The sequence below is a fragment of the Sphaeramia orbicularis genome, chromosome 12, assembly GCF_902148855.1.
Source record: "Sphaeramia orbicularis chromosome 12, fSphaOr1.1, whole genome shotgun sequence".
NCBI lineage: Eukaryota > Metazoa > Chordata > Actinopteri > Kurtiformes > Apogonidae > Sphaeramia > Sphaeramia orbicularis.
The window spans coordinates 6242387-6304653 of record NC_043968.1 but is presented as its reverse complement, the minus strand read 5'-3'; the positions used below and the strand labels follow the sequence as shown (position 1 = coordinate 6304653).

Below are 62267 nucleotides of genomic sequence, written 5' to 3'. Positions count from 1 at the left end.
TTCTTTACTTTCTTGTTCATTTTAATGCCTGGTACAACTAAAGGTACATTTGTTTGGACAAATATAATGAAAACAACAAAAATAGCTCATATTTTAATTTCAGAGCTGGTATCCAGACATTTTCCATGGTTTTCTTGATAATAACCAAAATCACTTCAGTTCTTACATCAGTCGCTGTGGCATTGTACTGCAAAAAACTGTGCTTTTAGGAATTCCATGTTTTCTTTTGTGTCTGTTTTAGTCACATGGTACACACAGGAGTTAATACTGGATTGCAGAACCATTGTTTTTGAGGACTGTTGGTCATTCATGTTTCATTTGGGATTTAGTTACTAACTATGCACCAAAGTTATGGAATACAATTCCAAAAGACATTAGAGAAGCCAGTTCACTGAATATATTTAAAACCAAATTAAAAACATTTTTATTCTCATTAGCCTTTGAAAGGAGATAAAAATGGGGTCACAATTCAGGAACCAGGAATGTGCGGTTTTTATTTTTATTTTATTTTATTGTATTTCTGTTTTTATTTTTTATTGTATTGTATTTCAAATTTCATCTTATTTCTTGCACTTCAAAAATTCTATGCATAATCAAACATTTTAATGTGCGCTGCTTTTATTTTTATTTTATTGTATTTCTCATCTTATTTCTTGCACTTCAAAAATTCTATGCATAATCAAATATTTTAATGTGCGTTGTTTTTATATTTATATTTATTTTATTGTATTTCTCTCAAATTTCATTTTCTCTTGATGTATAATCAAATCTTAATGTATTTTAATATATTATTTTTTTCAATCAATGTGAAGCACTTTGGGCTACAATTTCTGTATGAAAGGTGCTATACAAATAAAGTTTATTATTATTATTATTATTATTATTATTATTATTATTATTATTATTAGAGCGAATGCAAATACGTCACTTCCTCCCTAGGCCACGCCCCTCAGTCAGACTGAGCGGCAAAAACAAACCGGCTCAACATGGCGGAGTATAGCGGTAACTCCAGCCAGAGCGGGAAAACAGTGGAATATAAGATGGAATTAAAGACAACTGGACTGGACATGGATCCATCCAAGCTACCAAACAACCAGTGTTCTACCAACACTGATCTGGGACAGAAATCACCTATCCTGACATTTACATGAACCTGAGTTCAACGCAGGAAAATCCCCAATGCAAAGGCTGAAAGCATCCAACAGACCCAGAGTTGTGTCCATCCTGGTCCTGGTTCATTAGAGGATTCCAGCTGGTGAGTGCTTTCATTCAACATACTATTGTTTTGGAGGTTTTGTGTCAGTGCAGAAGGATTCTGTTGGCGGTGATTTGGGCGGTAAAGGCCCAGCAGTAGTGCTCACAGTTCACTACTGATTTACTGGAGTTGAACCCTTAGTACTGACCCAAGTGAGTGGATGATCTACTGGTACTGTGGAGATTTAAGGAGAGTTCACATCAAATACTGGATCCAACACAGATCCAACAGCTGTGTGCTAGAGGAGCCCCTGATCTGGAAAACTAGGTTAGCCTCAGTTTAAGCTAGTTTACAAATCATGTAGAGCACAAGGTTCACAATCACACAACTGAAGACACAAACGATTCAGTTCTGAAACATAGAACTAAATGACAGATGCTAACATGAAGAGCTTTAATAAGAAGGAACGTTAGCCAAAACCAGATGGAATTTAACCCTTTCATGCATGAATTATGAGGAAGTTATGAGTGTTTCTATTCCTCCAGGCATTAAAAAAAACAAAGTGGTTTAATGTTTTTATGAACCTATTTTAGACTTAGACTTTATGCTCATTCAGATATACAAGCATATACAGAAAGAAATGTTGTCGCATCTGCTCGCTACAGCATAAAATAGCAGAATAAAAATATAAAATATAGACAGTATAAATGTAAAATATGTACACAGTGCAATATAGGCCGTGCAAAAGGCAAAAAAACAGTGCATTTATCATGGACTTGCAAAAATGTCCACTCAGCTGGACACCATGCATTTAATTTTTGATGCAAAGAAACGTATTGACTGATAAACTGTGTGAAAACTGTGGAATAAAAACATTTTTAATACAGATAATCTGATGTTTTCTCACATTTTAACATACAATAATACTAGTCATTACTCACTTCATGGAGATAATATGCAAAAAAAACAACTTTTTGTTTAAAAAAAGAAAAGCGTGTTAATTCCAGTCTAGTAACAATAACAAGCGATTGATTTACACTCGAACATGGCACTGCAGATCAGGTTTATGAAGAACAGCAAAGTTACAGGAACAGTCTGAACGTCAGTGGAAGGGATGATGCATGGGCGTCATCTGTGTTGGCTGAAATGGAACTAAAACAACCAAATCCATGAATATACAAGAGAACAGCTGGAGAAGAACTGTCCACTGGAGTGACCAGTATGCATGAAAGGGTTAAAGGGTGATTTTACACAAGACCACAGCATAAATGAACGTTAGCTGACACAAATCCAGGTTTGGTTGTCTGGATTCCAGTTATTTCTCTGAATTGCGGCGATCCATCTGCTTCTTCTGTCTTTGGCTTTAGGTCGCCGCTAAAACGATAGCTCCCAGTGCTTTTTAAACGTATTTGTGTGATCAATGGCACAACAGCTCTGCCCCATTTTTTAGATTGTTCTAAAGTTTTCGCAGTATTCAGACCAAAGCTGCTACTCATCTCCCTCTTTCTGCTAGTGATGTGACGTTCACAAACAAATCAAATCTTTTGAACGGCTCTTTGAAATGAATGATGGGAACCGAGTCTTTGTTAAGAACTGTCCTTTTTTTTTTTAAGGAGGGAGTGTCCGATTGTTTGTCAGTTTACCAACAGACGGTTCTTGTTCTGAGAATGTCACTACAGTTCAGGTATTTAAGTAATTGCAGTGATTCATCACTGTTGTGTTTTGTGCAATTTTTTCTGTATGTTTGCACACATTTATTGTTCTTGTTTTGAGGAGAATAACATGTTATTTCATAAGAAAATATTTTATTTCTTCTTCATTTTTATTCTACAGACTAGTCCACATAATGTACTGTGATGTTTTTGGTCCAGTTCCATCATGTGTCTAATGTCATGGATTTATTCCACACATTTGAACTAACTATTCTTTTTTATGGTAAGATAATATTTACTGCCGCGCCAATTAAACACCTTTAAAATGTAATGTCAATCATCACATGTAGCCTATTTAGTCATTCAAACATTGATGTTTCAAAATAATGCAAAAACATAAAAGAGCCAGTCTGTTGAACGACTCTTTTCAGTGAACGACTCCTGATTGAACGACTCCCTTCAAAGAACCAAAAGTCCCATCACTACTTTCTGCCACTCAGTCAACAGAACTGCAGTGACTTCCACTAACAGTGACGCCATGTGCATACCCTCTATACTTTCTTTTCTTTTCATGTTTGCCGTATGGGGATGTTTGATTACATATGTTAATGTATGTAAAATGTCTTTTATATTTGTATGAGCAAAACCAAAAAAAATTTAGTAAAAAAAAAAGATCTTAGTCCAAAAAAAAAGTGAAATGTTGGCTTTTCTGGCTCTGATTGACCTATATACCAAATGTAATAAAAATTGGAGGGGGTGAGGTTTCAAAATGCCATTTATTTGTGTGATCTGAGATGGACTGACCCTTGTGTAAAAGTCCTGGTGGGTGATGATTACATTTCAGCGTGGACTGTGACATTCTTAGTTTTGGGAATTGGACTGTCCTACTGTGTAATACTGATTTATGTAAGTCTGAACTTCAGTCACAATGATGCAGTTTATTCACAAAAAGGAAGCACATGACGCATTACTGTCAAAGTGAAACCAGCAGAACATCACTTAAAGATGGACAAATCTGATCTGTAACAATAATGAACTTCCTCATTTAAAGGTGGATTATTGCAGATACTTTTGGCCCTGGTGTCATTTTAATACATACATTTAAAAAAAACTTGCATCGTAGTTGAACTGTAACAGAAAGCTTTGTTTATCGTCTGAAGTATTACCTGGTTTTTCATGTTTACATTCACTAAAGAAAAGTAATAAAATAAAGTCCTTTGCATAATTCTGGTCCTTGTTCAATAAATCCCCCAGTTTTAGACAGCAGTATTTTTCAGTGACTTTTAATTCATAATCATCTTCTTCTCAAAGCTGTTTTCAGTTTGCATAGTCTCAAAACATCCACGTTGAAAACTCATTGCGATATGTCGTAATAGTACTCTCGCAGTCTGGGTTCCACCACGGTGAAAGCGGGCCTCTCGTCGGCTCTGGAAGACACGAAAACAGACAAGGACGATCAGCGACAGACAAAACAGTGTGTAGTTGAACAGAAGCAGAGTCACGTACTTGTACGTCCAGCAGGTTCTCATGAGCTCGTACATCTCTGGAGGACAGTTGAGCGGAGAGTCCATCCGCTGACCACTTTCAATCATCTGAAGAACATCGTTTCCTTTCATTCCCTGTGAACAGACCAGGAATCAGCACACATTTACAAGGTGGATGGATGGATGGATGGATGGATGGATGGACGGACAGACAGATAGATAGATACATACATACATACATATGTAACCTATATGAGACTGGCCTACTGAGGTTGTGTATGTCATTTAAGTGCAACACTCACACTGTCCAGTAGGATGCGCAGTTGCGCTTTTTAACCTAAGCCTCCACCTGCGTTCAGTCATTTCACTTCAAAGCAGCTTCATACGATTGTCTTTAGCTAACCAGAGTGAATAAGTAAGAAAATCCTCAAGTAACATCAAATATACTGGTGTATGGGTACTAATAATCTGTTGTAAACAGGCTTTACACTTTGGCAAACGCCTGCGAGCTGTGAGAAGTGACTACTTGTTGAGAAATTACATGTGAAAATCCTGGTGAGTGTACATGTTCGCTATTAGCCGGAAGCTAATGTTATGCTATGAACTTGACATTCTTACCAGATATCATTCTAAAAAAAAAAAAAAAAAAAAAAAAAACAATTGGGAGTTACATGACCTTGTCATAATATTCTGATTAAGGACATGTGGTTAATTTACAATTTCATGTTAACCAGTGTTTTATTTGTTAAAAATAGGAATTCTATTGTTTTGATACCACAATATGTGTTACTACTAAAACTACACAGTAAATCATCATAACCGTGTAAGCTGACTAAGCTCAAGTACCAGAGTACTGACATGTACATTCATTCATTTGGATACAACTGTCATTATGACATTTGAATGTTAAATTTTAATGCACTTCAAACAGAAACATAATTAGAAGAACCGTTTGATGTTGCTTGTGTTGGATATCCAGACTGTTCCGAAGTTTCACTCCACATACAGACACACAAAAACGTTAACCACTCGATCATAGAATAATAATAAGTGTACTGAGCATTAGCTTCTACCTTGTATGGCTTCTGGCCGTAGGAGTACGCCTCCCACATGAGCACCCCGAAGCTCCACACGTCACTTTTAGAGGAAAATCTGAAGTAGTTAATGCACTCAGGAGCGTACCATTTGACAGGCCACTTCCCATGACCTTTGGCCTGGAGGAGAAACACAAGACAAACATCAGTGGTGACGTTCTGTTATTGTTTCAGTCACAGGGGTCAAAGTCAGTTTAGTTCAGGCTCCACATTCAGCCCATACATGATCTGAAGTGGGCTGGACCAGTAAAATAATAAGATAATAAATAAATAATGTCAAATCCAAACTTTTCTCTATGTTTTAAAGTTCAGAAAAAAAGTAAAATTACAGAATGAAAATTTATATATCTATAAACTATCCTTTAAAATGTGAATAACATAAAGAACTATGAAAAAATGAAATGTATTAAGATAAATATGTGCAATTTTAACAATATAATGCCTCAGTTTATCATTTACACATGTACGTTACAACGTACCGATCACAGTGGATCTACAAATACACAAAACATTTAATAGCAGACAGAATATTGGTAAAATTACACTTACTTTTCTTAAGACATTTGCATTTGTTCAAGTTATTCACATTTTTGTGAAAGGATAGTCTGTAAATGTATATTGTCATCTAATCCTGTAATTGTACTTTTCTACAGTAAAAAAAAAGAGGAAAAATTGTCACTATGTTACATTTCTGTCATTATTTAAAAGGAAAAAATGGGAGAAAAACAAAAATGTAAAATAAATTCATAAAAGAAATGAATTTTGACCTACTTTTCCCAAAATGTAATCACACCTATTCTGGGTCACTGGCAATCTATAAACCCAATTTGGGATGAATTCAACCAATAGTTTTGCTGCTAAAGTGTAAACAAACAAACAAACACTTTAGCACACACACACACACACACACCCCAACACACACACACTTTGTTTATGTTTTTGCTTTTGTCGTCTTTGTTGGTTTGAAAAACGATGGAATAAAATATAGGGAACAATTGTGAATTGATGTTGCATGTACATGATGGTTTTTTTCCTCAATAAAAAGGTTATGGACCCCCCCCAAAAAAAAAAAAAACAACAAATAAAACACAAACAAACAGCCTAACCAGAAGCAGCTGTTACCTTGTAGTAGTTCTGATCTTCGGCGACGGCTTTGGACAGGCCGAAGTCACTGATCTTGGCGTAATGCTGCGTCACCAGCAGCACGTTCCTGGCAGCCAGGTCCCTGTGGACGAAGTTATGCTCCTCCAGGTACTTCATGCCCATGGACACCTGGTGCACCAGCTCTGTGATGTTCTTGATGCTGGTCTGCCTGTGGACCACCAGCTGTTAGTTGAACTGGGAACCAGGAAGCTTTACATTTTAAAGGAGTCACAACTCATGGTCCAGATGAAGACTTCTAGTCCAACAGCATATTTACAGACAGTAAAGGGGGGGTGCGAGATGTTTTCCTCGAGCATTTTTTACTATAATGCTTAAAATCCCCTTCACACCCCGATTACTCATTAAATGCTCGAACACAAAAATAAAGTTTAGTCATCTGTGGAACAGACAGGACTGAAGAAACACCATCCAATCATTTTGAGCACCCACTCGAAATGATTGAATGGTGATATGTCTATCAAACTCAACTGTCATTTGTCCCTCCCCCCTCTTCGAGCATGAATCGTGCGTTCTCAGACGCTTGGAGCACTTGTACAGGAAACGAAGCCAGAGCCAGTGCTTGGCTGTATTAGTTAAATTAGGATGGGAAGTTCAGCGGCACACTGTTTTGTCACTAACATAAACCAGTAGGAAACGTAACGTTAGTCTCGTAGGTCTGAACTGGGGCTGTTCTGGAAGGGTGGGGGTGTTAGAGGAGACTGAAGGAGGTATGCATGGATCTGCGAGCCGGAGCCTCAGCCGGGGTCGGAGCTGGAGCTGAGGCCGGCGAATTGTTGCTGTGCAGCGCTTGTGAACCCTCAAGAACAAGCACTGTGCATTCCAGCACTCTGGAGGCGTGGCTTCGGAGGGATGTCTGAAGAAAGGGGTGTGGACTTTTGAATCGAGTATTTTCAAAATGTAGCTGCTAGAACCGTTTTTCTAAGATCTTGTACCCCACCTTTAAATAACATTTGTTTGACCTTTCAAGGTCAGCGATTTTCAAGTTACAGAACTTTGAAATTTGTCCCATTATAAAACAATGGGTATTTGTAAAATTAAAAAAAATTCATTAAAAATGCAAAAATCTATATTTCTCAAATCTTTGAACAAACTCGGTAGACCTTACCCCAAGGAACCTCTGCTATGAATTTCAGTTGATTTTGGTTGACGGCTTTAGAGAAGAAGTTTCTAGAAATCTACAAATAGATGACCTTGGGTCTGACCTTTCAGGTTCAGTCAAGGTCAAAGGTCATGGCACCAAATTTTAGCCCATATGTGACTTCCTATCTATTGCCAATAGTATTAGATCAATATCTTCAACTGTTTTCAAGTTACAGCACTTTGAAATGTGTCCCATTATAAACCAATGGGGATTTTTAAAGGGTAAAAAATTCATAAAAAACTGCAAAAATCAGTATTTATCAATTCTTTGAATAAACTTGGTAGGCCTTACCCCCAAAGATATTCCACAACAAATATTAAGTCATTCCCACTGACGGTTTTGGAGAAGAAGATACTTGAAAAATAGTTTACAGACTGACAGCTGACACCAGTAGTCCACTGGACCGAACAGAAAAAACAAAAGCCTTTCATGACAGAGGATCATCCAGTTCAAGCACGTACTTGTTTTTCTGCAGGAACTTGTGCAGCGGTCCGAGCTCCGCCAGTTCCATGACCAGCATCAGGTTCTCGGCCTCGCAGATACCGATCATGCGGACGATGTACGGGTTGTCCAGCTGCTGCATGACGTTGGCTTCTCGCAGCATTTCTTCACGTACTGACGCGTTGTTATCGTCATTCTTAAGGATTTTAACCGCCACCGTCTTCTCCGACCTGAAGCATAAAAAAGACAACCATTCATTTTAATCCTTAAACATTAGCACAGTGGTTGGGTAACCCCATTTTAATATCACAAATTTCTGATGACCCCAGACATTCAAAACTGAGACTTTTTCTTTTTTTTTTGTTGCTAAAATTAATTTGTTTTTGATCATGTAATAGTTTGCTATACTATGTTTCAAATAAATGTTAATTTTAGAAGACATTTAGTCTATATAATGTCTATTATTGTGGACGGAGGCAGTAAATCCAGGTGTAGATTACTGCACAAAGGGAGAATTTTATTTTCCTTGGTCAGGATCTGTCCAGTCAGTCCAGCTGTGATTTACAAGGAGGACAATTAATACTGAACAAACAAGAACTGAAACTATGAATTATGAAAGAGTTACTTTATCAAAAACAGAGAAAACTAAAGAAAATGTGATTTTTTTTTTTTTTTTTCAGTAAAATCTCTCATCTGAACATAAACCCAGTGTGTCCATCCACTGTCATTGATCCAGTTCCATGGGTTTTACTGGTGAATCAATGTTGGAGAAGATGACATTGTTTCCATGGTAACTATGGAGCCTCTGAATGTGAAGTTCTCACTATTTTGTGAATTTTCTTATTCACTTTTATTCATTTTGCTCATTTTATTTATTATTTTACTTGTTTTTGTTCATTTTCTTAACCTTTCATTAAACTTTTTCCCTCAGTTTGTGGCTTATTTTCTTCATGTTACTCATTGTTTAGTTGATTTATTTTTCATTTTTGTTCATTTTGTTCTTTTTTTTACTTTATTTTAGTACATTTTTTGCTTATTTTGTCACATTATTTATTATTTTGCAGGGAGGGCATTTTGTTTATTAGTGTGTCCATCTACTGTCTTTGATCCAACTCCATGGCTTTTACTGGTAAATCAATGTTGTAGAAGATGACAGTGTTTCCACGGTAACTACAGAACCTCTGAATGTCCGAATGTTCCTGTTTGACCCCTGACCTCTGACCTCTGTGCAGAGCCGTACACACTGTAGGTCCAACAGATGAGTGTGTGACGTCATGTACGTACTTCCTCATCTTGTAGACGCCCTTCATGACTGTTCCAAAGTTGCCAGATCCCAGTTCTCCGTCCTCCAGGAACAGCTGGCTGCGGTCCACTGTGGTGCTCCTCAGTTCATCTGGGTCTGCGTAGGGGCTTTCGTATACCTCTGTGTCCATGGGCATGGCCTCTGATGACGGACAAACAAACAGGTCATGTTGAACCAGAGGAGGTGACACTCCAGGGCAGACACATGTGAACTGAGAACTAAACCAGCCAGCCCAGGTTTTCCAAACTGTTAGAACTAATACAGGAACTGACGCTGCCTGGTCAGGACATGATCTCACACTTTCTAGTGTTCTAATATCTTTTTCTACTTTTAATGTGTCTGTATTTTATTGTGTTGTATAGAATTGCATAGTGAACTGTCACTGCAGTATGTGATGTGTACAAGCTGTGTAATGACTGTAAAGCCTGTTCTGTTCTATTCTATTCTATTCTGTTCTATTCTATGATGTTCTGTTCTATTCTGTTCTATGCTATGCTATGCTATGCTAATCTGTTCTTTTCTATTCTATGCTATTCTGTTCTGTTCTATTCTATTTTGTTCTATGCTATTCTATACTATTCTATGCTATGCTGTTCTGTTCTATTCTATGCTATTCCGTTCTGTTCTATGCTGTTCTATTCTGTTCTATGCTATTCTATGCCATGCTATGCTGTTCTGTTCTATTCTATGCTATCCTATGCTATTCTGTTCTGTTCTATTCTTTTTTATTCTATGCTATTCTATTCTGTTCCATTCTGTTCTGTTCTATGCTATTCTATTTTGTTCTATGCTATGCTATACTATTCTATGCTATTCTGTTCTATTCTATGCTATTCTATTCTGTTCCATTCTGTTCTGTTCTATGCTATTCTATTTTGTTCTATGCTATGCTATACTATTCTATGCTATTCCGTTCTGTTCTATACTATTCTATGCTATGCTATGCTATTCTATGCTGTTCTGTTCTATTCTATTCTATGCTTTTCTGTTCTATTCTATCCCATTCTGTTCTATGCTATTCTATTCTATGCTATGTTATTCTATGCTACGCTACGCTATTCTATTCTATTCTATTCTATTCTATATCTTTTTAGTCACTTTATGTAGTAATATCTATCTGTGCATTGCTAATGTTTTATATGACAAGTTAAGTCTAATATTTTAGTCTTTAAAAATGAAATATGACTAAACAGTTTACTTTAGAGTAATGAAATTTGCTCTTGAAATGTAGATATATTTATGTTTCTCATAATTTTGAGATACCAGGTCATTATTTTGAAATACTAACTTTTTTTTCCAGATATTAAGTCAATATTTTTGACAAAATGTCCCATTATTTGCAGTTTCTTGTCAATTTTAGATACCATGAAATTATTTTTGAGACAGTATCTCATTTTTTTAAGATACTAAATCATTATCTTGCTCCTTATTTGAGGTTTTTTTTTCTCCCAATTATTTCAAGACTTTCTCACTATTCTGAGACACTGTGCCATTATTTTTAGGCAAATTTTTCTCCCTGTTTAGGGTTTTCACCTCTTTTTTGTATTACACTGGCACAAACAGGCTTCCATAAGAAAAAAACCTCACTGTCTGAACAAACTTCATAGTGAATATGACCATGTTGGCCAACAGTAAGCTGTAGCTCCAACTAACACATTATTTTCTGTAGACAATTCCACTTTTTCTTCTTTATATATCATGTGGTGGAAAACATAAAATAAAATGTATGCATTTTTGTGTTCATACTGTAAATGTCTTACCTTTACCTGATGAATACGTCGCCACCCTGGTTTCATAAGGGTTGAGGTTCTCTGTGGTGTGTCGAGATTCGCGGCTCTGTCATAATTTTATCAGAGGAGAAACATTCAGTGTGAAGCAGACATGATTTAACGGGTTGAACTTTTGTAATCTAATCTATAATTTAATACTGAGTCAACACATTTTATATTCAGGCAATAAAATGTTTTTATTTTTCTCAAGCAGCAGCCATGCCGTTTCACATGGAACCTGTATTACAGTGTTTTAGTGCCGTAAAGGGGATTCTGCAGAAAAAAAGTATGATCTGATATCATGCTCTTAAAGCCTCTTTTCCAAGTAGGGATGTAACGATTACCAGTATAACGATAAACCGCAGTAAAATCGCAGACGGTTAGTATTACCATTTAAATTCTAATTCTCATGATAACCGTGTTTGATTACTGCACTTTTAGGGGAAAAAACCCAATGTATAGATCTGCTTTTATGTCAAATATTTGAGTATAGTTTTAATTTATTACAATTTTAATTTTCTATACCTAATATTTGGAATCAGTATTCACTTTTAAAGTCTTTGAAAAGGTTCGTTAAGCATCTGTGTGTTATTTATGCAATAAATTATATACATTTTTCAAATCAGATTTTTTTTTTTTTGTCTTTTTGTGCTTTTATAGATGGTTAAAGTGAAAAAATAATAGATGGGTAACAGTTTATAATAAGTCCACACTCTGAAGCATTAGTTAAGCTTTAACAAATACTGAATTCATCATTTATAAAGCATATTTCTGACATGAATACTCATTAGTATATGGTTTATAAACACAGTTATAAATGTTTTACTCATTCATAATCATTCAGTCATGCAGTTTGTTTTAATAATCCCATGTTCTGTGTCTTTCCTTTGTTAGAGTAACTCAGATTTTTGTGAGTCTTTATTCATTGCCAACCTTTAAATCTCATTTGTAAATGCTTTAGATGTCATAGATAGTGCACACTTTAGATGAGCTCACACCATAGACTGAATTAATGAGTAGGAAGTGCTTTAGAACTACCTGAAATAATGGATTCCTGTATTCAGAACTGTTTATAGGACATCTATTGGAAAATAAATGTGTGAGTTAGTATAAAATACCCACTGGCATATTCACTAACCATTAGTACATGTCTGAATAGTGTATGTGTGAGCAGAAATGCACATCAGAACTGGTTTGTAAGTGATGCAATACTAAATGTTTAAATGCTGAATCCATTTATAAAGCATGAAAATACAATCATTAAGCACATTGTAGATGAGCTTATTAATGATGAGTAAAACATTTATAACTGTGTTTATAAACCGTATATTAATGAGTATTCATTTCAGAAATATGCTTTATAAATGATGAATTCAGTATTTATTAATGCATAACTAATGCTTCACAGTATGTACTCATTATAAAGTGTTACTGAAAGATGAGATAGATTAATTGTGCTGAAAAAACAGATCCCAAACATGGGTATAGTGAACATTTGTTTATATAGTATATAAAGGCAAAATCAAAAGGACTGAAAAACGGACAAAATAGGCTCAGACCACTAAGGGTTAATATTTGAATGTTTCTGACACAGAAGGTGCATTGTGCCAATTATTTTATTTATTTATTTATTTATTTTGTAAGTACAACTTGGTTAAATTATTTCAGAGTGTGTATCAGTACTTTTTGAACATTTTGAGCACAATTTCAACAATACCGTGATAATAACAATAATCGTGATAATTTTGGTCACAATAACCGTGATATGAAATTTTCATATGGTTACATCCCTATTTCCAAGTAAACAAATGATAGTAGAAGAGGCAGTAATTAGATTTGTAGAATTTGTTTTCATTCATGAGTTTTGTCGCTGTAATACATCGGTGTCCATGAAATGAGGCATTGATTGTCCTTTAAAGGGTTTACAAGGAGTTTGTTTTCATTCACATGCATTCAAAGAAGTGTTGTGGAACATATTTAATAACTGATTAGTTACCCAAAAACCTGTTCATAATGGCTTTATTTTCATTAAAACTGTATTGAAGCTTTACTGTAAATCCCACACCACTGCTTTACAAAATATATGTGAACACACACGAGCATGTGCACCTCCAAGAACCCTTTAGAAAGCTTCTATCAAAGGAATTCAGAGCAGAAAATAAGAAAAAGCTCTACTTTTTTGTGGTATATTTAGTTGTTTAATATGTATGATTTGCATGTGCTCGTGTATATTTGTAGTTTTTGTGTTTGGAGTTATTTGTTGATATTAGCTAAGTGCATTTGTTAGCTAATATTTGTCTCGGTTTCGTACATTCATTAAAAATTATTATACTTTTATAGGATTTACACGGCTGTGTATAGCAAAAATGCAGCATATACTACTGTTAGCCTAAAAATGCAGCATAAACTACTGTTAGCCTAAACTACTGTTATCTTAAAAATGCAGCATAAACTACTGTTAGCTTAAAAATGCAGCATAAACTACTGTTAGCCTAAACTACTGTTAGCTTAAAAATGCAGCATAAACTACTGTTAGCCTAAAAATGCAGCATAAACGACTGTTAGCCTAAACTACTGTTAGCTTAAAAATGCAGCATAAACTACTGTTAGCCTAAACTACTGTTAGCTTAAAAATGCAGCATAAACTACTGTTAGCCTAAACTACTGTTAGCTTAAAAATGCAGCTAGCTCCTGTCGGTGAATGACGTTAAACAGACTCCAATAAACTTCACATAAACATATGAGCACAAGTAAATCACATGTTGAAGCTTAAAGCAGCTTTTATAATAGTGGGAAATGCTGAACTGAAAAACAAACAGACAAAAAACACAAATATAGGAAACAAAATTTGCAAAGACTTGCAAAGTCAGCAGAAACTTGTCAAACGTGGCTTCAACAGTGAGTTCAGGGGCTGCCTCCGTTTAAAGATGATAATCTACGGTTGTCAGGTTTATAAAATGAAATGGATTAAATGAAAAAAGAACTGAACAACCCAGTCATTACAATTAAATGTTTCTATAATGTCTAATCTGTGTGTAATCTCATTTCAATTAGTGAAAATAAGTGATTTCAGTGTCATCTTCAAAGCTGAGGGGAAGTGACTCAGGTGCACAAACACAGACAGACCAGTGGATTAGTGATCAGTAGGATTTCACTGGGTTTGACACATTTGTGATGAAAGTCATATGCTGCTTTAACGTGGTTTCCAGCCCCACAACAAAGCTGCTGTTTTCTTCTTCAAATAACTGCTGGTTCAGCCCTTCTGCTGTCGTATGATTAAACCACTGACCACAGTCACATGGACAAACAGGGACAATACCTGTTCTGTTTTCTGTTTGTTATTATGGCCTCATTCTTTCACCTCAAAACACCAGAAGCATCATGAGTGGTTCAGTCTATTTAACATTAATTATGGTGGCCCAGAGGTGCAACAGCCCAAAAAAGTATCCACTATAAGAAAAAAAAGACAACAGCCCAAAAAAGTATCCACTATAAGAAAAAAAAGACAACAGCCCAAAAAAGTATCCACTATAAGAAAAAAAGGAGAACAGCCCAACAAATTATCCACTATAAGAAAAAAACTCATCATCCACCTTTTCAATTAGGGGGCGCTGTTTACCCTAAAGATCTCTTGCTTTAAAATTAAGGCCACCACAAAAAACAAAAGCACTGGCTGAAAATTTTTAAGGCCTTCAGCTAAGGTGGCTAATGCTAACGAAGTAACCCACCGGAAGTGGAGGTCAGTGCGCTAAAAATAAAGTTGTTCTAAAAATATATAGTGGATAATTTTTTGGACTGTTCTCTTTATTTTCTTATAGTGGATGCTTTTTTGGGCTGTTTTCTTTATTTTTCTTATAGTGTATAATTTTTAGGCTGTTTTCTTTTTTTTTCTTATAGTGGATAATTTTTGGGGCTGTTGTCTTTTTTTTCTTAGAGTGTATAATTTTTAGGCTGTTTTTTTTTTTTCTTATAGTGGATAATTTTTGGGGCTGTTGCGCCTCGGGGCCACCGTAATTAATAAAGTCATTTTGAAACGCTGACATGAAAAGCATTTTCTTTTATTGAACAGACGTATCGTTGTCAGTATAAAAGGTGTTTTACATATCTTAAATTATATTTATCTATGGCTTTACACTGAAAACTGGGTCAGTGCTGAACCTCAAAAAGCTACAGATATAAAAAAAAATTCAATGTGAACCATATTATTTCACTGTCATCAGATTTGAAGTCGTCAAAGTGAAACTAAATTTCGGTAACCAGGTGTTCAGAGTGGAACTGCAATATGAGACTTTGGAAGTGCAGATCGTCGCTGTCGGGCGGAAACCTCTTATGTCCAAAACAGTTACTTTTCAAGAAAACTGAACAAACAATGTTTATTCTAAATAAATGAATGGAGATAAGAGATGTGGTCACAAGCTGTTTTCAACACTTTTCATTGGTTGAATATTTCTATAAACATAAAGACTGACCAATAGAATTGTTTGATGACCCTTCGACGAACTATTTGACTTAAGTGGAGGGGTCTAGCTCCGCCTCCCTCTTCCCATTGGCTCACAGACATGGTGTTCTGGATGAGTCTAGAGAAGATCACATGTACTGTTCACGAATCAGAGAATACATTTTACAAAATCTGACGCCCCTTCTTGGTATTTTATAAGAAACCCACAACAATAATCTTTGAGTAGTGCCCCCCCCCCCCCCCTTTTTTTTTTTTTTTTTTTAAATAGATAAATAAATATATTTTAATGTATTAATTATTATTCTTATTATTGTTTTATAGTATTTATTTTCTTTTCCCTTGCTCTTTTTTCTGTTGTCTTTTTTTTTTATATTGTTCTTGTATACTGCACTTCAGTTTTATTTGTACAGTCCTATATCACAGGGCTTTACAGAATTAGTTGAACTTATTAACGCTGTTTAAACATGGTTGTTAGTATTTTTTGTTTTTATAATTTTCATTCTGCTTTTTTCATACATTTTTTCAGTGGTTGTTTGTATCTGTTCATGTCTGGGTTGGGTTATGTGTTGTGTCATGGGTGGATGTTGTTTAGAAAATCCAAAATCTCCTTCCTGTATAGTGAACGTCTTACTCAGATTCTGTTATTAACCCTTTCATGCATGAATTATGACAACCTTAATCAAATTTTTTTACTGAGTGTTTTTATTCCTCTTAAATTTGGCATTAATTGTACAGCTTTTTTTAATGTTTTTAATCTATTCTTGTATTTTATTCTTTTACTTAAGTTTTATCTATTCTTCTATATTTTTATCTATTTATTTCTGTTTTATTATTATTCTTTTTTAATTTTATTCTTTACAGTTGTTCTATGTCTTTTAATCTATTCTTGTATTTTACTCTGTTATTTTGGTTTTTATTTATTTTTCTGCACAGCACTTTGGTCCACTGTGGCTGTTTTAAAGTGCTGTACAAATAAAGTTGGATTGGATTGGATTTTTAAAAAAAAAAACACACACACACAATGTGATTGAATTTTTTTTTTTTTTTTTTTTTTTTTTTTTAATGAACCTATTTTTTATGGAGCTGCAAAAAAGTCCACTCAGCTGGACACCACGCATTTAATTTTTGAAACAAAGAAACATGTATTTACTAATATAATGTGTGAAAACTATGAAATAAAAACATTTTTAATGCTGCTAATCTGATGTTTTGTCACATTTTAACATACCCTAATACTAGTCATTACTCACTTCATGGAGGTAATATTGGAAAAAAAAACTTTCTGGTGTTATTTACTGTCTAATAAAAACAATAAGCAATTACTTTACGTTCAAACATGTCCCTGCAGATCAATTTTATCAAGAACAGCAAAGTTAGAGTAATGGTATCAATTACAGTGTATGGGATGATGCATAGGCGTCCACTGTGTTGGCTGATATGGAACTAAAACAACAAAATCCATGAATATAGAAGAGAACAGCTAGAGAAGAACTGTCCACTGGAGTGACCACTGTGCATGAAAGGGTTACTAAAGAAACCTTTGAAAGAATTGTTTTATGACCCAAAAAAATAACCAAAAATGGAAGTATGAGGTTTCCACCCGACAGCGATGATATATGATGTGATTATGTCCATATGTATAGTCCTGAACTGCACTGTGGTTTCGGAGGCAGCCCCTGAGTTTGAGGAAGCATGGGAGTGTTTACTGTGTTTGAGGATGTAATGACACTGAGTGACCTCTGGGTGGTGCAATAGTGTCAAATGAGTTTGGATGGACTGTATTAGTTTAACTGAAACTGAGCTGTTTTCTTCAGTGGGACAAGAAGAGGGAAGTGTTAAAGCAAAAAAAAAAAAAAAAAAACAGAGAATGCAGGGACCACTCAGAGGTGTGTTAGTGGGCAGCAATCCACACTGAAGCCATGTGACAGTGGGTGGAGTTAGGAGGGGGGGGGTGCACACTGGGAAGAAGTGTGTTAGTAGTGCACCTTTTTTCGGCCGGGTAGGGGGACAGTTTTGAGTTTGGTGAGTAATCCACCTGCTGCATGTTGCTAGAAACCAAAATGTCAGAGAGGTGATGAGTAGGTGACCTGGTAACGGACATGCATGTGATCATTAAAACAGTAAGAACAGATTGAGGGGAAAGGTTAGCTCCAAACAACAACCCCTGACTCAGACGTTTTTTTGACTCATTCATGTGCAAACGACAGGAAGTAGACAGACACACTGCTCAAACAGCTGATGTCCGTGGTCACTGTACAGTACAGTGTTCCTGTCAGGAATAAGACAAAGATAAAAGGGTCAGTACGCCCAAAACAAAACCAACAAACTGGGCTGGATCTTCACTCCCATCTTTAGTTGCACTGTAAAAAAAACCAACCAAACAAAAAAAAAACCCAGTAAAATAAACAGTAATATTCCAGCAGCAGGGGTGCCGAAAAAATACTGTTAAATAACAGAAAATAAACATCTCATAAAAATACAGTAATTTTCCATAATTAAAATAGTTTTTTGCCCTAACTTTACATGAGATTTTGCATATTTTTTGACTTTTTAATGTTTAATAAAGAATATTTACATGTATTAAAACAATCAAATTCCCTATAAATACATATATATATATATATATATATATATATATATATTTATAAAAATAATTTTCAGTGAGACTCAGTTGTCCAATCCACTGATAAAAACTGTATTTGGACAGTTTATCAGTGCTTATACATGTTATACGTTCACAAAAATACATTTATTCAACATTTTTGTTGTGAAACCTCCTGTAATTACACAAGATATTTGTCAATTAACAAACAAGTCTGGTTCAACTGACAGAACTAATACTTCTTTAACGGTTAATTGTCAGTAATTTTATCTGGTTTTAATATTTTTTACAGTATTAAACTTTAAATTAACAGTTTAATTTCATAAACAGAAAAGAAATATTTGTGAAATTATGATACATTTGCAAAAAATTCTTTCAAAAAATGGAAATTTTCTGGTTATTCACAGTTACAGTTTTTTCATGTTATTTTCCATTTGACATGTAAAATCACAGTCTGTTTTTGTCATTTCATTGATATTTTCCTGTATCGTAAAAATACAGGAAAAATCTGTAAAATAAACAGTGAAAATTCTGTTCACTTGCAGATGTTTTTTACAGTGTGGTGGTAGTTACACTTTTGGACAGATGTCTTTTTCACTTGTGTAAGGCTACGTTCAGACTTCAGGCAAATGTGACCCAAATTCTATTTATTTTGCCCATATTTGACCTGTATCTGATCTGTTAAAGACAGTTTGAACAGCTGTTAAAGGTTAGTGATGTTCTGTTGCTTGAATTAAACAAATAAAATCTTGAATTAAGCAAAAAAAATCTGCCAATGGAACAAGTGTAAATTATCTTGGTAAGATTTGTTGAAATCAGATTTTCCAGATCTATTGTCTAAAAATCAGTTGTTATAGCTCACTGAAAAGTTACTCTTCAGTTCAGGGCTGTCAAACTCATTTTAGTTCAGTTCCACATTCAGCTAAATTTGATCTGCAGTGGGCCGGACCAGTGAAATAATAATATATAAATAATGTCAACTCCAAAATTTCCTCTATGTTTTAGAGCAAAAAAAGTAAAATTATGTGATGAAAATGTTTACATCTGCCAGCTATCCTTTAAAACAATGTAATAACATGAACAAACTGAAATTTCTTAAGAAAACTAAGTGTAATTTTAACAATATTATGTCTCAGTTTATCATTTACACATGTAAACTACAACATACAGTGGATCTATAAATACACAAAAAATTTAGTAACAGAATATTGGTAAAATTACACTTCGGACATTTCAAAATGTTCATATTTGTTCAGGTTATTCGTGTTTTTCTGAAGTGTTTGTTTTAGTGTGAATACAATAAAATGACATCAAAATGTTTATGTTTACAAAGAGAAAAGTTTGGAGTTGTGAGTATTTCTATGTTATTCTGATAGTATTTGACTGATCTGACCCACTGCAGATTAAACTGGTCTGAATGTGGAAGCTGAACTAAAAGGATTCATATCTTCAGTGTAATTTTTGCATTTCATAAATTCACTCCAGGGGTCAGACTGGACCCTTTGTTGGGCCAGACTGGACCCTGGGACGCAAGTTTGACACCTGTGCTTCAGGTGATTGTGTCTTATTTTAAGTGTGATGACATATTTGGTCTAGAAATGAGAAAAACACACTTTGTAAGATTTAGATTTTTGCAGAGCTCACCTCACTTTCATGCCTTGTATGTTAATATTGTTATTATTGTTGCTGCTGTAGTTATATATATATATATATATATATATATATATATATATATATATATATGCATATATATATATATATATATATATATATATATATATATATATATATATATATATATATATATATATGTATGTATATATATGTATGTATATATATGTATGTATATATATATATATATATGTATTCGCGGGTAGGATGGCCTGCTCTGACCACCAGAAGGACCAACCACTGGTACTTGTTTATATACAAGGCCATACTTGGCCTCTTGCCTGGCTACATCTGTTCCTTAATTGACAAGAGAAATTCTGAAAATTATTCTCTTCGAACAAATGAGTGCATTCTGCTGTCTGTTCCATTTGCCCGTACAGAAATGGGTAAAAAGGCTTTTAGTTGTTCTGCACCTCATGTATGGAATCAGTTACAGAAAGACTGGAAACTAACTGAGTTGATTTCCTTGAGCACTTTTAAGTCCAAATTGAGAGTTCTTGAGGCCAATTCCATATCTTGCACCTGCTTTTCTTAATCTGCCTGTACATGCAATTTTTATCATCTGTTTTTGTCGAGTGTGTGTGTATGTTGAATGTATTTTTGTAACTGTGTTGCATTGCTGCTGCCTATCTTGGCCAGGACACCCTTGTAAAAGAGGTTCTTAATCTCAATGGGACATTTCCTGGTTAAATAAAATAAAAAAAAAAATATATATATTTTTTTTAATTATTATTATTATTTTTTTTTTATTTCAATATGTATTCAACACTAAAAAAAAATCTGTAATTTAACAGAGTTTTCACTGTTTATTTTACAGATTTTTCCTGTATTTTTAAGATACAGGAAAATATCAATGAAATGACAAAAACAGACTGTGATTTTACATGTCGAATGTAAAATAACATGAAAAAACTGAAACTGAATAACCAAAAAATTGCAATTTCTTAAAAGAAAATTTTTTCTTTTTTCACAGAAAAATACAGTTAAAATACATTTGCAAATGTATCATAATTTCACAAATATTTCTTTTCTATTTATGAGATTAAACTGTTGATTTAAAGTTTAATACTGTAAAAAATAAATAAATAAATAAAACAAGATAAAATTTGTGACAATTAACGGTAACAGAAGTATTTGTTCTGTCAGTTGAACCAGACTTGTTTGTTAATTGACAAATATCTTGTGTAATTATAGGAGGTTTCACAACAAAAATGTTGAATAACATGTATAAGCACCGATAAACTGTCCAAATACAGTTTTTATCAGTGGATTGGAGAACTGAGTCTCACTGAAAATTATTTATATATATATTTATAGGGAATTTGATTGTTTTAATACATGAAAATATTCTTTATTAAACATTAAAAAGTAAAATAAAATATGCAAAATTTCATGTAAAGTTAGGGCAAAAAAACTGTATTTTAATTTTGGAAAATTACCGTATTTTTATGAGATGGTTATTTTCTGTTATTTTACAGTATTTTTTCGGCACCCCTGCTGCCAGAATATTACCGTTTTTTTACAAGGTTTTTTTTTTTTACAGTGAAGCATAAATCAAACACCACATTAGAAATCTGTTAAGTTCACAGTATACTTAATAATCATGTTTCACATTGGACCTTTTTCAAAGCAGAGATTTTGGTTCATCTCAGCCAGAAAAATACAGGTGAACACATGTGATCCTAATAATAATATTAATAATGAATGAATGAATGATTCAGTGAAAACAGACTCAAACATGGAACTAAGGCTTGTACAGGGTGTAAACATGCAGCCGATGTGAGTTCAACTTATTACACATGTTCATTTTCTCTAATAAGGATTCAAATCATCTGCTGTGAAAATGGTCTGTTAAGTGACTTCATGATCTGAGCTCCTGTATTTTTGGACAAAAGCAGTGGCTCTGATAAAATGTGAATGAATGAATGACACCACACACAAACATGTACAGAACCTACCAGAGTACTCAGTCCAGGGTGGTCCCGTGGGAGCAGCGGCCGTCCGATAATCCCTGGAAACCACAGCATTTGTCAGATTACTGTAGAATTTAACTGAAATCTGTTCTTTCATTTTTAATCGTTCTCTCCAAATCATACTCAGTAATATTACATTTGTCAGAGTAACAGATTTGTTTAAAGTAATTAAAGTGTATTTTTACCTGTTTCTCCGTCAGGTCGTGGACAGGGTTCGGTTAACACTCGGAGCAGACCGTCGGGTTTGTACGAGTAGTGCTCCACCAGCTGTGGACAGACACAAGTTCACACATTAACCCTTTAACAGGCAAGTGACTGTTTTTGATCATTTCCATGTAAGACAGTGACAACAACAGTTCCAGTGAGGACAGTGAGTGTCAATGACTGTGACACGCGCATAATTCTGTCACACTTGTATCTGAATGTCGGTGCGTATTTTTAATCACAGTCATCAGGAGTGGAAAAGTGTCATTCATTCTCTGCATCTCCTTCATCATTTCTTTGTCTCCTCACCACTTCCATGTGTGTGTAATTATTAGGCCTGTAACGGTACACATACTGAACCGTTTCAGTACACACCTGTTCGGTTCGGTACACAGCTGTACCCAAACGGCACAGTATGATGAGAAAAAGAAAAAGAAATGAAAGAAGTTGTTTGATGCGGAACTTTAAATCTGCGCAAGTTCCACACGGACATATTGAAGGAGCGCACATTGACCCGAAATATGAAATAGCAGATGATATAAGGTTAAAAAAAACAAAAAAAACAAATATGATGTGAACCTGGAAGGAAGAGACTGCAGACCCTCCACTATTATTACAGTCCTGTTTGGATCAGTTCAGGTTCAGGTGAAAGACAATGAGGAAAGTGACGTTAACAAGACGGACGTTGTTTACCACCTATGAACTACGGTAGTTCTAAAACACTGACTCTCGGACTAAAACTCTGTCCGTCTGTCTGTCTGTCCGTCTGCCTCTCTCTCACACACACACTGTATAACAGGGGAATAGAACCCGGAGTTGGACGTTGAAAGTATATAAAGTTTCACTTTCGTTTCATGCCAGTGTTAGTTACCTTAGTTATGGACCCCCCCCACCCCCCGACTCCGACCAAAAAAAAAAAACCAAAAACAAAAACATCCTCCCGACAAATCGCACCCTGTACACACACACACACACACACGCACACACAGTGTCCTAAACAGTTTGTTCTCTGTCCTAAAATAAAGAATTTGGTTAATTTTTTGTTGTCAGTGTTTCTCTTCAGTTTGTTTCAACAGAATACCAGTTTACCCTCTTGTTAATGTTGCACTTCATGTGTAATTTTTTAGGTATTTTTCTGCAGAATATGAACTGACAGAACTGTGATTTGAGTTTTGTTGTTTGTTCAAAACTACCTTTCAGAGAAAAGTGCAATACTAATGTTTAAAATACCTTTAGTAATATTAATAATTTATTTTATTTTCTATTTGATTTATAACAGCAGAATTATATTATTCCTGTTTTTCTATATTCTATTGTGTCCAAAAATTGGGGGGAAAATGTTCAAAAATTCATAAATGTATTAAAGACATTTTGAGGGGTTTTCTTTCTTCTGTACCGAACTGAAAAAAACCGAACCATGGCTTTCAAAACCAAAAACGTACCGAACCGAAAATTTTGTGTACCGTTACAGGCCTAGTAATTACACATCCAATCTGTTTGCTCCTCCTTTTGAGACATGTTAAATTTAGACGCAGTTTCAGTTTCTATCAGTAAAATGGATTTCAGGTTTGATAAATCACTTTGCGTGTGTTAAATTAATATATTTACATTTTTTCCTCCCAGCACTCGCACAACTGCATGTAAACGCCCCAAACTGCATATTCATTGTGTCAGATGTACCAGCTGGAGGCAGACGCACTATTTTGCACCTTTGAAAGACACAACCCTTATTGTGCACTGTTAGTAAATCAGTTTGGACATTTTTTTGCGTGTGCGATGAGTTTGCACGTTTTAATACATGCAAACCTTTAATAGATCCGGCCCTCCGAGTGCTTTTCTAGTTTTTTTTCTCTTCTTCTTTTGGTTGAATTGTTTTCCTTAACTATTTCTTTGTCTTTTGTTTGGGTTTGGAGTGGCTGGCCTTGGGTGCTGGTGGTGTGGGGGGGCAGTCGATGTCTGTCCTGTAACTATATTTTTGTACCTTATGCTGTATATCACCCTGTCTGTCGAAAATGTTCAAAATGTTCTATAGATAAAGTTTTAAAAAAAGATAGTCTAAATGTGGATTGTAACTCAACAGTGCTTCTGTTATAATACAGAGGATCTGTGTGGTTATCGGTGTCGTGTTGGTGGACGTGAGGAGGCGATGGGGTGTGTGGTGATGGTGGGTTAAATGTACCAAATACAACCTGCCATTTGTTCGGCTGGGTGTTGTATGTGAGGTTAATACACACTTTTCAGCCAATTTCCCATAAACGCATTCAGTTTTATGATGATGGGAACAAATCTGGGATAAAAGATAAGGAGTGAAGTGTTTTTATTCTCACTTTTTTCATTTATTTATTTATTTGTTTGTTTGTTAATTTAGCAGGGACAGAACATATTAATGAACATTTCTGTAAATGTGCCAGTATTCGCAAAAAATCTCTTTTTCAACTGTTGTCCCTGGATAAGATGTAAAGTACAAGCATTCATAAAATTAGAAACATTTAAAAAATTAATTCATGGCAAATTAAATCTGTTTTTCTAAACTTTGTGCAACTACCAAGACTCCTGGTCTTTCATTGGGCGTTAAAACATAACAGATAAAAGCAGGAAGTACATGTGGACTGAAGTGGACACGAAAATAATCTAACTGGAGTTAGAAAACAGTGACAGAAAACACAAGGTTCTTTAATTCTGTTATTTGGTTCCAGTTTTAAATGTTCTGAATGGAGCTTCTGCATCGTATTTCATTAGAATTCTGGATCACATGGATATTCCTCTGATTATTTCTGAAGTCGTCATAGTAACACCTGGTTCATGCAGTATTTGTTTAATAACTTCATGTCCAACGCTGTGTGCAGTACTTTTACTGCAGTTCTGGGCTCACTGGAAATGTGTTCAGTTAGGCTCGTACTCTGTTGGTAATATGCACGTTTACACTTTCAGAATAATTTCCCAGAATAATTATAGAAGAAGAAGAAGAAGAAGAAGAAGAGGTATATAAAGTAAGTGAAAACGCCTTCATTTTTAGTATTCTTCCCTTTTTTTCTAAAAAGATAAAGGTCGTCTATAAATCTTGTGACATGTTTTGCATTACGAAAGTAATAGCATACTGAGAAAATGTACTTAAAAAAACTTAATAAAATAAAATAATAATAATAATATGGAATAAAAGTTGAGTTCTGTATATAAGTTTTTATTCTTACCTTTTTCAGAAGAAGAAAAAGAAGAATATAAAGTAAGTGAAAACGCCTTAATTTTTAATATTCTTCCCTTTTTTTCTAAAAAGATAAAGATTGTCTGAGAATCTTGTGACACGTTTTGCATTAGGAAAGTAATAGCATACTGAGAAAATGTACTTTAAAAAATTTAATTAAATGAAACAATAATAATAATATGGACTAAAAGTTGAGTTCTGCATAGAAGTTTTTATTCTTACTTTTTTCAGAAAAAGAAGAAGAACATAAAGTAAGTGAAAATGCCTTTATTTTTAGTATTCTTTGTTTTTCTAAGAAGATAAAGAGCTCTTAAAAATCTTTTGAGGCAAAAAAATAAATAAATAAATAGAAAAACGTAATATAATAATAATAATAATAATAATGATAATAATAATGATAATAATAATTTGGAATAGAAGAGTAATAAATAGGAAAGTAATACCATACTGAGAAAATATACTAAATAGTAGTAATAATAATAATAAAAAACTTATAATAATAATAACGTGGAATAAAAGATAATGAGTTTTGCTTATAAGTTTTTACTATCACTTTTTTATAAAAATCTTGTGAGGCATGTTTTGGATAAGGAAAGTAATAGCATACTGACAAAATATACTTGATAAAAAATAAAAAATAAATACAAAAACTTAATAAAATAATAATGATAATAATTTGGAATAGAAGAAGAAAAAATAGGAAAGTAATACCATACTGAGAAAATATATTCAGTCTAACTGCATGCTATCATAAATTGGATTCTGTATTTAAAATTGATATGAAATAACAGTTTTCTAATTGAATAAGTGACTTCATCGTCTGTCGGTGCAATTTGCTTAAACAAGGAAAGTCAGAGTTTGGTGGTTTCCAGTGGACAGTGGACGGGTTTGAGGTTTTTTTTTTAACTAAAACAGTGAAACTCTTGTCGCCTACAGAGGACATAAATGCACTGCTGGGTCTCCAAAGGTGACATTTAGACATTTTCTTCTATTTTTGTTTAATTTTTGTTTTTTCTTATTGTAACTGAGTAGAAGTGTGAGTTTGTGTGGACCTGCCACAGAGTGTCAAACTTCTTCCCGTCTGGGATGGACAGTTTTCCGGAGCGGTCCCTGTCGATGCGATAGTGCATGACTTGTCCTTCGTGTAATAAACACAGGGCGTAGGATCCGTTCACGTCCCTCTGTCGGATCCTGGAGACACAAGAAGACAAAGAAAGAAGACTAAACGGACCGTAGACATGGAGAGTGGAACAAACAGAAAGTGGTGGGTCATGACAGTTGTTCACATGAGTACAGCGGTGAAGACGAAACCAGACAGGAAATGCATCAGGGTTATGAGAACAGCTTCACTGGTCCTTCAGAAGAAGAATGTGGAGAAGGGAAACTGTGCGACTCTTAGAACAAACACATTATTTAAACTGCACTCTGGCTTCAGTTCACTGGCTCTGTATTGCTTATCAGTTCATGTATAGAGTGTGAAACTTTTTGATATTTTTAATCTTTGAAGCCAATAAAACTCCTTTCATCTTACAAAGCAATTCAACAGAGACACAGATTATTTAAATGTTTTAACCCTTTAACCCCAGAGACATTTGTGAGTTGTAATGGGCTGTTGTGAATTAGTTCCTTCAGTGTTTCTCATCCCAGGTTTTGTTTGTAACCCATTGTGGCCACTTGCGTTACATGCAGAACCTTCCCAGTTAAACACATATAAATCAAAAATGATTTTGCAACAGCGGTCATATTTGTGAAACACTCTGCCTTGAATAATTAGTTCAATTCCCAAAATATACCTGTGAGAGAATAAAGAGATATTAAAAAAAATAGTCACACATAATTTTCGTGTCCTTTTCACCGTGTTACATACAGATTTTTGTATTAAATATAATGTAAAATAATATAAAATGTGTTTTATCTGAAAAATAGTTTCTCTTTTATCTCAGTAAGTATTTATTTTTAAAACAGACCCAAAGTGTTTCCAAACTTGTTTCATAACATTCGTCTACCTCTGGTTTGAATTGTTAGCCTCATGTCCTGTTTGTAGGACCAGTTTCACAGAAACACCCAAATGTAGAAGCTGAAAAATGACCAAGTGTTTTAACCCTTAGGGCTCCACGGACACAGCCCCTGGGCTCAGTCACATGACATTTTCAACATGTCGCGTCAGAAGTCAGTCACGTACACCACTGGGGATAACTGCATTCAAAAGTGTGGACTTGAAAAACTCTGACACTTTTTATTTGATGTTGATAAAGCGAATAGAACCAGAGAGATGACGGTTTGAAACCAGAGCAAACAAACGATACAGAGTTATTACAGTGAAATCAAGCAGGAGTTTTATTTGTGACCATATCTACGTCATTTTTGTCCTTTTTCAAAACGGAAAAAACTGGCAGAATCTGTGGATTCTAACCCACAGACTGCATTAGCATTACAGGTAAGAGTGAGGATAGGGCTGTTAGAAAATATCAGTTCTGCAATATATCGTGATATTTCACTTCAGAATACTGTATCGATATTAAAAAGTACTGTATGGATATTTTTAGGTATTTATTCAAATGCAGATATTGTGGGGGTTCATTTGTGTTTTTTGTTTTTCTTTTTTGTTTATATTTTATTTATTCTTATTTAACACAGTTTTATTCAGTAATGTTGGTTTCTTTGTTGGGATTGAACTCAAATCCTGTTCTGATGTTAGTTGTGAACTAATAGAATCTGAACATTTGAACAGGATCTGAAACTGGAATGTCTGTAAAACAGAATTTCAGTTTGAACACAGTTTGAACATTTGCTGATAGAACATTAGATCCTGTTGGGATCAAATACAAATGTGTTTAGGATTTGTGCAGATTTCTGCTGTTATTCAATTCTTCCAGGAAATAATAATTAAAAAAAAAAAAAGAAACAAATAAAAAATTGCCTTTTTAACAGTATCGTGATATATCGTCATATATCGTATGGTGATCCTAGTATTGTGATTTGTATCGTATCACCAGATTCTTGCCGATACACAGCCCTAGTGAGGATGAGCCCCCCTGAACCAGATGTGGAAACCAGGAGGACCAGGGGTGGGGTGAGAAAACTGAATAAAACACCTATGTAAAGATCTGCTTTTATGTCAAATACTTGAGTATAGTTTTAATTTATTACAATTTTAATTTTCTACACCTAGTATGTGGAACCAGTATTCACTTTTAAAGTCTTTGAAAAGGTTCGTTAAGCATCTGTGTGTGATTTATGCAAGAAATTATAAACATTTTTCAAATCTGATTTGATATATTTTGTGTGTTTTTTTGTCCTTTTGTGTTTTTATAGTAGGTTAAAGTGAGAAAAAATAATAGACAGATGATATAGATGAAATTGTGCTGAAAAGAAAAGATACCAAACATGGGTACAATGGGTACAATGTACTGATAAATCTGCTGTAATTATTGAATAAAACTGTTGAATAGTTGAGTCTGTTTGTATGACTGAACTGACATGAACAGACTGTTGTGTAGAATTCAGTTACTGCAGTATGGATTAGTTGTAGTTTGATGTTAAAATTAGGAAAATAGTATTGTTTGACTCTTGTATTAAGTTAATGATAAAGGTGTAAAAGCACTGAGGGGTTGGATTAAACCAGTTTATTCTTCTTCTTCCTACTTTTGCAAAATTCAGACTTGTATGTGTTTGAAGGCAGATTCTGTTCATTTAAATGTTATTTTGTTTTTGTCTTAATTTGCTTCGTTTTGTTTTATTTAGTTTCTTTGCATGTTTGAAATCAATCAATCAATCAATCTTCATATAGTATATAAAGGTAAAAATCAAAAGGACTCAAAAACAACCAAATTAGGCTCAGACCACTAAGGGTTAATGTAAATTTGTTCCATTTAACCCTTTCATGTATGAATTATGAGAACCTTAATTGAGTTTTTTTTCCTGAGTGTTTTTATTCCTGTTTAGGCATAGAAAAAAAAAACAAAAAACCAACGCGATTGAAATGTTTTTTATGAACCTATTTTTCATGGAGTTACAAAAATGTCCACTCAGCTGGACACCATGTGTTTAATTTTTGACACAAAAAAACCCATGTATTTAAAACCCATCATCAGAAAGTGATAAACTGTGAAAACTATGAAATAAAAACATTTTTCAAGCAGATAATCTGATGTTTTCTCACATTTGAACATACTCTAATACCAGTTATTAGTAACTTCATGCAGACAATATGCAAAAAAAAGAAACCTTTTTGATTAAGAAAACTGTTAATTACAGTCGAATACCGATTAGCAATTGATTTAACACGTTAGTGTAGATCAGGTTTATGTAGAACAGCAAAGTTCCAGTACTGGTCTGAATGTCAGTGTATTATTATGGGATGGTGCATAAGTGTCCACTGTGTTGGCTGATTTGGAACTAAAACAGCCAAACTAATGAATATACAAGAGAACAGCTGGAGAAGAACTGACCACTGGAGTGACCACTGGAGTGACCACTGTGCATGAAAGGGTTAAACAGATTTCACTTATAAAATATGGAGCATCTATGATTCATGTAAATGTAAAACAGGAGTAAACATACATGTAAACTGTATATTTTTCTCACGTTCGAGGTTTGTATCTATATTTCACTAAACAAAACTTGAGCTGCTTTTGTACGGTTGTTTGTCTCCGACGCCCACATGTACACATACATAGAATAAAGTCTCTTCACTACATTTACCTTCTCCTGAACCTACACCTTGTCTTCCCTCATGTCACACAGACTCAAGACGCAGCGTCGGCTTTGATTTTATTTTTGACACGGTCCCCGTTCGACTGAACATTTCAAAAGCTTCTGCCGCGTCGTTTGATCTTGAAAAGGTCACACGTGTTTAGTGAATGCTGGTACGTTTAGATCAGGGCTGTCAAACTCATTTTAGTTCAGCCAAATCTGATCTGCAGTGGCTCAGACCAGTGAAATAATAACAGAATAATATATAAATAATGTCAACTCCAAACTTTCCTCTATGATTTACAGTGAAAAAAGTAAAATTCCATAATGAAAATGTTTGCATCTACAAACTATCCTTTAAAACAACAGGAATAACACAAACAAACTGAAATTTGTTAAGAAAAATCAGTGTAATTTTAACAATATTCTGCCTCAGTTTATCATTTCCACATGTACATTAGAACTTACAGATCACAGTGGATCTACAAATACACAAAACATTTAATAACAGGAAGAATATTGGTAAAATCACATGTATTTCTCTGTTGACATTTCAGGTTGTTCATATTTGTTTGGTTTATTAACATTTTTGTGAAATTGTGGTTTGTTTTAGTGTAAATACAGTAAAATTACATGAAAATTATTACATTCACAAAGAGAAACCTTTGTAGTTGTCATTATTTCGAGGTTATTATGATCGTATTTTACTGCTCTGACTCATTTCAGATCATAATGTTCTGTATGTGGAACCTGAACTAAAAGGATTGTTAATATTTTAGTGTAATTTTTGCATTTCACAAATTCACATTCAGCCCAATAGGATCTGCAGTGGGTCAGACCAGTGAAATAATAACAGAATAATAAATAAATACTGTCAACTCCATGTTTTTCTCTTATGTTTTAGAGTGAAAAAAGTGAAATTACATGATGAAAATGTTTACATCTACAAACTATGCTTTAAAACAACGTGATGAACATGAACATCCATACAAAAAATGAAAATTATGAAGAAAAATAAGTGTAATTTTAACAATATTCTGCCTCAGTTTATCATTTCCACATGTACATTATAAGTTACAGACCAGACTGGACCCTTTGGTGGGCCGGTTTTGGCCCCCAGGCCTCATGTTTGACCCCCTGGTTAAGCTGCTGTGTTGAGCTCCTGGTAAAAGTGTATTTGTGCACAAACCTCAAAGCTCTGTTTGACTTGTGAGCAGCGCAGCCCCAGTATCAGTTCATCAGTTCAGTGTGGGTCAGAGCAGGGGCTTCTGACTCGGCTGTGGGTCTCATTTGGCCACTTTGAGGTGTGGAACTGACACCAACGGTTTGAAGATAACACAGGGTTTTTCAACCAAGGGGTCGGGACCCCACAAGAGGTCGCCTGAAATTCAAATGAGGTCACCTGAAATTTATGGTAATTGATTAAAAAAAAATATATATATATATATATATATATATATATATATATATATATATATATATATATATATATATATATATATATATATATATATATTACTAATAAAAATTATTTTTTAATGATTTAATACAGGGCTGCCCAACTCCTGTTAGTTCAGTTCCTCATTCAGCTAAATTAGATCTGCAGTGGGCCAACCAGTGAAATAGTAACAGAATAATATAGAAATAAGGTCAGCTCCAAACTTGTCTCTGTTTTAGAGCCAAACAAGTAAAATTACATTACGAAAATGTTTACATCTACAAACTATCCTTTCAAATAATGTGAATAACATGAACAAACTGAAAAAATAAGTGTAATTTTAACAATATTCAGCCTCAGTTTGTCATTTACAGACATAATGTTAAAATTGCACTTGCTTCTCTGAAGACATTTCAGGTTATTCAGAATTTTTGTGAAATTATACTTTGTTTTAGTGTAAAAACATGAAAATGTTTACATTTGAAAAGAAAAAAAATTGGAGTTGTGCGTATTTATAGGTTATTACAATAGTATTATCCTGATCCAACCCACTTTAGATCATATTGGTCTGAATGTGGAACCTGAACTAAAATGACTGTTCATATCTTCAGTGTATTGACCTGATCATGTGACCAGATGTGTTACTACGCTTCAACCTGCCCGGACACAGTCGCAGTCAGAAAACTGAACCGAACAGAGAATGGACAGTTCTTCGCCCGCCTGGCCATGCTAAGACAGCTGAGAGAAAAATGTCTCTGTTTGGAACGTCTGGGGTCGGCAGAAATTTGTGAAGTTAAAATGAGGTCACGAGACAAAAAAGGTTGGAAACCAGGGCTGTGTATCGGCAAAAATCTGACGATACGATACAAATCACAATACTAGGATCATAATACAATATATCACAACCCTATCAAAAAGGAACATTTTTGTTTGTTTCTTTTTTTTTGTTTTTTTGATTTTCCTTGAAGAATTGAATTACAGCAGAAATCTGCTAAACACATTTTTATTTGATCCCAACAGGATTTAATGTTCTATCACCAGATGTTCAAACTGTGTTCAAACTGAAATTCTGTTTTCCAGACATTCCAGTTTCAGATCCTGTTCAAATGTTCACATTCTATTAGTTCACAACTAACATCAGAACAGGATTTGACTTCAATCCCAACAAAGGAACGAACATCTGCCTCTCAGACAGAAAAAGTGCTTTAAGGATGATTCAGATAACCATTATTTAATGAAACAATGTTAAATAATAATAAATAAGATATAAACAATAAAGAAAACAAAAACTGAACCTCCACAATATCTGCATTTAAATAAATACCTAAAAATATGGATACAGTACTTTTTAATATCGATACAGTATTGTGAAATGAAATATTGCGGTATATTGCAGAACTGATATTTTCTAACGCTGAGACCACTGAGAAAACGCCTCCGGTTCACACACTAGAGCAGCATGGTTTTAGCCTTAACTTCATCAGTTAAATAAATTATTTGATTCCATTTCAGTTTAGTTCAGTGTTTACTTTATTGTGATCTAAGTTTCCAGAAGCAGTGTGGCCAAAGCATGTAAATATAATACACAATACACTTTGAATTATTTTATTTTATTGTGTTTTTCTATGGACATACAGCCCCTTCCAAGAACTAAGTGTTTACAAAAATTAACTCCAAAACTACAGATAGAGCGCAGACCTCCACCGAGGCAGATCAGTCCACCACTGGAAAGAATGCAAAACACACAGGATAATATTATAATGAAATAGTGATAAATCACTTAATAAAGGTGAAATCTACAGAAAAATTCATTTGTGTGAAGTCACAAAAGTAGCCCCTTGGTCTTTATGAACTGAACTAAAATGATTATTAACATTTTAGTGTAATTTTTGCATTTCAAAAATTCACATTCAGCCCAATATGATCTGCAGCAGGTCAGACCAGTACAATAATAACAGAATAATATATAAATAATGTCAGCTCCATATTTTTCTCTTGTGTTTTAGAGTGAAAAAGTGAAATTATATTATAAAACCATTTACATCTGCAAACTATCCTTTAATAGATGTGAATAACATGAACACCTATGAAAAAAATGAAATTTATGAAGAAAAATAAGTGCAATTTTAACAATATTCTGCCTCAGTTTATCATTTACACATGTACATTATAACTTATAGATCACAGTGGATCAACAAATACACAAAACATTTAATAACAGACAGAAATGAGAAGGAAAGAAATGATCAATACAACAGAAAAAAAAACTATTTATAGACTTGTGCTTGCACATTTTATGAGTGAAAGTAATATTCTGAAAACATACTTTTAAGAATGCCGTTTGTTTTTGGATTCTTTTGGCCTGTAGGTTTTGTGCAGATTGTGGAGGATTGTCACAGTCTAAACTTCAAACTGCCTTTCAGTTGAAAAACGAAGCTTCCTTTCAGGCGTTTCATGTGTAAAAAAAGGACTGAACAGTGACATGTCGTCGTGCTGTCATTCTTCCTCTTGTTTGGCTACTTCAGGAAGTCCTTTGCAAAACTGACAGAGCGGAAACCACAGTGTGTGTGTGTGTGCGTGTGTGTGTGTGTGTGTATGTGTGTGTGTGTGTGTGTGTGTGTGTGTGTGTGTTCCTTTGTGCATCTACAGATGCGACCACTGCATCGCAACTTCAGCTACTGTATAAATACTTCACACCCGCCATCACACAAAAAGTCCCAGTGCAGTAGCCCTTAACCCAGAGCTGTCAAACTCATTTAGTTCAGTTCCACATTCAGCTAAATTTGATCTGCAGTGGGCCCAACCAGTCAAATAATAACAGAATAATATAGAAATAATGTCACCTCCAAACTTTCCTCTATGATTTAGAGTAAAAAAAATAATTTACATTATGAAAAGGTTTACATCTGCAAACTATCCTTTCAAAAGATGTGAATAACATGAACAAACTGAAAAAATAAGTGTAATTTTAACAATATTCTGCCTCAGTTTATCATTTCCACATGTTCACTGGAACTGACAGATCACAGTGGATCTACAAACACACAAAACATTTAATAACAGACAGAATATTATTAAAATTGTACTGACTTCTCGTAAGACATTTCAGGTTGTTCATATTTGTTCAGGTTATTCACATTTTTTAGTAAAATTATACTTTGTTTTAGTGTAAATACATGAAAATATTTACATTTACAAAGAGAAACATTTGGAGTTGTCATTGTTTATATCACAGGTGTCAAACCTGCGGCCCGGGGGCCAAATCCGGCCCACCAAAGGGTCCAGTCCGGCCCTGGGATGAATGTATGAAATGCAAAAATGACACTAAAATATGAACAATCATTTTAGTTCAGGTTCCACATTCAGACCAATTCAATCTAAAGTGGGTCAGACCAGTCAAATACTATCAGAATAACATAGAAATAATGACAACTCCAAATTTTTCTCTTTATAAAAGTAAATATTTTCATGTATATTTACACTAAAACAAAGTATAATTTTGCAAAAAATGTGAATAACCTGAACAAAAATGAATATGAAACCTGAAAGAGAAATACCATTTTAATAATATTCTGTCTGTTATTAAATGTTTTGTGTGTTTGTAGATCCACTGTGATCTGTCAGTTCTAATGTACATGTGGAAATGAGAAACTGAGGCAGAATAGTGTTAAAATTACACTGATGTGTTCAGTTTGTTCATGTTATTCACATCTTTTGAAAGGATAGTTTGCAGATGTAAACCTTTTCATAATATTTTACTTTGTTCGCTGTAAAAAAGTAGAGAAAAGTTTGGAGTTGACCTTATTTCTATATTGTTATGTTATTATTTGACTGGTTGGGCCCACTGCAGATCAAATTTAGCTGAATGTGGAACTGAACTAACATGAGTTTGACAGCTCTGGGTTATAGGTTATTCTGATAGTATTTGACTGAATCCTGCCCACTTTAGATTGAATTGGTCTGAATGTGGAACCTGAACGAAAAGGATTGTTCATATTTTATTTCATTTTTACATTTCACATATTCATCCTGCAGGGCCGGACTGGACCCTTTGGTGGGCTGGATTTGGCCCCCGGGACGCATGTTTGACACCTGTGCCTTAAAGCATGACATATATGACAGTAAAAAAAAGGGGAGGCTTCTGTTTGACCTCTGCAGTTTGTGGAACTCTGATGTCGGCCACTTATTTCAAAACTGACATTTGCACAACACCATTAAGAAACTGACTGACCCAACACAAACATGTAAGAGTGTTCTGCCTCGGCTAGGACGGTGGTTTGTCTTCTTTTTTAGTTTCCTTTTCGTCTTTTTTTTTTCACTTTGTTTCTTCCTTTTTGTAAATGACTGAAAATACAATAAAACCAAAAAAACTTAAATAACAAAAAAAAAAAGAACAGTCTTCTGCTTCGTTTATTAAATAAGGCTTTTAACCTCCTGAGACCCAGGAAATGTCAGCAAAGTACAAGCTTTTTTTTGTTTTTTATTAAATAAGTGCCGATATTGTAGGTCTGTGTATCGACAAGAGTCTGGTGATACGATACAAATCACAATACTAGGATCACAATATGATATATCACAATATATAATGATACTGTTAAAAAAGGCATTTTTTCTTTCTTTTTTTTTTAAATTATTATTTCCTTGAAGAATTGAATTACAGCAGAAATCTGCACAAATACTAAACACATTTGTATTTGATCCCAACAGGATCTAATGTTCTATCACCAAATGTTCAAACTGAAATTCTGTTTTACAGACATTCCAGTTTCAGATCCTGTTCAAATGTTCAGATTCTATTAGTTCACAACTAACATCAGAACAGGATTTGAGTTCAATCCCAACAAAGGAATGAACATTATTGAATAAAACAGTGTTAAATAAGAATAAATAAAATAGAAACAAGGAACAAAAACAAAAAAAAAAGAACTTCCACAATATCTGCATTCGAATAAATACCTAAAAATATCAATACAGTACTTTATTGTGAAATGAAATATCGCAATATATTGTAGAACTGATATTTTCTAACACTCCTACTATATTGGAAACATCATGATGCAACCGTTTTATCAGATGCAGTTTTTTTTTTTTTTTTTTTTTATGGAATGTCCTTTGTGGTGGACAGTTTTCTTTTCTTTTCTTTTTTGTATAAAGTTGTGAAAGTCTTGTCCATAAATGTGAACAGAAAACCCACAGCTGGGTCTGAGGAGGTTCAATAAGGCTTTTACGTAACAAACCTCTGACACACACTGGAAATAAATGTGTCACATTTCTTGGAGCTCCTGAGGGAAGTGGTCGATCGAAACTAGAAGTAATGAGTTCATAATAAGTTAAGTATTAATTAAAACTTCTGCTTAGTTCACTGGGGAGTGGATAAGACTGGAGCTGGCATCGGTGTTCGGTTCAGTGATGAAGAGAAATAATAAAATCGTTAGCCTCGTTAATATTTGCATAATTGCCCAAGTCGTACACTGTATGGCTGCTGAATTAGTCAGGGGTGTATTGGGTCTGTTTACTGACTGTTACTTCTGTTTTTTTAATACGTACACACTTTGTTCATACACTAGTCTCTTTTGGACATCTGCGCAAAACTTTACTGATATTTACTAAATGATGAGAAAAGAGAAGTGTGTAGCATCAGTTCTTCCATTAAATCACAAATGCGATGATTTATTTATTTATTATCGCAAAATGACACAAGAAGTCATTCCATAAACATGGTGATGAACGTAAATATGGTGTCGATTTACAGATATATTCCTTATTATTCTATATTCCCCCTCGATCTCCTACTAAATTAATAAATGATGTGGTTTCCTGGTGTGTCCACACATACACACGTTTCTTCTTCTTCTTCTCTTGTTGTAACGTACGTCAGCATCTGTTTTTTTAATTCACCTGACTAGAGTTGTGGAAAAAGGTCTTTCCATTGCAGTTTTGCGTGATATACCATTTGCGCTACGCCCAAAAACCCACCTCTTGCCAGCACAAAAACTTTTAATCGAAAAATGAGACTTTTGGCGAAATTGTCATTTTTCCAGTAGGTCAATTTTTATGTGTAAGTTCTATTCCTTTTATTAGAGTTCAGTCTGATCGAACCTATTCACTCCCATTAATCCATCAGGATGTAAGTGGACTACTTATGTTCAAAACACCAGTTACTGTCAAATACTTACAGAAACTTTCCATTTGTCCTGGAGCCGTTCTGAAGCCGTGGCTCAGAGTCTTCTCGATTTATGGCTCCGTGAAACCAGGGCATTTTTTCATGAGCTGTGGTGGCGATGAGCTTCTCCAGCTGAGGCCTCTGGCTGATGATGGCCTGTTCCAGAGCAGCGCCCTGAAAACACACAAACACACAAACATGAAAACACAAACGCACACACACACAGCACAGTATTGACCTGTTCGACTGACACTGAGTTCATCATACCATGAACATACAATCAAGAACATTGTCATTTTCATTCAAAACATGCTCAACCGACAGGGAGCCGAGCGTTACACCAACACAATAGTACAATATAATCATTCAGATATGAAATCAAAAAAAAAGTAAAATAATGGCAGGACTAACAGTGTGTACTCCCCAGGCAGACAGCACAGTTCAGCTGGTGCTGTGTCCCTGGGCTGTGGTGTTCAATGCCCATCAAATAAAATTGTAATTAACACAATAAAACTGTGAGATGCCAAGTGGAGTCTCACACTATATACATGAACTCTGTTCCATCTGCACGGTTCTGAGAAACTGATGTTTTTAACTGGACACTTTGGTTCCTACAGTTGAGGAACAGTCTCATCTGCACATGAAATATTTCAGCAAGTTGATAGCAAGGTTAAAACAGTTTTAGATTTTTCATTCTAGTTTAGTTTTATTTAGTTTTGACTTTTTTTTCTCTAATTCATTCATTCATTCATTTTCTGAACCTGCTTTATCCTCACTAGGGTCATGGGGGTCTATTGGAGCCTATTCCAGCTACATAGGGGTGAAGGTGGGGTTCACCCTGGATGAGTCTCCAGTTCATCTCAGGACTGAACATATACAGACAAACACTGTCACATTCACACCTATGGGCAATTTAGATTAACCAATTAACCTATCAGTGCATGTGTTTGGATGGTGGGAGGAGCCAGAGTACCAGAAAGAACCCACACAGACATGAGGAGAACATGCAAACTCCACACAGAAAGGCTCCACCCCCTGTCGACTGGTGTTGGAATCGAACCCAGGACCTTCTGTCTGTGAGGCACCAGCGCTAACCACTGCACCACCGTGTAGCCCTTCTCTAATTCAGTTTGTTTTAATCAGTTTTTAGAGCACGTTTGATAGTTTTTATTAGTTTTCATTTTTTTTCTAAATGCTTAGTTTTAGTTTAGTTGTAGTTCAGTTGTAGTTTAGTCGTCTCTTTTCTCTTCTTCTCTGTCATCGTAGTCAAATAAATCCCAGACAGGACTCTGCTGCTTTCTCCCAACTTTAGTCTCCATGTTTCCAGGTAGAGTGGGGACCAAGGTTATTATCGTTACCAAAAACTAACAAAATGACAAAAACTAGAATTGTAAAAACACTTTTGTTAACTGACATAAATAAAAACTATAAAAGAAAAAAACGATAACTAACTGAAACTGTATTGTGTGTTTACAAAACTAACTAAAACGGTTTAAAATTATGGATAAAATTCCCTTCGTTTTCGTCTTTGTCAATGTCGGATTGATATAAAGTCGATTTGTTGTGTCAGTTCTTTCACAACGCAAGAGTACAGCTGCTACACACACACACACACACACACACACACACACTCTAAGACCTTCCAGTATTCAGACATAGTTGACCAGCTGTTGTTGTTGTTGTAGTTCCAGGATGGAAACGCACCTGCAGGTTCCACGTCTGCTTGACGTACTCTCGGATCAGCTTCTCCTTCAGGTCCTCGAACGGCCCCACCTTGGGCTGCATGTTCTTGGGCCTGTTGCAGGGTTTCTTCAGCAGACACACCAGACCGTCCATCTCCTGGGAGTGGTAGTCGATCACATCCTGAGGGCTCCCGTGGCTCTTCCCTCCGGCGATAGCGAACGTCTCGCTGGGTTCTCTCTCGATGGTGTAGTGGTAGCAGCGCCCTGAAAAAGACACCGACAACGCGAAGCCTCCTAAGTAGTTCCTGCTCTGCCGTAGCAGGTACAAGCCGGTGCCCATGCCCGCCTGCCGCAGGTATTCCTCCGCCTCTTCTCGGGTGATGTTGCCGTAGAAGAACGGTAACGTGTTCACCCTGTCAGCCATGATGGCCTCCAAATGGGTCCTCCTCTAGGGAAACGTCCACACGAGGCTCGAGCACCAGGATGCACTTAGAGTGAGCTGAAAACAACAGAGCAAACAAGAAGCAACAGGACTGACCTGGTTAATCCATAAGCACCCAAACAGCCACTGGTGACCAACAGCATATCATCCACTCATTCTAGCAATACATGGAAATAACTGGTGTCAAATACAGTTCTTCATCTTTTCATGGTCATCAGATATGACCATATTTGGACGTTCAGAGGCTCTGTAGTTACCGTGGAAACACTGTCATCTTCTACAACATTGATTCACCAGTAAAACCCATGGAGTTGGATCAATGACAGTGGATGGAGACATTAATATATAAAATGCCCCCCCGCAAAATAATAAATAATGTGACAAAATAAGCAAAAAATTTACTAAAATAGAGTAAAAAAAAAAAGAACAAAATGAACTAAAACAGCCAAAGTCATGGATAAAACGAACAAAAATGAATAATAACTCAACTAAATAATGAGTAACATGAAGAAAATAAGCCACAAACTAAAGGAAAAAGTTTAATAAAAGGTAAAGAAAATGAACAAAAACAAGTAAAATAATAAATAAAATGAAAAAATTGAATAAAAGTGAATAAGAGAATTCACAAAATAGTAAGAACTTCACATTCAGAGGCTCCGTAGTTACCATGGAGACACCGTCATCTTCTACAACATTAATTCCCCAGTCAAACCCATGGAGTTGGATCAATGACAGTGGATGGACACACTGGGGTAATATGTAACAATAAATAAATAAAATAAACAAAAATGAATAAAAACTTTACAAAATTCTAAATGACATGAAAATATAAGCAAAAGAAAAAATTAACCAAAATGATGTAAAAAAAAAAAAAAAAAAAAAAGAACACCAAAATGAAGTGAAACAGCCAAAGCGATCAATAAAATGAACAAAAATGAATAAAAAATCAACAAAATAATAAGTAACATGAACAAAATAAACCATAAATTGAACAAAACTGAAGTAAAAAATCATAAGCCCATGCAGCTGGATCAGTGACAGCGGGTGGACACACTGGGTTTATGTTCAGTTAACGACAGATTGGACTGAAAAAGTGACTTTCTCCAGTTTCCTCTGTTTCTGATATCCTCCTGAGACCCCGAAAAGTAAATGTTTTGGCTTTTTACAGTAAAGAATTATCTTGATTGGAAAAAGCGTAATGCAACAGTTTTTCAGATAGAAGTTTTATGTTTGTTTTTATGGAATGTCCTTTGCAGTGGACAGTATTTTTTTTTTCTAGGTAAAGCTGTGAAACTCTTGTCCCCTGCAGAGGATAAAATGCATTGCTGGGTCTCAGGAGGATTTAATAACCCTCAACTTTAATCTGAGCTTTTGTGAACATCTGCATGATCAGGAAATGAAATACAGGAAAAAAACAGATTTTCACTGAAAAAATCTGCAGAGAATAATATTATAATGAGTGGTGATCACTCACTTAAGACAAGTTAAATATTGATTTAAAAAAAACTATATTGGAAATGCCACATAAGTAGCACTGGGTCACTGTGAGTTCAGACGTTCTGTTCTTAAAGCACATTTCTTCTCTGCCTGCTACTAATGTTTGACAGAAAACAGTAACACTGAATGTAAGACTGAGTTACAAAATAATGACTCATAAGAAATGGATGATGTAATTCAGCTGTATTACAGCAGAAGCAGGAAACACCGCAGATGTATTTATAGAATGAACACATTCTAATGGAAGTGTGGAACCCCTGAACAGAGGAGGATAAAAGTCTGTCCATGTGTGGGTTCCACCTGTTCACCGAACTGAGGAGTCACTGATGAAGCCTTCAGCCACCTGGAGGAGGATCTGGGTTCACCAGAACGACTGAGTTAGTGAAAGAGTGGAACCAATATATGAGAGAGAGAGAGAGAGAGAGAGAATATAACAAAGGGAACAGTAGACATGTAAATACAGAACTGTATCTTTATTCTAATGTGTTCCACACCAGTGCACGTCTTCTTAATAAATCCTACATTTTGTTGATTATTCGCTCTGGATGAAGATGTTCACAGGAGCGTCAGTGTCTACACTGTTTTCACACTCGTTAGTGTCTACACTGTTTTCACACTCCTCAGTGTCTACACTGTTTTCACACTCGTCAGTGTCTACACTGTTTTCACACTCGTCAGTGTCTACACTGTTTTCACACTTGTCAGTGTCTACACTGTTTTCACACTCCTCAGTGTCTACACTGTTTTCACACTCGTTAGTGTCTACACTGTTTTCACACTCGTCAGAGGCATTTCCTCACCTTTTGATTGACAGCCAGTGTGATGCTTCTCATGTATGAACCACATCCCAGCTGCAGACTCACTCCAGTTCAGACTCCTCCGTCTGCACTCTGTCCACTGCACTTGTTCAGTTTGTGACACTGTCGTTTCATAAACCAACCTTTGCTTGATTCGTTTTAAGTTTTACAATTTGCTAAATTTACTACAATATCTATAGACGATATCAACAAATAAAACAGTCCTTTTGTGAAGTCAGGGAGTGTGTTTGTAATGAAACCTGATCTGGAATCAGCTCGTAGGTAGAATGTAGACATGACATAAGCACACATACACAGAATACAGTTAAAGATTAGAGTGACTTCTGTAACCAGATCATAAAAACAGATCAGCTTCACCCTCTGACATGCAGATGCCTGTTTGTGAATCTGTGGCCAATGACAAAACAGTCAGTTCTGTGGAAATGTGGAAATGAAGTAACATCATGATGAAAGTCCTGCACCATCACCTTTAGTGGTTGTGAATCACACGCACTTTTATAAAAAAAAAAAAAAAAAAAAAACAAACATACTTTTTCTGTACATATATGGACTTATTGGATGTGTAAGGAGATAGTTTGTAGCATGTGGAAAACCTGAATACTAGATTACATTACATTACTTTACAGTAGATACAACTTTATTGATCCTTTGGGCAGAACCGTCAGGAAATGGAGGTTCTAATGGCAGCAGAACACAGAACATACACACCAAGGTTCTAATAGTTTTGGATTTTTCATTCTAGTTTAGTTTTATTTAGTTTGGACTTTTTTTTCTCTAATTCAGTTACTTTTAATTTGTTTTTAGAGCAGGTTTGATAGTTTTTATTTTTTTCTAAATGCTCAGTTGTAGTTCAGTTGTAGTTCAGTTGTAGTTTAGTTGTAGTTCAGTTGTAGTTCAGTTGTAGTTTAGTTGTAGTTCAGTTGTAGTTCAGTTGTAGTTTAGTTGTAGTTCAGTTGTAGTTTAGTTGTAGTTCAGTTGTAGTTCAGTTGTAGTTTAGTTGTAGTTCAGTTGTAGTTCAGTTGTAGTTTAGTTGTAGTTCAGTTGTAGTTCAGTTGTAGTTCAGTTGTAGTTTAGTTGTAGTTCAGTTGTAGTTTAGTTGTAGTTCAGTTGTAGTTTAGTTGTAGTTCAGTTGTAGTTCACTTGTAGTTCAGTTGTAGTTTAGTTGTAGTTCAGTTGTAGTTCAGTTGTAGTTTAGTTGTAGTTCAGTTGTAGTTCAGTTGTAGTTTAGTTGTAGTTCAGCTGTAGTTCAGTTGTAGTTTAGTTGTAGTTCAGTTGTAGTTCAGTTGTAGTTCAGTTGTAGTTCAGTTGTAGTTTCAGTTGTAGTTCAGTTGTAGTTCAGTTGTAGTTTAGTTGTAGTTCAGCTGTAGTTCAGTTGTAGTTCAGTGGTCTCTTTTCTCTTCTTCTCTGTGCTCCTATTCAAATCAATCCCAGACAGGACTCTGCTGCTTTAGTCTCCATGTTTCCAGGTAGAGTGGGGACCAGAAGACGACTGGAAACCACAAGTGAACACAAGTGACGGAGCAAAAAGTGTCGTATGGAGACAGCACAGAAAACTGAGAGAGACAAAGAAATCCATTTACTATCAATCTGACATTGAAAAAGATGAAAACGAAGGCAATTTTATCCATAATTTTTTGTACGTTTTAGTTAGTTTTGTAAACACACAATACAGTTTCAGTTAGTTATCATTTTTTTCTTTTAATTATAGTTTTTATTTATTACAGTTAACGAAAATGTTTTTTCAGTTCTAGTTTTTGTCATTTCGTTAGTTTTCATTAACGATAAAAACCTTGATACACACAAAAAATACCACAAGAAAATACAAAAACAATAACTATAAAAAACAGTAGTGAAAAATTGCAATTTGCAAAAATTGTAATAAAAATTCTATTTTTAAATATGTTTTCTACTGTGTTCACTGTTGCACTGTGGGGTCTTTTGTCCTTTCAGTTTTCTGTATGCTAGGCACATACGACAAACTGACAATAAAGCTGACTTTGACTTGGATTTTCTGCCAAGAAATTGCCTACATTTGCAGTTTCGATAGAGACTGACACTATTTACATGAACGGTCCCATTTGGATCAAAAGATTCCCTGAAGATTTGTATGTCAGAAATAAAATGCAACGTTCTAAGAATCTGTTCAGAGCGGCTGTCGTACAAACCCGATGTCATTCCATATCCGCTGTCTGCAAACATGTCACTTTTACTTCAGATGATGCAGGGCCGTCGTAACACATGGTTCTGAAGGGTACGTACCTGTGGGCCCCACCACCATAGGGGCCCCATGCTAATCTGTGTATGTTAACCCTTCAATGCCCCTTGTAACATATTTGATACATACCCATCAAAGGCGTATAGTTACTTCACTAATTGCTAATTTAATTTCTTTTCTGCTTTTTCCATTTTTTTATATATATTTTTTTTTATTTTGTACTTGAATTTTTCCATTATTTTTTTTACATAGATTTATTTTAATTTGTACCAGAATGTCTCAATCATTTTATGTAGATTTTATTATTTTGTACTGGCATTTTTCAATCATTTTACAATTTTTTAAAATTTTGTACTAGGCAAGGCAAGGCAAGTTTATTTGTATAGCACTACTCATACACAGGGTAACTCAAAGTGCTTTACAAAGGCATAAAAAAAATCACAGAAAAAAAGCAAGACATTGAAATTACATGAAAATTTAAAAAGGAAAAAAGACATTCAAATCATCTGAGATAAAACATGATTTTAAAGTGCATTCACAGAATAAAAGAAAGATTTCAGTTATATCCAAATCATACATTAAAATCAACATTATAATTAAAATAGAATAAAACAAGACATTAAAATCAAAAAAGTGGATTTAAAAGACTAAAATTTTGTCAGATATTTTTAAATTTTGTACTAGAATTTCTGACAGTTTGAAATCTGTATTCCTGAATGTTGAAACTGCACCCAGAGTGTTCATGTATGTGATAATAACAGGAAAACGTTCTTTTTTAAGACTGAAAACGTTCTTTTTTAAGACTGAAAATGTTCTTTTTTAAAACTGACGCTTATTAAAAATCCGCTTCGTACCACAGTGGGGCTTCATGGTTTGAACTGGCTTCCACTCGTGTGTGGAAAATGACATCCTGAAGACCGCTGACTTCAACACAATAATAATTAATGTGCGTAGTTGTAGTAGTAACACTGCTCTGCCCGGGGGCCCATAATGCTGTTAACACGGCCCTGGGGTCACGTCCTTTTTTTCTCATTGTCAGAGGTGGGAAGTAACCAAGTATGAGTACTTTGTTACTAGGGCTGTGTATTGGCAAGAACCTGGCAATACGATACAAATCACAATACTAGGATCACGACACAATATATCACGATATATCATGATACTGTTAAAAAGGCAATTTTTTGTTTGTTTCTTTTTTTAAATGATTATTTCCTTGAAGAATTGAATTCCAGCAGAAATCTGCACAAATACTGAACATATTTGTATTTGATCCCAACAGGATCTAATGTTCTATCAGCAAATGTTTAAACTGTTCAAACTGAAATTGTGTTTTACAGACATTCCAGTTTCAGATCCTGTTCAAATGTTCAGATTCTATTAGTTCACAACTAACATCAGAACAGGATTTGAGTTCAATCCAAACAAAGGAACCAACATTACTGAATAAAAGAGTGTGAAATAAGAATAAACAGAACATAAACAAAAAAGAAAAACAGAAAAACTAAAATGAACCTCCACAATATCTGCATTTGAATAAATACCTAAAAATATCCATACAGTACTTTTTCATATCGATACAGTATTGTGAAATGAAATATCGCGATATACTACAGAACCGATATTTTCTTACACCCCTATTTGTTACTGTACTTAAGTAGATTTTGTAAGTATCTGTACTTTACTTGAGTATTTATTTTTCTGGCCACTTTTTCCTTTTACTCCCTCCATTTGTGCATAAATATCTGTACTTTATACTCCTTCCGTTCTCTGAATAAAGTGGCTATGGATCAACCACAGTCAAATTAGATGATCATCATCATTAAATGTCCTGAAAATCATTTTCATCCATGAATCTTTTATTTTTTCACTCCCGTGCCCGTACCCTTGAACATTCTTCTATGATTATCTGATTCTGTCCATCAGGGCTGTCAGACTCAGTTCAGTTCAGTTCCACATTCAGGCCAACAGGATCTGAAATGGGCCGGACCAGTCCAATAATACCAGTGAAAAATGTACAATGACATGAAGAAAATGTTTACATCTACAAACTGTCCTGAAAACACAAACAACCTGAAATGTCTGGAGTGTAATTTTGACAGTATTCTGCCTCAGTTTATTATTTACACATGTGCATTACAACTGACATTACAGTTACAAATACACAAAACATTTAATAACAGGCAGAGTATTGGTAAAATTACACTGACTTTTCTTAACACGTTTCAGTTTGTTCATATTCATTCAGGTTATTCACATTTTTTGTAAAAGTATAGTTTGTAAATGTGATATTTTCATGTAATTTTACTCTTTTTTTACACAAAAATAAAGAAAACAATAGTAGTTTTCATTATTTCTAGGCTATTAGGATCGTATTTGACTGGTCTGACCCACTTTAGATCATATTGTTCTGAATGTGGAATCTGAACTACAACGATTAACATCTTCAGTGTAATTTTTGCATTTCACAAACTCATCCTTTGGGTTGGATCGGAGCCTTTGGCGGGCCGGTTTTGGCCCCAGGACGCATGTTTGACACCTGTGCTCTGTATGATTTTGTCTGGTTAAATAACTGTTGTTTCATTCATGGCAAAAAATGCAGTTTTACTTTTCACTTTTGTACTCTATTACAAGTGAGAAATTGTACTTTTTTACTTTTACTGAAGTAAAGGAGTTGAATTAGTACTTCTACTTTTACAGGAGTATTTTTTCACCCACGTAGCTGTACTTGTGCTTCAGTCCAGAATGGGCGTACTTGTGCCGCCTCTGCCTGTTGGATCCACTCACCTCTGTAAGTGCAGTTCAGTTTAGAGCAGGTTCACTGAGCACAGCTGCTGTTTCACATTCACACCCTGCTGCACGTGCATGTTAAATACGTGTCAACTGATCAGACGTATCCACCCTGGAGTCAGAGAAAACACCTACATCATAAATACTGCACGCTAAATGTACTTCTTTTTTTTTTTTTTTTTTTTTTTACACTGTTCATGCTCAGTTTAGTTGATCATCAGAAGTTCACAAATATACACTTGACAGCATTTCACCTGTAATTATGAAATGAACCTTCATGTCACGCCACGCTGCCACAAAACCCACTTCTGTTTTTAACATCGTCTCATGCTGTCTTTCCTGCAGGTTCATACTTTAGTTGTCTTTAAATCCCCATCAATGAAAAACAGGTCAATATTAAACGTATGTTTATGTCACAGTGATCGACTGTCATGTGTCGACGTTAGTGTGGGTTTAGTTTAGGGGTTTTGCTTTAGTTTTTTCCTGTTTTTATTTGGGTGAAGGCGGTCTCCCTCCTGTTTTGGTCTGCACTGTCAGTCTTTTCTTTGTCCTCCCTCATCCCTCTTTGCCTTCAGCTGGTGTTCCTCCTGTCATTACCCACAGCTGACTGGGATCCCTGCTCTCCACATACAGGGCTTGGACAAAATAATGGAAACACCTTCACCTCAAGATGATAATGCCCCAATCCATACAGCTAGAATTGTTCAAGAATGGCATGAGGAACATTCTAATGAAGTTGAGCATCTCGTATGGCCGGCACAGTCCCCAGACCTCAACATTATTGAGCATTTATGGTCAGTTTTAGAGATTCAAGTAAGACGTCGATTTCCACCGCCATCGTCTCTAAAAGAGTTGGAGGGTATTCTAACTGAAGAATGGCTGAAAATTCCTTTGGAAACAATTCACAAGTTGTATGAATCAATACCTCGGAGAACTGAGGCTGTAATTGCCGCAAAAGGCGGACCTACACCATATTAAATTATATTTTGTTGGTGTTTTAAGGTGTTTCCATTATTTTGTCCAACCCCTGTATATTCTCCTCTCTCCCTTTGTCTGGTGTCAGTGCGTCTTCTTCGTCAGCTTCCTGATAAAACCTAAGTGACATTTTTGGTTGGGAATAAAAACCTGCTATCTCCCCAATTATAGCTTCAACTTTCAGTCTCCTGTGAAAGTTGTTTCCATTCCATCATAAGTACCAACATTAAAGGAACAGTTTTTTTTTTTGTCATATTTCACAGTTTTTGTTTCTCCTGTAAAATTTGCCACAGTCACAGCAGGTTTCATCAGGAAGCCGACGTCTTGTTTCCCCCGTGAAGACTATGGCTGTGTATCGGCAAGAATCTGACAATACGATACAAATCCCAATACTAGGATCACAATGCGATATATCACGATATATCATGATACTGTTAAAAAGGCAATTTTTTGATTGTTTCTTTTTTTTAAATGATTATTTCTTTGAAGAATTGAATTCCAGCAGAAATCTGCCCAAATACTAAACACATTTTTATTTGATTCCAACAGGATCTAATGTTCTATCACCAAATGTTCCAACTGTGTTCAAACTGAAATTCTGTTTTCCAGACATTCCAGTTTCAGATCCTGTTCAAATGTTCAGATTCTATTAGTTCACAACTAACATCAGAACAGGATTTGAGTTCAGTCCCAACAAAGGAACCAACATTATTGAATAAAAGAGTGTGAAATAATAATAGATAAAATATAAACAAAAAACAAAAACCTTCACAATATCTGCATTTGAATAAATCCCTAAAATATCCTTACAGTACTTTTTAATATCGATACAGTATTTGTGAAATGAAATATCGCGATATATTGCAGAACTGATATTTTCTCCCAGCCCTAGTGAAGACCATCTCATTCATGTATTTTTGTTCATCAGGTTTTTTAGTTTCATAATTGAGCACGTTTTTGCTCCGTCCTTTTGTATTTTTGGATTCTTGTTTAATTAAGTTCCTTTAACCTCTCAGTCCTGTGTGTCTCCAGTATTTGGGTCAACACCAGAGTCGTGCTGTAACATCATCAACAATAACCACAGCTCCTGCGGGCATCTGTCACTGAAGGCCAGTGTCAAAACACACAATGACAATACTACTATGTGTCTGTACATACTGTATATATGTGTTTATATACAATTTTCTTTGTCTTACGTCCTAGAAGTGTGGTTGGCTGTATGTACAAGTTTGTTAATATTGTAACGTGAGGGTTCGTTGGTGGTTATTCGTTCATTCTTTATAAAATGAGACTGCAGGATGGAGGTTCTTCTCACAACAGCGCTTTACTTTTCACGTACCATAACTGCTACCACAACACTTCCTGAAACATCATGTCACATGACCGAACCAGCCAATCAGAACTAACAGTACCTAGATCTGTACATGTAAGTGGTTTAGAAAAGGCACATTTAACAGGTTATTTTAGCTGCTTATAGACAACAAATGAAAATAATTAAATGTGTATATGTGTAAATAATTATTCTACAACATAAATGTAAATAGTTATTTGTGTAAACACTGTCAATATATTTTTTTAACAAATACCTGAATTAACTTATTCCCTGTAATTTATTCCATTGTTAAACTTTACATTTCTTCAACATAAATTATTATAACTTCTGAGCCTTACAATATCATTACTATTATCCATTTATACTTACTTTTTTTTTTTTTTTTTTTACCTTATTTCTATTACTCCTTTTTTTTGCATGTGTGTGTTTCATGGACGCATCCACAGTCATTTATACATGTAGAGAAATGTGAGTGTGTGTAAGTAAATGTACATGTGTTTGTTTGTATATATAATCTTCATTACTATTCATGTTATTGTTCTACAAAGCAGGATGACCATGAAAAACATTGATTTTCACAATTTACTCTTCTGTTATGTGTCACACTGCAAAGTCTGTGTTTATAATGACAATATTTATGCAACAAATTTTCACAAATTGCAATTTTTTTTCTTCCTTCCAGTGAACAATATTGACACCTTATTTTTCTTTTTCAAAAAAAAACAAAAACAAAAAGAGAACATTGCAATTTGTACCTATGATGTCCTGTGTAAAATGTTATGAGACTGCTCTGAATAAAAATTTGAATACAAAAAATAAAAATACACACAATGACACTAAAACAGTATGGTAAAAGCACAGCGCTAACCACAAGCAGGAACCAAGTTACATAACACACATTTACATTATTAAATCACACTTACAAAATGTTACTGTTGAAAAGGGGACTGCAGTGTTCAGTGAAACCTTTATGCAACAGAAAATATACAACTAAAGTATAACTGCAGATGCTTTATGTCATAAACATAATGTCAGAAATGTCAATTTTAGGTTCAAAACTTATAAATATGAACAAAAATATTGGGACAAATCTTACAGCTTGTAGCATTTCCCATCCCTATTAATGTGAAATATCATTATAAAAATGTCAGTTTCAGTTGTCGTCAATAATTATCCAGACATATGTCTAATAAATAAATAAATAAATAAATAACTGAATTAGTTTGAAGTTTAAGACTCATATTTCTTCCTGTGAGTGAGAATTGAAGAAACCAGAAGGTTATTTGTGTTTAAAAATGATTATTTATGGTCAAAACATGAATAATATTTCAGAAATCTAGATTTAGAACATTTAAAACAGTTAAAAAGTTAAAGATAAAACACTGGGTAAATGTTAGCAGTTATTTAATTAAGTAAAATTAAGCATTTTGTACGCACAGAAGTAAACAAAATTAACCCTTAAGAGAAAATAAAAACATTCACTGCATTGACATTTATGCCAATATAAAACTACAGTATAACATTTATCATTATTGAATTCAAAGTGTCCTAATACTGACTTTTATCAGAACTGTATAATCTATGTGTGATATCAACAAATAAAATAACATGATCATAAATAACACATGTATGGCTGCCATTATTGTTCAGTATTCATCAAATAATTCAAATACTGTTAAATAAATCTCCATATGACGTTAATGATGGAGAAACAAATCTTAACAAATGGAAAAAGAAAAATCTATAGTAGGAGCGCAATTTTGCATATTAGGTATTTTTCATGATTTTTCATAAACTCAGTTCATTGAATTATTAATTATTCAATCCAATCCAACTTTATTTGTACAGCACTTTAAAACAACCACAGTGGACCGAAGTGCTGTACAGAAAAATAAATAAAAACCAAAGTAACAGAGTAAAATACAAGAACAGACTAAAAGACAGAACAAGTGTAAATAATTAAATAACTAAATAAATAAAAATACAGAAGAATAGATAAAACCCAAATAAAAGAATAAAATGTAAGAATCGATTAAAAATTTTACAATTAAAAACAACAACAAATAAGAACAATTCACTATACTGCACAGTCTACAAATATGTGATCGAACGTCCCTCACAAAGTGTTTAACCTTTAAACCAAACCACCACAGCCGAAACCTACACATGGACAGGACTCATAGAAATAGAATAAACTAGAATAGAACATGTGAGCTGATGTAGAAAACTGATGGACACTGAAGGAAAATAAATGTTCATTTCAGTTTTGTATGAATGAGTTTGAACAGTTCAGCAGTCGCAGCGTTCTGTCAGTATATGTATGTGTGCAGACAGAGCGTATAAGTGTTGGACACAGTCTACGTTCTCCTTTTCTACACCTCAGCCTGTACATTTGTATAAGTGTTGGACACAGTCTACGTTCTCCTTTTCTACACCTCAGCCTGTACATTTGTATAAGTGTTCTACTCAGTCTACGTTTTCCTTTTCTACACCTCAGCCTGTACATTTGTATAAGTGTTGGACACAGTCTACGTTCTCCTTTTCTACACCTCAGCCTGTACATTTGTATAAGTGTTGGACACAGTCTACGTTCTCCTTTTCTACACCTCAGCCTGTACATTTGTATAAGTGTTGGACTCAGTCTACGTTTTCCTTTTCTACACCTCAGCCTGTACATTTGTATAAGTGTTCTACTCAGTCTACGTTTTCCTTTTCTACACCTCAGCCTGTACATTTGTATAAGTGTTGGACACAGTCTACGTTCTCCTTTTCTACACCTCAGCCTGTACATTTGTATAAGTGTTGGACTCAGTCTACGTTCTCCTTTTCTACACCTCAGCCTGTACATTTGTATAAGTGTTGGACACAGTCTACGTTTTCCTTTTCTACACCTCAGCCTGTACATTTGTATAAGTGTTGGACACAGTCTACGTTCTCCTTTTCTACACCTCAGCCTGTACATTTGTATAAGTGTTGGACTCAGTCTACGTTTTCCTTTTCTACACCTCAGCCTGTACATTTGTATAAGTGTTGGACTCAGTCTACGTTCTCCTTTTCTACACCTCAGCCTGTACATTTGTATAAGTGTTGGACTCAGTCTACGTTCTCCTTTTCTACACCTCAGCCTGTACATTTTCACTTTTACTTCAGTGAGGAAGTTGAATCAGTAGCAGCGCAGTCTTCTTGTGCACTAGTATCTGTTCTTCTGGACGTTTCAGCGCTCAAACCACAGTGAAGACGCTCAAACAATGTATAGTGCAGCTCCAACCACAACCAAACAAAAAAAAACAAAAAACAAACTACAACTATAGAACTAGAACAATGATTAGAATGATGTAGGATTTTTTTTTTTTTTTCAATTATTATATTAAAACCATATTACATGAAAACTGTGTCCATGTGCTACTATCGAAAGAACTATAACTATATAAGTATGACTACAACTATATAACTATAATTATAACTATATAACTATAAAAATGATTATAATGATGTATGATTATTATTATACCAAAACCATATTATATGAAAACTGTGCCCATGTGCTATTATCTAAAGATCTAAAACTATATCACTATAACTATATAGAACTATAACAATGTTTATGATGATGTATTATTATTATTATTATTATTATTATTATTATTATTATTAAAACCAAATTATATGAAAACTGTGCCCATGTGCTATTATCGAAAGAACTATAAAAGTGGACCACATTAGTCCACCTCTGAGCTCCTCCCACTGGACCACATTAGTCCACCTCTGAGCTCCTCCCACTGGACCACATTAGTCCACCTCTGAGCTCCTCCCACTGGACCACATTAGTCCACCTCTGAGCTCCTCCCACTGGCTGCCTGTCCGTCAGAGGACAGACTTTCCAGTTCTGTTGCTGGTCTATAAAGTTCTAAATGCTTTAGGACCTAAATCCATCAGTGACCTCCTGACCCAGTATGAACCCCCCGGACCCCTCAGGTCATCTGGATCCGGTCTGTCGTCAGTTCCCGGTCAGACCCAGACCTGCAGAAGCTGCGTTCAGCTTCCCTGCTCCACATGTGTGGAACGAACTCCAGTAAACCTCCGATCAGCTGAAACACTGGTTTACTTAAACCCAGCTGACAGACCCTCCTGTTCTGCTGCATCTGAACAGAGTTTAGATTCAGGAGTTCACATCTGCACTGTTCCTTTTAAAAGGAAAGTTTGAAAAGTTTATATCTGTTTATCTGATATTTGTTTGTTTGTTTGTTTGTTTTCTCAGGCCTTCTGCTGTAATGCTTTTAATGTTTTATGTGAAGCACTTTGAATTGTCTTGGACATGAAATGTGCTCTAGAAATAAACCTGCCTTACCTATAACTGTAACTGTAACTATATAACTACAACTGTAACCCTATAACTATAACTGTAACTATATAACTACAACTGTAACCCTATAACTATAACTGTAACTATATAACTACCACTGTAACTCTATAACTGTAACTGTAACTATGTAACTATAACTGTAACTCTATAACTGTAACTCTAACTGTAACTGTGACTATATAACTACAACTGTAACTCTATGACTGTAACTGTAAGTCTATAACTGTAACTATGTAACTAAAACTGTAACTCTATAACTGTAACTATAACTGTAACTGTAACTATGTAACTAAAACTGTAACTCTGTGACTGTAACTATAACTGTAAGTCTATAACTGTAACTGTGCCCATGTGCTCTTATCTACAGAACTCATAAGTGAAACCAAACATGGTCATCATCGTCACCTTCTTTATCATCGTCGTCATCAGTTGGATAAACTTATAAAACTCTACAGATTAATCACATCATGACACAGTCTTGTGTTTTTTACTCGTCTGCTTCCATGTCTTTCTGACACTTTCTCATCAACATCATCCTAAACCCAGGACCGTATCAGGACCACATCACACATGCAGACTGAGCCGGTCAAAGCCCCCCCCCCCCCCCCCCCCCATCACAAACCAAGGCCACTGTGATGCACAAACACACACAAGACCCAAACCTACACCTTTAACCCTTAAAGACCCAAACCTACACCTTTAACCCTTACAGACCCAAACCTACACCTTTAACCCTTAAAGACCCAAACCTACACCTTTAACCCTTAAAGACCCAAACCTACACCTTTAACCCTTAAAGACCCAAACCTACACCTTTAGCCCTTAAAGACCCAAACCTACACCTTTAACCCTTAAAGACCCAAACCTACACCTTTAACCCTTAAAGACCCAAACCTACACCTTTAACCCTTACAGACCCAAACCTACACCTTTAGCCCTTAAAGACCCAAACCTACACCTTTAGCCCTTAAAGACCCAAACCTACACCTTTAACCCTTAAAGACCCAAACCTACACCTTTAACCCTTAAAGACCCAAACCTACACCTTTAGCCCTTAAAGACCCAAACCTACACCTTTAGCCCTTAAAGACCCAAACCTACACCTTTAACCCTTAAAGACCCAAACCTACACCTTTAGCCCTTAAAGACCCAAACCTACACCTTTAGCCCTTACAGACCCAAACCTACACCTTTAACCCTTAAAGACCCAAACCTACACCTTTAGCCCTTACAGACCCAAACCTACACCTTTAACCCTTAAAGACCCAAACCTACACCTTTAGCCCTTAAAGACCCAAACCTACACCTTTAACCCTTAAAGACCCAAACCTACACCTTTAACCCTTAAAGACCCAAACCTACACCTTTAACCCTTAAAGACCCAAACCTACACCTTTAACCCTTAAAGACCCAAACCTACACCTTTAGCCCTTAAAGACCCAAACCTACACCTTTAACCCTTAAAGACCCAAACCTACACCTTTAACCCTTAAAGACCCAAACCTACACCTTTAACCCTTACAGACCCAAACCTACACCTTTAGCCCTTAAAGACCCAAACCTACACCTTTAGCCCTTAAAGACCCAAACCTACACCTTTAACCCTTAAAGACCCAAACCTACACCTTTAGCCCTTAAAGACCCAAACCTACACCTTTAGCCCTTACAGACCCAAACCTACACCTTTAACCCTTAAAGACCCAAACCTACACCTTTAGCCCTTACAGACCCAAACCTACACCTTTAACCCTTAAAGACCCAAACCTACACCTTTAGCCCTTAAAGACCCAAACCTACACCTTTAACCCTTAAAGACCCAAACCTACACCTTTAACCCTTAAAGACCCAAACCTACACCTTTAGCCCTTAAAGACCCAAACCTACACCTTTAGCCCTTACAGACCCAAACCTACACCTTTAACCCTTAAAGACCCAAACCTACACCTTTAACCCTTAAAGACCCAAACCTACACCTTTAACCCTTAAAGACCCAAACCTACACCTTTAGCCCTTAAAGACCCAAACCTACACCTTTAGCCCTTAAAGACCCAAACCTACACCTTTAACCCTTAAAGACCCAAACCTACACCTTTAGCCCTTAAAGAACCAAACCTACACCTTTAACCCTTAAAGACCCAAACCTACACCTTTAGACCTTACAGACCCAAACCTACACCTTTAACCCTTAAAGACCCAAACCTACACCTTTAGCCCTTAAAGACCCAAACCTACACCTTTAACCCTTAAAGAACCAAACCTACACCTTTAGCCCTTACAGACCCAAACCTACACCTTTAACCCTTAAAGACCCAAACCTACACCTTTAGCCCTTACAGACCCAAACCTACACCTTTAACCCTTACAGACCCAAACCTACACCTTTAACCCTTACAGACCCAAACCTACACCTTTAACCCTTAAAGACCCAAACCTACACCTTTAACCCTTAAAGACCCAAACCTACACGTTTAACCCTTACAGACCCAAACCTACACCTTTAACCCTTACAGACCCAAACCTACACCTTTAACCCTTAAAGACCCAAACCTACACCTTTAACCCTTACAGACCCAAACCTACACCTTTAACCCTTACAGACCCAAACCTACACCTTTAACCCTTACAGACCCAAACCTACACCTTTAACCCTTACAGACCCAAACCTACACCTTTAACCCTTAAAGACCCAAACCTACACCTTTAACCCTTACAGACCCAAACCTACACCTTTAACCCTTACAGACCCAAACCTACACCTTTAACCCTTACAGACCCAAACCTACATCTTTAACCCTTACAGACCCAAACCTACACCTTTAACCCTTACAGACCCAAACCTACACCTTTAACCCTTACAGACCCAAACCTACACCTTTAACCCTTAAAGACCCAAACCTACACCTTTAACCCTTAAAGACCCAAACCTACACCTTTAACCCTTACAGACCCAAACCTACACCTTTAACCCTTACAGACCCAAACCTCCAGCACCAACCTACACCATGTGCTGATCTAAACTGTTTAACACCTGCTGATCCACTAATCCTATCAATACATGTCAATAATTGGTGTCAAATACAGTTCTTCATCTTTTCATGGTCATCAGATATGACCATATTTGTACATTCAGAGGCTCTGTAGTTACCATGGAAACACCGTCATCTTCTACAACATTGATTCCCCAGTCAAACCCATGGAGTTGGATCAGTGACAGTGGATGGACACACTGGGGTTATGTTCAGTTAATGACAGATTTGACTGAAAAAGTTGCGTTTTCTTCAGTTTTCTCTGTTTCTGATTTAATAACCCTCAACTTTAATCTGAAAAATAAGGAGGATAATATTATAATAAATGGTGATAAATCATTTAAGAAAGGTTAAATATGGAGGAAAAATTAATTTTCTCCATTTTCACAAAAGTAGCACTGGGTCTTTATGAGTTAAGTAGTTTTGAAACCAGTACTTTTATACTTTTACTTGAGTAAAAAAGCTTGAGTTGATACTTGAACTTCTCCAGAGGTCTGTTTAAACTCTAGTATTTCTACTTCTACCTGACCAATGAATGTGAATACTTCTGAAGGCACTGGAGATATGCACAGGAAAATAAATATACAGAAAGAAATAAATGTAAATAAAAAAAAAAAACACTGTAAAATGTGAATGCAAAACATGTAAATTCTCCAATACAAAACCAAATAAAAAATTTAGTTTTAGAAATAAAGTGGACTTGACTTGATTAAACCATAAACTGACACCTGAACTGACCTGAATAAACCTGATCCACTGGAACTTTCGGTAATGCTTTATAATCAGTCCACACTCTGAAGCGTTAGTTAAGCTTTGACAAATACAGAATTCATCATTTATAAAGCATATTTCTGACATGAATACTCATTAGTATATGGTTTATAAACACAGTTATAAATGTTTTACTCATCATTCATAATCCTTCATCCTTCACTCATGCAGTTTGTTTGATAATCCCATGTGCTGTGTCTTTTATTTGTTAGAATAACTCAGATTTTTGTGAGTCTTTATTCATTACCAACCTTTAAATCTCATTTGTAAATGCTTTAAATGTCATAGATAGTGCACACTTTAGATGAGCTCACACCATAGACTGAATTAATGAGTAGGAAGCAAGGTTGTAATCGTTTTGGATTTTTACTTATAGTTTAGTTTTATCTAGTTTTGACTTTTTTTTTCTCTAATTCAGTTAGTTTTAATTAGTTTTTAGAGCATGTTTGCTAGTTTTTATTAGTTATCGTTTTTTCTGAATGCTTAGTTTTAGTTTAGTTTCGTTTTAGTATTAGTTTTAGTTATTTCATATATTTTATCTTCCTCACCGTCCTATTCAAAGAAATTAGTGAGGTGCGAATCAGTGGGTTACTCTGGACACTTTATGTGGGGGTGGGGTTAGGGCGGCTCATGGACTGAGCAGAGACACAAACACATGTACAGTACAGTGTATACATTCCCTTTAGCAGGTTGAGGGTGTGTGTGTGTGTGTGTGTGTGTGTGTGTGATCCATACACAACATAATTTATGTGAAAACAATGATGTGCAAAGCGTGAGAGGAGATGCACAAAGCAGCCAGCACTAAACCAGATACAAACATATATAAACATATATAACCCAGTCCATCAGCAGTAAACCACACCTTAGCAGATATGTCATATCTTAATCATCTCCAGTTCCATTATTAGCCAACTTTGCTTCAGTTCAGTTCAGCTAGCTGTAGCTAGTAACATCAAAGGTTTTTTTTAACATTCTAACAGGTTCCATCCCTCTGTAATTGGATTACTTTTCATCCTCCTCTTTTCTCCTCTTCTAACTCTCCAGTTTTTACCTGGATGCTAGTTTAACACTGACTCTGTCCTTTAGCTCCACTCTGTCACTCACACACACACACACACACACACACACACACACACACACAGTGAGCGCAAAAAAAAAAAAAAAACCCGACCCATGTATCACTCCAGTAAACCCCAGACAGGCCTGTGCTGCTGTGTCCCAGCTTTAGTGTGTATGTTCCAGGTGGAGTGGGGACCAGAAGACCACTGGAAACCACCAGTGAGCAGACATGACAGACTGTGGAGTGTCGTATGGTGCTGCAGCTCAAACTGCTGGAGCCAAATAAGTCCATTTCATATCAATCCGACATTTACAAAGAGAAAACGAAGGGAATTTTATACATAATTTTTATACGTTTTAGTTAGTTTTGTAACCACACAATACAGTTTCAGTTAGTTATCGTTTTTTTCTTTTAATTAGAGTTTTTATTTATTTCAGTTAACAAAAATGTTTTTTCAATTTTAGTTTTCGTCATTTCGTTTGTTTTCGTTAACGATTATAACCTTGGTAGGAAGTGCTTTAGAAGTACCTGAAATAATGAATTCCTGTGTTAATAACTGTTTATAGGACATCTATTGGAAAATAAATGTGTGAGTTAGTATAAAATACACACTAACATATATTAGTACATGTGTGAATAGTGTATGCGTGAGCAGAAATGCACATCAGAACTGGTTTGTAAGTGATGCAATACTAAATGTTTAAATGCTGAATCCATAATTTATAAAGTATGAAAATACAATCATTAAGCACATTGTAGATGAGCTTATGAATGATGAGTAAAACATTTATAACTGTGTTTATAAACCGTATATTAATGAGTATTCATGTCAGAAATATGCTTTATAAATGATGAAGTCAGTATTTGTTCATGTTTAACTAATGCTTCAGAGCGTGGACTTATTATAAAGTGTTACTGAACGTTCTTATTCTTGCACACAGCTGCACTGCAGTGTGTCTACAGAACAAATGTTTTTAACATGCACAACCACTAGAACTGGCTCTGTTAAAAAAAGATGACTTCATTCAGTACTGGTTTTCTTTAGAAATATTAGAACTAAAAAAACATCCATCTTGTACAAAAATGTTTGTTTTAGTTCAGACAGAGCTGTGCAACCACAGGGGGTTTTACACAGACCCAAACAAGAACAAATGCAATGAAAAGATGCAATGAAAAGTAATAAACAGAGAATGGAACAGACTACTGGAACAGATCACACAAGAAAAGTGTCAAATGAAATACAAGAAATCAGTTAAGAAACATCTATTGACCATAAATGATCAATACTTGGGTTGATTTAATATATGTACTGTATGTACTATACCACTGCTGACCTAAAGGAGCTGTGCTGTCTAGTTTTGTCTGTTTTTTGTTTTTTGTTTTTTTGTATGTTATGTAGTATGTGAAAATTGTTTTGTATGATTATATTGTATGTTTTTCACACTGACTATTTGTAAAGATTATTGTAAGGACCCCAGGAAGAATAACTGCAGCTATGGTACAGCTGATGGGGATCCGAAAGAAAGGAAGAAAGAGCATGTAAAAATTAAACAATGTGAAACCAGGAACTGCGGTGAAAAAGTCCAAAATGTGCAAAAAAAAATAATATAGACAGCAGGTTTTCTTACTGTGTTCGTGCAGTTGCAGTGTGGATTCTGTGTTTCCTCACAGCACTGGGTCTTTATGAGTTAAGTAGTTTTGAAACCAGTACTTTTATACTTTTACTTGAGTAAAAAGCCTGAGTTGATACTTCAACTTCTACAGAAGTTTTTTTAAACTCTAGTATTTCTACTTCTGCCTGAGGAATGAATGTGAATACTTCTGAAGGCACTGGAGATAAAGCCAGGAAAATAAATATACAGATAGAAATTTAAAAAAATAAAATAAACACTGTAAAATGTGAATGTAAAACATTTAAATTCTCTACTACAAAACCAAATAAAAAATGTAATTTCATAAATAAAGTTGACTTGACTTGATTAAACCATAAACTGACACCTGAACTGACCTGAATAAACCCTGACCCACTGGAACTTTCTTATTCTTGCACACAGCACGGAAAAATTAAACAATGTGAAACCAGGAACTGTGGTGAAAAAGTCCAAAATGTGCAAAAATAATAATAATAATAAAATAATAATAATATAGACAGCAGGTTTTCTTACTGTGTTTGTGCAGTTGCAGTGTGGATTCTGTGTTTCCTCACAGCACTGGGTCTTTATGAGTTAAGTAGTTTTGAAACCAGTGCTTTTATACTTTTACTTGAGTAAAAAGCTTGAGTTGATACTTCAACTTCTCCAGAGGTCTGTTTAAACTCTAGTATTTCTACTTCTGCCTGAGGAATGAATGTGAATACTTCTGAAGGCACTGGAGATATGCACAGGAAAATAAATATACAGAGAGAAATACATTTAAATAAATTTTAAAAAAAACACTGTAAACTGTGAATGCAAAACATGTAAATTCTCTAATACAAAACCAAATAAAAAATGTAATTTCATAAATAAAGTTGACTTGACTTGTATAAACCATAAACTGACACCTGAACTGACCTGAATAAACCTGATCCACTGGAACTTTCTTATTCTTGCACACAGCACGGAAAAATTAAACAATGTGAAACCAGGGACTGTGGTGAAAAAGTCCAAAATGTGCAAAAAAATAAATACAATTAAAACTACAGACAGCAGTTTTTCTTACTGTGTTGGTGCGCTGTCAGAGTGGATCTGCGTCCTCAGCTCTTCACCATGTCGGCGCCGGCGCTCTGAACATGAACATGTCCACAGGTCAGCCTTACTTCAGCTCCTGCAGCAGAAACAGCTGCCGTCAAACCACATGAAAGGGTGGGTCAGCCCCAGTGGTCACTCCCAGTGGTCACTCAGTGGTCAGTCCCAGTGTTTGTCTTTTCCAGCTGGAGCAGACCAGCAGTGTGTGTGTGTGTGTGTGTGTGTGTGTGTGTGTGTGTGTGTGTGTGTGTGTGTGTGTGTGTGTGATCCAGTCTGAGCGCTGACACACACTGAGGAGGACGAGCGCTCGATCAGACTTCCTCATTTTAACAACTTCCTCGTGAATTTAATTTTTTTTGACTTCCTTTTTTTTTAAAACCATGAACACTGACCAGCGCGTCTGCCGCTGCAGGAAATGATGCGACAACGACAAACATGACAGAGATAATTACTACGGCGCCGACGCTCCGCTCAGTAAATGACTCAGTTTTTCTCATCAGAGCAGAAATGTCTTTACTTTTTTCACTCTTTCAACTGAATTTAACTTGAATTCTACAGCTTTTTCAGGAGGCATCAAAGAAAAAAAACTTTCATCTTCAACCATTATTTCTTTATTTGTTTCTAATTATTCTTGCAGCAACAGATTTTAAACAGAAAATATATTTACTTGCTAAATATCTGGGGTTTTTGTTAGTTAGTTAGTTAGTTAGTTAGTTAGTTAGTTAGTTAGTTAGTTAGTTAGTTTGAACAGTATCTTTATTTTGGTGTACATACATCATATACAACACAAATCCATACTTTGGTACACATATGACACATCCAATATTCACTTGTACTGGGTTGTTTTTGAAAGAACAGAAGTCGAACAGCTCTGTGTCTCCTCTGGACTGTCGCACTGTTTTCAGTTCCACTCTTTTGTAAA

General features: G+C 35.2%; 1 protein-coding gene across 2 annotated transcripts; it reads right to left on the bottom strand.

Annotated features, from left to right (window-relative positions):
- Positions 1 to 3765: 3765 nt before the first annotated feature.
- Positions 3766 to 61622, bottom strand: syk (spleen tyrosine kinase). Of its 2 annotated transcripts, none has more exons than XM_030150737.1 (14): positions 61320 to 61621; positions 39355 to 39831; positions 37664 to 37824; positions 26407 to 26545; positions 22134 to 22215; positions 21934 to 21986; positions 17688 to 17750; positions 11235 to 11310; positions 9456 to 9615; positions 8192 to 8401; positions 6548 to 6737; positions 5405 to 5545; positions 4354 to 4466; positions 3766 to 4274 (listed from the first exon to the last, which is right to left on the bottom strand). In XM_030150737.1, the coding sequence occupies exons 2-14, from the start codon at positions 39754 to 39756 to the stop codon at positions 4202 to 4204; spliced, it is 1863 nt and encodes a 620-aa protein (XP_030006597.1). In that variant the 5' UTR covers positions 39757 to 39831; positions 61320 to 61621; the 3' UTR covers positions 3766 to 4201. The 2 variants fall into 2 exon arrangements, with proteins under 2 accessions (XP_030006597.1, XP_030006598.1); XM_030150738.1 differs by having other exon boundaries at positions 4135 to 4274; positions 11241 to 11310; positions 61320 to 61622.
- Positions 61623 to 62267: the final 645 nt, after the last annotated feature.

Coding starts and splice junctions, on each gene's coding strand:
- syk (XM_030150737.1), bottom strand. CDS start 39,756: ATGGCTGACAGGGTGAACACGTTACCGTTCTTCTACGGCAACATCACC. Junction 37,825..39,354: donor AGCAGACGTGGAACCTGCAG/GTGCGTTTCCAT, acceptor GTGTGTTTTCAG/GGCGCTGCTCTGGAACAGGC. Junction 6,738..8,191: donor AAGTTCCTGCAGAAAAACAA/GTACGTGCTTGA, acceptor GGTGGTCCACAG/GCAGACCAGCATCAAGAACA.